We start from the raw sequence: 72,089 nt of genomic DNA, 5'->3' as shown, positions 1-72,089 counted from the left end.
GGCCTATTCTAGGACTTCTAGAGAAAAATAATGAGGGGTGTCACGGGGAATGACTATATAGGTCTTGTAGAGGAGAAACATGCGCTTCTTTTGTGCTAGGTATCGAAGGGCGCTATGTTCAAAAATCTGAAACTAGAGCTCAAAATTTGAAAAAAATGTCAAAAAATTAGGGGGGTCGGCCTATTCTAGGACTTCTAGAGAAAAATAATGAGGGGTGTCACGGGGTATGACTATATAGGTCTTGTAGAAGAGAAACAGGTGCTTCTTTTGCACTAGGTATCGAAGGGCGCTATGTTCAAAAATCTGAAACTAGAGCTCAAAATTCGAAATAAATGTCCAAAAAATGGAATAGGGTCGGCCTATTCAAGGAGTTCTAGAGAAAAATAATGAGGGGTGTCACGGGGTATGACTATATAGGTCTTGTAGAAGAGAAACAGGCGCTTCTTTTGCGCTAGGTATCAAAGGGCGCTATGTTAAAAAATCTGAAACTAGAGCTCAAAATTTGAAAAAAATGTCAAAATATTAGGAGGGTCGGCCTATTCCAGGGCTTCTAGAGAGAAATAATGAGGGGTGTCACGGGGAATGACTATATAGGTCTTGTAGAGGAGAAACAGGCGCTTCTTTTGCGCTAGGTATCGAAGGGCGCTATGTTCAAAAATCTGAAACTAGAGCTCAAAATTTGAAAAAAATGTCAAAAAATTAGGGGGTTCGGCCTATTCTAGGATTTCTAGTGAAAAATAATGAGGGGTGTCACGGGGAATGACTATATAGGTCTTGTAAAGGAGAAACAGGCGCTTCTTTTGCGCTAGGTATCGAAGGGCGCTATGTTCAAAAATCTGAAACTAGAGCTCAAAATTCGAAAAAAATGTCAAAAATTAGGGGGGTCGGCCTATTCTAGGACTTCTAGAGAAAAATAATGAGGGGTGTCACGGGGTATGACTATATAGGTCTTGTAAAGGAGAAACCGGCTCTTCTTTTGCACTAGGTATCGAAGGGCGCTATGTTCAAAAATCTGAAACTAGAGCTCAAAATTCGAAAAAAATGTCAAAAAAAATGGGGGTAGGGTCGGCCTATTCCAAGAGTTCTAGAGAAAAATAATGAGGGGTGTCACGGGGTATGACTATATAGGTCTTGTAGAAGAGAAACAGGCGCTTCTTTTGCGCTAGGTATCCAAGGGCGCTATGTTCAAAAATCTGAAACTAGAGCTCAAAATTCGAAAAAAATGTCTAAAAATTAGGGGGGTCGGCCTATTCCAGGGCTTCTAGAGAAAAATAATGAGGGGTGTCACGGAGAATGACTATATAGGTCTTGTAGAAGAGAAACAGGTGCTTCTTTTGCGCTAGGTATCGAAGGGCGCCATGTTCAAAAATTTGAAACTAGAGCTCAAAATTTGAAAAAAATGTCAAAAAATTAGGGGGGTCGGCCTATTCTAGGACTTCTAGAGAAAAATAATGAGGGGTGTCACGGGGAATGACTATATAGGTCTTGTAGAGGAGAAACAGGCGCTTCTTTTGTGCTAGGTATCGAAGGGCGCTATGTTCAAAAATCTGAAACTAGAGCTCAAAATTTGAAAAAAATGTCAAAAAATTAGGGGGGTCGGCCTATTCTAGGACTTCTAGAGAAAAATAATGAGGGGTGTCACGGGGTATGACTATATAGGTCTTGTAGAAGAGAAACAGGCGCTTCTTTTGCACTAGGTATCGAAGGGCGCTATGTTCAAAAATCTGAAACTAGAGCTCAAAATTCGAAATAAATGTCCAAAAAATGGAATAGGGTCGGCCTATTCAAGGAGTTCTAGAGAAAAATAATGAGGGGTGTCACGGGGTATGACTATATAGGTCTTGTAGAAGAGAAACAGGCGCTTCTTTTGCGCTAGGTATCAAAGGGCGCTATGTTAAAAAATCTGAAACTAGAGCTCAAAATTTGAAAAAAATGTCAAAATATTAGGAGGGTCGGCCTATTCCAGGGCTTCTAGACAGAAATAATGAGGGGTGTCACGGGGAACGACTATATAGGTCTTGTAGAGGAGAAACAGGCGCTTCTTTTGCGCTAGGTATCGAAGGGCGCTATGTTCAAAAATCTGAAACTAGAGCTCAAAATTTGAAAAAAATGTCAAAAAATTAGGGGGTTCGGCCTATTCTAGGATTTCTAGTGAAAAATAATGAGGGGTGTCACGGGGAATGACTATATAGGTCTTGTAAAGGAGAAACAGGCGCTTCTTTTGCGCTAGGTATCGAAGGGCGCTATGTTCAAAAATCTGAAACTAGAGCTCAAAATTCGAAAAAAATGTCAAAAATTAGGGGGGTCGGCCTATTCTAGGACTTCTAGAGAAAAATAATGAGGGGTGTCACGGGGTATGACTATATAGGTCTTGTAAAGGAGAAACCGGCGCTTCTTTTGCACTAGGTATCGAAGGGCGCTATCTTCAAAAATCTGAAACTAGAGCTCAAAATTTGAAAAAAATGTCAAAAAATTAGGGGGTCGGCCTATTCTAGGACTTCTAGAGAAAAATAATGAGGGGTGTCACGGGGTAAGACTATATAGGTCTTGTAGAAGAGAAACAGGCGCTTCCTTTGCACTAGGTATCGCAGGGCGCTATGTTCAAAAATCTGAAACTAGAGCTCAAAATTGGAAAAAAATGTCAAAAAAATAGGGGGGTCGGCCTATTCTAGGACTTCTAGAGAAAAATAATGAGGGGTGTCACGGGGAATGACTATATAGGTCTTGTAGAGGAGAAACAGGCGCTTCTTTTGCGCTAGGTATCGAAGGGCGCTATGTTCAAAAATCTGAAACTAGAGCTCAAAATTTGAAAAAAATGTCAAAAATTAGGGGGGTCGGCCTATTCTAGGACTTCTAGAGAAAAATAATGAGGGGTGTCACGGGGTATGACTATATAGGTCTTGTAAAGGAGAAACCGGCGCTTCTTTTGCACTAGGTATCGAAGGGCGCTATGTTCAAAAATCTGAAACTAGAGCTCAAAATTCGAAAAAAATGTAAAAAAAATGGGGGTAGGGTCGGCCTATTCCAGGAGTTCTAGAGAAAAATAATGAGGGGTGTCACGGGGTATGACTATGTAGGTCTTGTAGAAGAGAAACAGGCGCTTCTTTTGCGCTAGGTATCCAAGGGCGCTATGTTCAAAAATCTGAAACTAGAGCTCAAAATTTGAAAAAAATGTCAAAAAATTAGGGGGGTCGGCCTATTCCAGGGCTTCTAAAGAGAAATAATGAGGGATGTCACGGGGTATGACTATATAGGTCTTGTAGAGGAGAAACAGGCGCTACCTTTGCGCTAGGTATCGAAGGGCGCTATGTTCAAAAATCTGAAACTAGAGCTCAAAATTTGAAAAAAATGTCAAAAAATTAGGGGGGTCGGCCTATTCCAGGGCTTCTAGAGAAAAATAATGAGGGGTGTCATGGGGAATGACTATATAGGTCTTGTAGAGGAGAAACAGGCGCTTCTTTTGCGCTAGATATCGAAGGGCGCTATGTTCAAAAATCTGAAACTAGAGCTCAAAATTTGAAAACAATGTCAAAAAAATAGGGGGGTTGGCCTATTCTAGGACTTCTAGAGAAAAATAATGAGGGGTGTCAAGGGGAATGACTATATAGGTCTTGTAGAAGAGAAACAGGCGCTTCTTTTGCGCTAGGTATCGAAGGGCGCTATGTTCGAAAAACTGAAACTAGAGCTCAAAATTTGAAAAAAATGTCAAAAAATTAGGGGGGTCGGCCTATTCTAGGACTTCTAGAGAAAAATAATGAGGGGTGTCACGGGGTATGACTATATAGGTCTTGTAGAGGAGAAAAAGGCGCTTTTTTTGCACTAGGTATCGAAGGGCGCTATGTTCAAAAATCTGAAACTAGAGCTCAAAATTCGAAAAAAATGTCAAAAAAATGGGGGTAGGGTCGGCCTATTCCAGGGCTTCTAGAGAGAAATAATGAGGGATGTCACGGGATATGACTATATAGGTCTTGTAGAGGAGAAACAGGCGCTACCTTTGCGCTAGGTAGCGAAGGGCGCTATGTTCAAAAATCTGAAACTAGAGCTCGAAATTTGAAAAAATGTCAAAAAATTAGGGGGGTCGGCCTATTCCAGGGCTTCTAGAGAAAAATAATGAGGGGTGTCACGGGGAATGACTATATAGGTCTTGTAGAGGAGAAACAGGCGCTTCTTTTGCGCTAGGTATCGAAGGGCGCTATGTTCAAAAATCTGAAACTAGAGCTCAAAATTTGAAAAAAATGTCAACAAATGGGGGTAGGGTCGGCCTATTCCAGGAGTTCTAGGAAAAAATAATGAGGGGTGTCACGGGGAATGACTATATAGGTCTTGTAGAGGAGAAACAGGCACTTCTTTTGCGCTAGGTATCGAAGGGCGCTATGTTCGAAAAACTGAAACTAGAGCTCAAAATTTGAAAAAAATGTCAAAAAATTAGGGGGGTCATCCTATTCTAGGACTTCTAGAGAAAAATAATGAGGGGTGTCACGGGGTATGACTATATAGGTCTTGTAGAGGAGAAACAGGCGCTACCTTTGCGCTAGGTATCGAAGGGCGCTATGTTCAAAAATCTGAAACTAGAGCTCAAAATTTGAAAAAAATGTCAAAAAATTAGGGGGGTCGGCCTATTCTAGGACTTCTAGAGAAAAATAATGAGGGGTGTCACGGGGAATGACTATATAGGTCTTGTAGAAAAGAAACAGGCGCTTCTTTTGCACTAGGTATCGAAGGGCGCTATGTTCAAAAATCTGAAACTAGAGCTCAAAATTTGAAAAAAATGTCAAAAAAATAGGGGGGTCGGCCTATTCTAGGACTTCTAGAGAAAAATAATGAGGAGTGTCACGGGGAATGACTATATAGGTCTTGTAGAGGAGAAACAGGCGCTTCTTTTGCGCTAGGTATCGAAGGGCGCTATGTTCAAAAATCTGAAACTAGAGCTCAAAATTTGAAAACAATGTCAAAAAATTAGGGGGGTTGGCCTATTCTAGGACTTCTAGAGAAAAATAATGAGGGGTGTCAAGGGGAATGACTATATAGGTCTTGTAGAGGAGAAACAGGCACTTCTTTTGCGCTAGGTATCGAAGGGCGCTATGTTCGAAAAACTGAAACTAGAGCTCAAAATTTGAAAAAAATGTCAAAAAATTAGGGGGGTCGGCCTATTCTAGGACTTCTAGAGAAAAATAATGAGGGGTGTCACGGGGTATGACTATATAGGTCTTGTAGAGGAGAAAAATGCGCTTTTTTTGCACTAGGTATCGAAGGGCGCTATGTTCAAAAATCTGAAACTAGAGCTCAAAATTCGAAAAAAATGTCAAAAAAATGGGGGTAGGGTCGGCCTATTCCAGGGCTTCTAGAGAGAAATAATGAGGGATGTCACGGGGTATGACTATATAGGTCTTGTAGAGGAGAAACAGGCGCTACCTTTGCGCTAGGTATCGAAGGGCGCTATGTTCAAAAATCTGAAATTAGAGCTCAAAATTTGAAAAAAATGTCAAAAAAATAGGGGGGTCGGCCTATTCTAGGACTTCTAGAGAAAAATAATGAGGGGTGTCACGGGGTATGACTATATAGGTCTTGTAAAGGAGAAACCGGCGCTTCTTTTGCACTAGGTATCGAAGGGCGCTATGTTCAAAAATCTGAAACTAGAGCTCAAAATTCGAAAAAAATGTCAAAAAAATGGGGGTAGGGTCGGCCTATTCCAGGGCTTCTAGAGAGAAATAATGATGGATGTCCTGGGGTATGACTATATAGGTCTTGTAGAGGAGAAACAGGCGCTACCTTTGCGCTAGGTATCGAAGGGCGCTATGTTCAAAAATCTGAAACTAGAGCTCAAAATTTGAAAAAAATGTCAAAAAATTAGGGGGGTCGGCCTATTCTAGGACTTCTAGAGAAAAATAATGAGGGGTGTCACGGGGAATGACTATATAGGTCTTGTAGAAGAGAAACAGGCACTTCTTTTGCACTAGGTATCGAAGGGCGCTATGTTCAAAAATCTGAAACTAGACCTCAAAATTTGAAAAAAATGTCAAAAAAATAGGGGGGTCGGCCTATTCTAGGACTTCTAGAGAAAAATAATGAGGGGTGTCACGGGGTATGACTATATAGGTCTTGTAAAGGAGAAACCGGCACTTCTTTTGCACTAGGTATCGAAGGGCGCTATGTTCAAAAATCTGAAACTAGAGCTCAAAATTCGAAAAAAATGTAAAAAAAATTGGGGTAGGGTCGGCCTATTCCAGGAGTTCTAGAGAAAAATAATGAGGGGTGTCACGGGGTATGACTATATAGGTCTTGTAGAAGAGAAACAGGCGCTTCTTTTGCGCTAGGTATCCAAGGGCGCTATGTTCAAAAATCTGAAACTAGAGCTCAAAATTTGAAAAAAATGTCAAAAAATTAGGGGGGTCGGCCTATTCCAGGGCTTCTAGAGAAAAATAATGAGGGGTGTCACGGGGAATGACTATATAGGTCTTGTAGAGGAGAAACAGGCGCTTCTTTTGCGCTAGGTATCGAAGGGCGCTATGTTCAAAAATCTGAAACTAGAGCTCAAAATTCGAAAAAAATGTCAAAAAATGGGGGTAGGGTCGGCCTATTCCAGGAGTTCTAGAGAAAAATAATGAGGGGTGTCACGGGGTATGACTATATAGGTCTTGTAGAAGAGAAACAGGCGCTTTTTTTGCGCTAGGTATCGAAGGGCGCTATGTTCAAAAATCTGAAACTAGAGCTCAAAATTTGAAAAAAATGTCAAAAAAATAGGGGGGTCGGCCTATTCTAGGACTTCTAGAGAAAAATAATGAGGAGTGTCACGGGGAATGACTATATAGGTCTTGTAGAGGAGAAACAGGCGCTTCTTTTGCGCTAGGTATCGAAGGGCGCTATGTTCAAAAATCTGAAACTAGAGCTCAAAATTTGAAAACAATGTCAAAAAATTAGGGGGGTTGGCCTATTCTAGGACTTCTAGAGAAAAATAATGAGGGGTGTCAAGGGGAATGACTATATAGGTCTTGTAGAGGAGAAACAGGCACTTCTTTTGCGCTAGGTATCGAAGGGCGCTATGTTCGAAAAACTGAAACTAGAGCTCAAAATTTGAAAAAAATGTCAAAAAATTAGGGGGGTCGGCCTATTCTAGGACTTCTAGAGAAAAATAATGAGGGGTGTCACGGGGTATGACTATAAAGGTCTTGTAGAGGAGAAAAATGCGCTTTTTTTGCACTAGGTATCGAAGGGCGCTATGTTCAAAAATCTGAAACTAGAGCTCAAAATTCGAAAAAAATGTCAAAAAAATGGGGGTAGGGTCGGCCTATTCCAGGGCTTCTAGAGAGAAATAATGAGGGATGTCACGGGGTATGACTATATAGGTCTTGTAGAGGAGAAACAGGCGCTACCTTTGCGCTAGGTATCGAAGGGCGCTATGTTCAAAAATCTGAAACTAGAGCTCAAAATTTGAAAAAAATGTCAAAAATTAGGGGGGTCGGCCTATTCTAGGACTTCTAGAGAAAAATAATGAGGGGTGTCACGGGGTATGACTATATAGGTCTTGTAAAGGAGAAACCGGCGCTTCTTTTGCACTAGGTATCGAAGGGCGCTATGTTCAAAAATCTGAAACTAGAGCTCAAAATTCGAAATAAATGTCCAAAAAATGGAATAGGGTCGGCCTATTCAAGGAGTTCTAAAGAAAAATAATGAGGGGTGTCACGGGGTATGCCTATATAGGTCTTGTAGAGAAGAAACAGGCCCTTCTTTTGCGCTAGGTATCGAAGGGCGCTATGTTCAAAAATCTGAAACTAGAGCTCAAAATTTGAAAAAAATGTCAAAAAATTAGGGGGGTCGGCCTATTCTAGGACTTCTAGAGGAAAATAATGAGGGGTGTCACGGGGAATGACTATATAGGTCTTGTAGAAGAGAAACAGGCGCTTCTTTTGCACTAGGTATCGAAGGGCGCTATGTTCAAAAATCTGAAACTAGAGCTCAAAATTTGAAAAAAATGTCAAAAAAATAGGGGGGTCGGCCTATTCTAGGACTTCTAGAGAAAAATAATGAGGAGTGTCACGGGGTATGACTATATAGGTCTTGTAAAGGAGAAACCGGCGCTTCTTTTGCACTAGGTATCGAAGGGCGCTATGTTCAAAAATCTGAAACTAGAGCTCAAAATTCGAAAAAAATGTAAAAAAAATGGGGGTAGGGTCGGCCTATTCCAGGAGTTCTAGAGAAAAATAATGAGGGGTGTCACGGGGTATGACTATATAGGTCTTGTAGAAGAGAAACAGGCGCTTCTTTTGCGCTAGGTATCCAAGGGCGCTATGTTCAAAAATCTGAAACTAGAGCTCAAAATTTGAAAAAAATGTCAAAAAATTAGGGGGGTCGGCCTATTCCAGGGCTTCTAGAGAAAAATAATGAGGGGTGTCACGGGGAATGACTATATAGGTCTTGTAGAGGAGAAACAGGCGCTTCTTTTGCGCTAGGTATCGAAGGGCGCTATGTTAAAAAATCTGAAACTAGAGCTCAAAATTCGAAAAAAATGTCAAAAAATGGGGGTAGGGTCGGCCTATTCCAGGAGTTCTAGAGAAAAATAATGAGGGGTGTCACGGGGTATGACTATATAGGTCTTGTAGAAGAGAAACAGGCGCTTCTTTTGCGCTGGTATCGAAGGGCGCTATGTTCAAAAATCTGAAACTAGAGCTCAAAATTCGAAAAAAATGTCCAAAAATTAGGGGGGTCGGCCTATTCTAGGACTTCTAGAGAAAAATAATGAGGGGTGTCACGGGAAATGACTATATAGGTCTTGTAGAGGAGAAACAGGCGCTTCTTTTGCGCTAGGTATCGAAGGGCGCTATGTTCAAAAATCTGAAACTAGAGCTCAAAATTTGAAAAAAATGTCAAAAAATTAGGGGGGTCGGCCTATTCTAGGACTTCTAGAGAAAAATAATGAGGGGTGTCACGGGGTATGACTATATAGGTCTTGTAGAAGAGAAACAGGCGCTCCTTTTGCACTAGGTATCGAAGGGCGCTATGTTCAAAAATCTGAAACTAGAGCTCAAAATTTGAAAAAAATGTCAAAAAAATAGGGGGGTCGGCCTATTCTAGGACTTCTAGAGAAAAATTATGAGGGGTGTCACGGGGTATGACTATATAGGTCTTGTAGAAGAGAAACAGGCGCTTCTTTTGCACTAGGTATCGAAGGGCGCTATGTTTAAAAATCTGAAACTAGAGCTCAAAATTTGAAAAAAATGTCAAAAAAATAGGGGGGTCGGCCTATTGTAGGACTTCTAGAGAAAAATAATGAGGGGTGTCACGGGGAATGACTATAAAGGTCTTGTAGAGGAGAAACAGGCGCTTCTTTTGCGCTAGGTATCGAAGGGCGCTATGTTCAAAAATCTGAAACTAGAGCTCAAAATTTGAAAAAAATGTCAAAAAATTAGGGGGGTCGGCCTATTCTAGGACTTCTAGAGAAAAATAATGAGGGGTGTCACGGGGTATGACTATATAGGTCTTGTAGAAGAGAAACAGGCGCTTCTTTTGCACTAGGTATCGAAGGGCGCTATGTTCAAAAATCTGAAACTAGAGCTCAAAATTTGAAAAAAATGTCAAAAAAATAGGGGGGTCGGCCTATTCTAGGACTTCTAGAGAAAAATAATGAGGAGTGTCACGGGGAATGACTATATATAGGTCTTGTAGAGGAGAAACAGGCGCTTCTTTTGCGCTAGGTATCGAAGGGCGCTATGTTCAAAAATCTGAAACTAGAGCTCAAAATTTGAAAAAAATGTCAAAAAATTAGGGGGGTCGGCCTATTCTAGGACTTCTAGAGAAAAAAATGAGGGGTGTCACGGGGTATGACTATATAGGTCTTGTAGAAGAGAAACAGGCGCTTCTTTTGCACTAGGTATCGAAGGGCGCTATGTTCAAAAATCTGAAACTAGAGCTTAAAATTTGAAAAAAATGTCAAAAAATTAGGGGGGTCGGCCTATTCCAGGGCTTCTAGAGAAAAATAATGAGGAGTGCCACGGGGTATGAATATAAAGGTCTTGTAGAGGAGAAACATGCGCTTCTTTTCCGCTAGGTATCGAAGGGCACTATGTTCATAAATCTGAAACTAGACCTCAAAATTTGAACAAAATGTCAAAAAATTAGGGGGGTCACCCAGCAGCGGCATAACAAAAAAAAAACTCATCTAGATACCAGACGCGCGTTTCGTCTACAAAAGACTCATTAGTGACGCTCGAATCAAAATAATGGTTGAAAGGCCGAAATAAAGGACGAAGTTGAAGATCATTGAGAACCAAACATTCCTAGCAGTTTTGCCAAATACAGGTAAGACAGTTTATTCCTGGTGTAGAAAAACCTTAGTTTTTTTTCAAAAATTCAAAGCGGTGTTAATTTATAAGATTATATTAATGATAAGTCAAGTCAACACACAAGTGCCAACTACTGGGATGGTGATACCCTCGGGGAAATAAATCTTTACCAGCAGTGGCATCGACTCAGAGGTTGCATTTTAAGTTTTAACTCATCAAAGATACCAGTATTTAAATTTTATATTTACGCCAGACGCGCGTTTCGTCTACAATATATCAATGAATGTCCTGTGAAGGGAAAACAGGCGTATCGTTTGCGTAAGACTTCAAAAGGTGCTATGTTCAATTTTGTCGAAAGGAACTAAAAAAAATAAAAACTCAACTGTCAGACAAGAACGCGAAAACCAAAAAAAAAAAAAACCCAACATATCAGAGTCAGTAAAAACTAATTTTCAAAATCTTGTTATATAAAGTCATAATTTCCCCATCCGAATAACATGATAAAAGAGTTTGTAAAATGTGTTATGTAAATACTGATAAAAAGAATACTGATTACTGGCTGATTTTCTTTTTCAAGGGTATTTCGAAAAGAAAACGACGAAGATGAAAGAACTTTAGTGCGAATACCAGCTGGTATATAACCTAAAGTTCTATATACACTTTTATACTTAATAGACAGTCTACTTTTTATTCTTTCAAAAGTTTTTTTCATATCGGAGGTTTTGTACCAGATAATCCTAGCCCCCCCCCCCCCCCATAAAAATCAAATGGTAGCTCCCTTAGTCAGAAAGAAACCCATTGCATACAATACAATCCTGAAAAGAGAGGGGTGGGCATACAGGAGCCTTTTAACAATAATTGTTCGAGATTGAATCATTCCTTCTGGTTATTGTGCGATAAGACCATTTCAGGGACGTTTGCTTACGAATAGACACACAGTTATCCGTATCCAATGTAGTGCAGAGCTCGCCAAAATTGGAAATAAGCATCGTGGAGGAAGATCCATTGCTCAAATGGAATTCTGTTTATTTTCCTTGGTCCAATCATAGCCCGGATTTGAACCATATCAAGGATTATGGGACACTATTGGGCGTAATTTGCACAAAAGGACACCCCAGTCCAAACACGTGATGAAATAAACAATGCCCTTCATCAGAAATGGTTGCTGCTACCTAAGCAACAAATTAGTCGATTTATGGCAGAAATCATAAGACGTTAAGTGACGGTTGACCGTTTAAATGGAGACTGCGCACAAAGTGCTATTTCTTTGGCGTATAACGATTAACCATGATGTGAACAATCATCTTAAGATTAATTTTGAAATGTCTGACATTGTAAAGTTCGACTACAGTAAAAGTTGTAAAATGCAGTTTTTTGTACAAAAAAACACCTCATTTTGTTTTTAGAATTGTGGTTAGATAAATATTTTTTTTTTCAAACATTTTTTGTTCGTTAAAATGCCAATGTTTTCATAAACTATGTTTCAATATTATTTTACAAATATTTTATCATATTCCATCCAAAATAAAGGCTGATTATTCAAGTTTTAAAAAATCAATATTTTGCAATACTTTTTTCCATGTGTATATATAAAAAAAGAAACATTACTTTGCTTTTTAAGTAAAATATATTTAATATATTAGTTTGTAATATTTTCACGATTAAAACTAATGACCTGAATAATCTATTCATGATCATTTAGTATTTTCTTTTAAATTCGAAGATAACTTTACGTAATTTTCCGATTTCAAACAAATACGCATTTTTTCAACCATTTACCTTTATAGAGATGGAACTGAGTTGTCCTTTTGACCATTAAATGTATCGAGCACTATTTAATGTCTCTAGAATGACTTTGAAAGGCGCTAAAGACTCGTCTTAGAGATACTGGTGCAACATTTTAACGTCCCCGAGGTTTCAACTCACATGAAACGAAGTTATGTGAAGATTGGCAAATCCGCATTATTTATCTCCGTAATCGATTTGGAGAAACTCATGGAAGAAACAAAAATAGGCTATATGCGCAAACAGTTTGTAACCGACTTCATCTGGGCAGCCTAAGAGCTCGTCGTTCGTTGAAGTGATCTATCCTTACGCAGAATCGAAGGATGTCGCGAGTTGAATGGAGAGGGTACGGATTCGATGACATAGACTAACAGGGAGACTAATCCTTTTTACCGCTGAATCGGAATTCAACTTGACATTTATCGATGGCAGAGACATGGTCTGCCGCAGGTACAAGGCATGCTTTTTGATGCGTGCGTACAGGAAACAAATTGGCTTTAGGGTGGTGAATTAATGGTATGGAATGGATAACCTACCAGGAACGCCCCGATCTGACAATTAGTGAAGGAAACCTAAATGCAAAAGGGTATAGGAACGAAATTCTGGCTCCACTAGTTCTCCCGTTTCTCCGAAGGCATCGTTAAACTACATTTTAAACAGAAAACGCCCGTTGTAAACACATTTTAATGAATTTTGGAGAATAATCGCATTCGAGTGTTGCCGTGGCCAGTATTGTCTTCAGATTATCGCCAATGGGACATCTTTGGGACGAACTTGGACGACTCACCAAAAAGAGCCCAAATCCATCGGAAACGGTCATCCAACTTGAATAATACTTTTCAGGGAAAGTAACAACAGAAAGGGTCATTGATAAAAAGGACGATCAAGAATAGTTTCTTCAGATACTGGAACATGAATTACCACAATATCACCATCCTGAAACCTCTGAGGGCCATTTCGGATTCTGTAATGAAATGTTGGTTCATTCAAAAGCACGTATGAAACGGATATAAAATGGATGCAAATAAAATATGAGGCAGCAATAAAAGAACGTGAAAATAAAATAATGAACAAGCTGGACAAGTATGACCACAAATTCAAACATGCAGAACCATTGATTTGTTAACTTCACGAAAATAAAACGGCAGCTGAGATCCAGGTGATGAATGTTTGGTAAGCAAAACAAGAAGAACAAGAAAGAGAAATTGAATAGATTCACGGAGTGAGATGTGTTGAGACAAACTAGAGTAGATATTGAAACCTTAAAAATTGAGGGTAATACGTTGCATCATACTCATACCTCTCGTAAATACCACACACATGGCGTTTACTATGTGCCACACTCAATGTAATGTCACGTCACTTTGACATCTTTCTATGATTAATACATCTCTCACATAGTTAAGAAGTCCTTTATTTCTATTTTAAGAAAGGAAAAGTAATACAAAGCTAAAAGCCATTTGTTCCGGAAATGAACGAGCACTTACAAGACTTAAGAAGAATTTTGGATACATAACTGGATAGTTTCGATATAAAAATTGAGAAATTTTAGATTCATACTCACAAAAAATGACATTTATATAGGTCATCATGATAAAATTGCAGAAGATTCCTCTTATAAAAAGGTGGTGGAAGAGATTTAGCAAACAAATCCGTAAATGTTCGTTAAGATTAAGAAATCCGTCAAATTATATATTTTTTTATTCAATCCTCACAATCATCTAGTTATAACTTACCCGTCAATACTATCGTTTTTTTAAGAATACATATCATAATTTCACCTACAGACAATGTGTACCCGCAAGTCACTCCTCTCAATAGCACCGGCATGCACGCAAATTAAATTGATGCACGTCGACATCTCTTGTTTAATAGAATGCAGCATATATTCATAGTAGTTACTCTGATTTATCAGAGAAAACCGCTGAATCATTGGTTACAAGTAGTAACCTTTACATTCTCATAACCTTTACAGTCTTGGAGAATCATCAAGAATATAGACCTTCTAGAGATGTTAGTTTAATCATAGTTATTTCGGAAACAAGTTATTATGAGTTAAATTACTAGTAATCATACCCCTTTCTACTTTTATTGTGCGAGTGCTGCCTTGTAGCGCCATTAGCCTGCTCTTTTTTTTAAGCTAACAAGTTGTCTTTTACGTGCAAGTGGTATGGCTCTCTTTTAACACGTGATCAGTCGCGTATCCTTCCGACAGACTATCGTTGTTCCAGAAGATAATACTCGCAAATGGTGTGAATGAAGAGCCGAAAATTTGGTCCCTGAAATTGTCTCCCAGAAACGGAGATGGAACCACGAACCTTTGTGTTTGAAAATAGAGGTTGTGACTCCATGTCTTATTGTTTGAACCATGAAATAAATGACTGAGAATACCTTTCCATTCCTCCAAGAGATCATTTACATCACCCCAATTATACGATTATAGATGCGATACGCGGTATTCAGAAGTTCGGGAACCCTGTTTTTCCTCATTGTTAAAATTCTGGAATTGGTAATCACGCGGAACTGACCCTGCTGTATAATTAGTATGTCTGCATACAAGTTACACTTCACCTTATTATCTTTCATATTTCTTATAAGTTGCGGCCACATGTCCTAAGTCGGTCTCTGTTTGGTGGTGTTTTTGTTGGTTAAGAGATCATCTAAAGTACCAATCACGCAAGTGCGAATATATTTGGCTTTAAAGTATTAGTTCATCTTCCCCATCATGGTATGATCTCAGTGATCGAGAAAAACTCGAGTTTCCTCAAATCTTACGGGATCGATAGAGTAGACATCAACGCAGTGTATCATACATAGTACTTTGATCTCTTTGTTGTTGAATTCGGTAATCTTTTCCGTCCATAGTTTTATGAAAATGCTTGACTTGAATATGGAATGAAAAGCAACCTGGATCATCACAACTTCTTGGTCTTGGGCGGCACTTAGTCATATTGGCAAGTAAAACATAAATGATGCGAAGAATAAACGTGAATTCTTTATTTTGTTGAAACAGAACTGTAATCCAAGTTTCACTCAAACGAACAACGATCAAGCATCGTTTCTCGAATTTACGTCGAAATATTTTATCCGTTTAACAAACTTTTCTATAGAGACACCTAGACCGATTTGTACTTTTGTGAAGATGAGGTTTGTTAAACGGCTGACTAGATGAAGTCGGTTATATAGTGCATAGTTAACAACCTATGTTCTTTAACTCACATAGTTGCGAGTCGTTGTATTCTTATGTTGAGCATCGACTGCTTATTTGCAATAGGCGAGTGACTTATTTCAAAAAGACGCTTAGTTAACAACCCTAATGGACCCATCTTACGCACGGCTGTATTATATATACACATGGAAAAAAGTATTGCAGCACCTTGATTTTTTAAAACTTGAAAAATCAGCCTCTTTTTTTGGATGAAATATAATAAAATATGTGTAGGATATTATTGAAACATAGTTTATGATAACATTGGCAACCACAATTTTAATAACAAAATGTAGTGTTTTTTGTACAAAAAATGCATTTTTCAACTTTTACTGTAGTCGAACTTTACAATGTCAGGTACATGTATTTCAAAATTAATCTTCAGATGACTGTTCGCATCATGGTTGGTCGTTATACGCCAAAGAATTAGTACTTTGTGCGCAGCCTCCAATCAAACGAATTACCGCATCTCAACGTCTTTTGATTCCTGCCATGAACCGGCTAATAAAGTAATGTAAAGGTAGCAGCAACCATTTCTGATGAAGGGCATTGTTTATTTCATGATGTGTTTGAACTGGTGTGTCCTTTTGTGCACTTTCCGCCCAATAGTGTCCCAAATATGCTCGATATGGTTCAAATCCGGGCTACGATCTGGCCAAGGAAGATGAACCGAATTCCATTTGAACATTGGATCTTCCTCCAAGATGCTAATTTCCAATTTTGGCGAGCTCTGCACTACATTTGATACGGATAACTGTGTGTCTGTTCGTAAGCAAACGTCCCTGAAATGGTCTTATCGCACAATAACCAGTAGAGATGATTCAATCTCGAACAATTATTGTTAAAAGGCTCCTGTATGCCCACCTCTCTCTTTTCAGGATTGTATTGTATGCAATGGGTTTCTTTCTGACTAAGCTTCATCATGCTTGATTTTCCCTAGCAGGTGGCATAGGGGGTCTTTTTGGTCTCGGATAGTCTTTTATATCGTGTATTGCCTAATTTTTATTCTCTAAACGACTTATAGTGGAAAAGTGATGAACGACAATACGTGCAATTGTCACAGCGACATTCCTGCCTCTCTCATACTGATAATCTGCCATCTTGCTGCTGTTATGAGTTGTGGAGGACCTATTTCAAGGTGTCAATCACATAACTTTATAAACTTGGTTATTTAAAGTGTTGAAAACAATGAGGATGAAACACATGTTTTGCTGTGTACGGGTACAGTAGCTGCATGTGCAGATAAGAACTTATCGAGTCGATAATTATTGATCAAACTCAGGTGATATTTAAATAGTGTTTAACTAGTTCTATTTTAACAAATTATATCATAAAAAAATAAAGAGTGTTTTTTAATTTCAATTCCTATTTGGTTATATACCAGCTGCCATTCGCACTAAAGTTCTTTTTATCTTCGTCGTTTTCTTTTCGACATACCCTTGAAAAAGAAAATCAGCCAGTAATCAGCATTTTTTTATCAGTATTTACATAACACATTTTACAAACTCTTTTATCATGTTATTCGGATGGGGAAATTATGACTTTATATGACAAGAAATTGCAAATTAGTCTTTGCTGACTATGATATGTTTTTTTTTGGTTTTCGCGTTCTTGTCTGACAGTTGAGTTTTTCATTAAAAGTTTTTAGTTCCTTTCGACAAAATTGAACATAGCATTATTCTTACTACATTTGTATAAACTTCAAGATTATAATTATTTTTTTTAAAACCGGTTTTTTTCTAAAGTGAATATTGATCAATATTTTCGAAGGGTTAAATATTTCTCAGTGATGTCCTGCCATGGCTTTGTTTAAATTTGTTTGTTAGCTTTTTGTTCATGAATTTTTGTCTCTAATATTTAATTAACTATGCATTTGTATTCAGATGTTGCAGATCAAATATATTCGTTCATTGTGTAATCATACGTTTTTTGATTGAGTTAAGTCTACCAATTGATATTTTATCGTGTGTTTTTCTATGTTGTGATGTTATGCTATTGTTTCAGAAAAAGGGAGAAGGTTTGGATCCATAAAAACGTTTAATCCCGCTGCAAATGTTTGCACCTGTCCTAAGTCAGGAATCTGATGTACAGTAGTTGTCGTTTGTTTATGTAATATATACGTGTTTCTCGTTTCTCGTTTTGCTTATATAGATTAGACCGTTGGTTTTCCCGTTTGAATGGTGTTACACTAGTAATGTTGGGGCTCTTTATAGCTTGTTGTTCGGTGTGAGCCAAGGCTCCGTGTTGAAGGCCGTATACTTTAACCTATAATGGTTTACTTTTTAAATTGTTATTTGGATGGAGAGTTGTCTCATTGGCACTCACACCACATCTTCCTTTTTCTATAGCACCTTTTGAAGTCTTACACAAACGATGCGCCTGTTTTCCCTTCACAGGACATTCACTGATATATTGTAGACGAAATGCGCGTCTGGCGTAAATATAAAATTTAAATACTGGTATCTATGATGAGTTAAAACTTAAAATGCAACCACTGAGTCGACGCCATTGCTGGTAGAGATTTATTTCCCCGAGGGTATCACCAGCCCAGTAGTCAGCACTTGTGTTGACTTGGCTTATCATTGATATAATCTTATAAATTAACACCGTTTTGAATTTTTGAAAAAACTAAGGTTTTTCTACACCAGGAATAGACTGCCTTACCTGTATTTTACAAAACTACTAGGAATGTTATGTTCTCAATGTTCTTCAACTTCGTCCTTTATTTTGGCCTTTCAATCATTATTTTGACTCGAGCGTCACTAATGAGTCTTTGTAGATGAAACGCGCGTCTGGTATTTATGATGAGTTTTTTTGTGTTATGCCGCTACTGGATGACCCCCCTAATTGTTTGCCTTTTTTTTTAAATTTTGAGCTCTAGTTTCAGATTTTTTAACAAAGTGCCCTTCGATACCTAGCGCAAAAGAAGAGCCTGTTTCTCTTCTACAAGACCTATATAGTCATACCCCGTGACACCCCTCATTATCTTTCTCTAGAACTCCTGGAATAGGCCGACCTTACCCCCATTTTTTGGACATTTTTTTCGAATTTTGAGCTCTAGTTTCAGATTTTTGAACATAGCGCCCTTCGATACCTAGCGCAAAAGAAGCGCCTGTTTCTCCTCTACAAGGCCTATATAGTCATACCCCGTGACACCCCTCATTATTTTTCTCTAGAAGTCCTAGAATAGGCCGTTCCCCCTATTTTTTTGACATTTTCTTCAAATTTTGAGCTCTAGTTTCAGATTTTTGAACATAGCGCCCTTCTATAACTAGTGCAAAAGAAGCGCCTGTTTCTCCTCTACAAGACCTATATAGTCATACCCCGTGACACCCCTCATTATTTTTCTCTAGAAATCCTAGAATAGGCCGACCCCCCTAATTTTTTGACATTTTTTTCAAATTTTGAGCTCTAGTTTCAGATTTTTGAACATAGCGCCCTTCGATACCTAGCGCAAAAGAAGCGCCTGTTTCTCTTCTACAAGACCTATATAGTCATACCCCGTGACACCCCTCATTATTTTTCTCTAGAAGTCCTAGAATAGGCCGACCCCCCTAATTTTTTGACATTTTTTTTCAAATTTTGAGCTCTAGTTTCAGATTTTTGAACATAGCGCCCTTCGATACCTAGTGCAAAAGAAGCGCCTGTTTCTCCTCTACAAGACCTATATAGTCACACCCCGTGACACCCCTCATTATTTTTCTCTAGAAGTCCTAGAATAGGCCGACCCCCCTAATTTTTTGACATTTTTTCCAAATTTTGAGCTCTAGTTTCAGATTTTTGAAAATAGCGCCCGTCGATACCTAGCGCAAAAGAAGGGCCTGTTTATCCTCTACAAGACCTATATAGTCGTTCCCCGTGACACCCCTCATTATTTTTCTCTAGAAGTCTTAGAATAGGCCGACCCCCCTAATTTTTTGACATTTTTTTCAAATTTTGAGCTCTAGTTTCAGATTTTTGAACACAGCGCCTTTCGATACCTAGCGCAAAAGAAGCGCCTGTTTCTCTTCTACAAGACCTATATAGTCATACCCCGTGACACCCCTCATTATTTTTCTCTAGAACTCCTGGAATAGGCCGACCCTACCCCCATTTTTTGGACATTTTTTTCGAATTTTGAGCTCTTGTTTCAGATTTTTGAACATAGCGCCCTTCGATACCTAGTGCAAAAGAAGGGCCTGTTTCTCCTCTACAAGACCTATATAGTCACACCCCGTGACACCCCTCATTATTTTTCTCTAGAAGTCCTAGAATAGGCCGACCCCCCTAATTTTTTGACATTTTTTCCAAATTTTGAGCTCTAGTTTCAGATTTTTGAAAATAGCGCCCGTCGATACCTAGCGCAAAAGAAGGGCCTGTTTATCCTCTACAAGACCTATATAGTCGTTCCCCGTGAAACCCCTCATTATTTTTCTCTAGAAGTCCTAGAATAGGCCGACCCCCCTAATTTTTTGACATTTTTTTCAAATTTTGAGCTCTAGTTTCAGATTTTTTAACATAGCGCCTTTCGATACCTAGCGCAAAAGAAGCGCCTGTTTCTCTTCTACAAGACCTATATAGTCATACCCCGTGACACCCCTCATTATCTTTCTCTAGAACTCCTGGAAAAGGCCGACCTTACCCCCATTTTTTGGACATTTTTTTCGAATTTTGAGCTCTAGTTTCAGATTTTTGAACATAGCGCCCTTCGATACCTAGTGCAAAAGAAGCGCCTGTTTCTCCTCTACAAGACCTATATAGTCATACCCCGTGACACCCCTCATTATTTTTCTCTAGAAGTCCTAGAATAGGCCGACCCCCCTAATTTTTTGACATTTTTTTCAAATTTTGAGCTCTAGTTTCAGATTTTTGAACATAGCGCCCTTTGATACCTAGCGCAAAGGAAGCGCCTGTTTCTCTTCTACAAGACCTATATAGTCATTCTCCGTGACACCCCTCATTATTTTTCTCTAGAAGCCCTGGAATAGGCCAACCCCCCTAATTTTTTGACATTTTTTTTTCGAATTTTGAGTTCTAGTTTCAGATTTTTGAACATAGCGCCCTTCGATACCTAGCGCAAAAGAAGCGCCTGTTTCTCCTCTACAAGACCTATATAGTCATTCCCCGTGACACCCCTCATTATTTTTCTCTAGAAGCCCTGGAATAGGCCGACCCCCCTAATTTTTTGACATTTTTTTCGAATTTTGAGCTCTAGTTTCAGATTTTTGAACATAGCGCCCTTCGATACCTAGCGCAAAAGAAGCGCCTGTTTCTCTTCTACAAGACCTATATAGTCATACCCCGTGACACCCCTCATTATTTTTCTCTAGAACTCTTGGAATAGGCCGCCCCTACCCCCATTTTTTGGACATTTTTTTCGAATTTTGAGCTCTAGTTTCAGATTTTTGAACATAGCGCCCTTCGATACCTAGTGCAAAAGAAGCGCCTGTTTCTTTTCTACAAGACCTATATGGTCATACCCCGTGACACCCCTCATTATTTTTCTCTAGAAGTCTTAGAATAGGCCGACCCCCCAAATTTTTTGACATTTTTTTCAAATTTTGAGCACTAGTTTCAGATTTTTGAACATAGCACCCTTCGATACCTAGCGCAAAAGAAGCGCCTGTTTCTCCTCTACAAGACCTATATAGTCATTCTCCGTGACACCCCTCATTATTTTTCTCTAGAAGCCCTGGAATAGGCCGACCCCCCCCCCATTTTTTGACATTTTTTTCGAATCTTGAGCTCTAGTTTCAGATTTTTGAACATAGCGCCCTTCGATACCTAGCGCAAAAGAAGCGCCTGTTTCACCTCTACAAGACCTATATAGTTATTCCCCGTGACACCCCTCATTATTTTTCTCTAGAAGCCCTGGAATAGGCCGACCCCCCTAATTTTTGACATTTTTTTCGAATTTTGAGCTCTAGTTTCAGATTTTTGAACATAGCGCCCTTCGATACCTAGCGCAAAAGAAGCGCCTGTTTCTCTTCTACAAGACCTATATAGTCATACCCCGTGACACCCCTCATTATCTTTCTCTAGAACTCCTGGAAAGGCCGACCTTACCCCCATTTTTTAGACATTTTTTTCGAATTTTGAGCTCTAGTTTCAGATTTTTGAACATAGCGCCCTTCGATACCTAGCACAAAAGAAGCGCCTGTTTCTCCTCTACAGGACCTATATAGTCATTCTCCGTGACACCCCTCATTATTTTTCTCTAGAAGCCCTGGAATAGGCCGACCCCCCTAATTTTTTGACATTTTTTTCGAATCTTGAGCTCTAGTTTCAGATTTTTGAACATAGCGCCCTTCGATACCTAGCGCAAAAGAAGCGCCTGTTTCTCTTCTACAAGACCTATATAGTCATACCCCGTGACACGCCTCATTATTTTTCTCTAGAAGTCTTAGAATAGGCCGACCCCCAAATTTTTTGACATTTTGTTCAAATTTTGAGCTCTAGTTTCAGATTTTTGAACATAGCGCCCTTCGATACCTAGCGCATAAGAAGCGCCTGTTTCTCCTCTACAAGACCTATATAGTCATTCCCCGTGACACCCCTCATTATTTTTCTCTAGAAGTCCTAGAATAGGCCGACCCCCCTAATTTTTTGACATTTTTTTCAAATTTTGAGCTCTAGTTTCAGATTTTTGAACATAGCGCCCTTCGATACCTAGCGCAAAAGAAGTGCCTGTTTCTTTTCTACAAGACCTATATAGTCATATCCCGTGACACCCCTCATTATTGTTCTCTAGAACTCCTGGAATAGGCCGACCCTACCCCCATTTTTTGGACATTTTTTTCGAATTTTGAGCTCTAGTTTCAGATTTTTGAACATAGCGCCCTTCGATACCTAGTGCAAAAGAAGCGCCTGTTGCTCCTCTACAAGACCTATATAGTCACACCCCGTGACACCCCTCATTATTTTTCTCTAGAAGTCCTAGAATAGGCCGACCCCCCTAATTTTTTGACATTTTTTCCAAATTTTGAGCTCTAGTTTCAGATTTTTGAAAATAGCGCCCGTCGATACCTAGCACAAAAGAAGGGCCTGTTTATCCTCTACAAGACCTATATAGTCGTTCCCCGTGAAACCCCTCATTATTTTTCTCTAGAAGTCCTAGAATAGGCCGACCCCCCTAATTTTTTGACATTTTTTTCAAATTTTGAGCTCTAGTTTCAGATTTTTTAACATAGCGCCTTTCGATACCTAGCGCAAAAGAAGCGCCTGTTTCTCTTCTACAAGACCTATATAGTCATACCCCGTGACACCCCTCATTATTTTTCTCTAGAACTCCTGGAATAGGCCGGGTCGGCATTTTTTGGACATTTTTTTCGAATTTTGAGCTCTAGTTTCAGATTTCAGATTTTTGAACATAGCGCCCTTCGATACCTAGTGCAAAAGAAGAGCCTGTTTCTCCTCTACAAGACCTATATAGTCATACCCCGTGACACCCCTCATTATTTTTCTCTAGAAGTCCTAGAATAGGCCGACCCCCTTAATTTTTTGACATTTTTTTCAAATTTTGAGCTCTAGTTTCAGATTTTTGAACATAGCGCCCTTCGATACCTAGCGCAAAAGAAGCGCCTGTTTCTCCTCTACAAGACCTATATAGTCATTCCCCGTGACACCCCTCATTATTTTTCTCTAGAAGCCCTAGAATAGGCCGACCCTACCCTAATTTTTGACATTTTTTTCGAATTTTGAGCTCTAGTTTCAGATTTTTGAACATAGCGCCCTTCGATACCTAGCGCAAAAGAAGCGCCTGTTTCTCTTCTACAAGACCTATATAGTCATACCCCGTGACACCCCTCATTATCTTTCTCTAGAACTCCTGGAAAAGGCCGACCTTACCCCCATTTTTTGGACATTTTTTTCGAATTTTGAGCTCTAGTTTCAGATTTTTGAACATAGCGCCCTTCGATACCTAGTGCAAAAGAAGCGCCTGTTTCTCCTCTACAAGACCTATATAGTCATTCTCCGTGACACCCCTCATTATTTTTCTCTAGAACTCCTGGAATAGGCCGACTCCCCTAATTTTTTGACATTTTTTTCGAATTTTGAGCTCTAGTTTCAGATTTTTGAACATAGCGCCCTTCGATACCTAGCGCAAAAGAAGCGCCTGTTTCTCATCTACAAGACCTATATAGTCATACCCCGTGACACCCCTCATTATTTTTCTCTAGAACTCCTGGAATAGGCCAACCCTACCCCATTTTTTGGATATTTTGTTCAAATTTTGAGCTCTAGTTTCAGATTTTTGAACATAGCGCCCTTCGATACCTAGCGCAAAAGAAGTTCCTGTTTCTCTTCTACAAGACCTATATAGTCATACCCCGTGACACCCCTCATTATTTTTCTCTAGAACTCCTGGAATAGGCCGACCCTACCCCCATTTTTTGGACATTTGTTTCGAATTTTGAGCTCTAGTTTCAGATTTTTGAACATAGCGCTCTTCGATACATAGTGCAAAAGAAGCGCCTGTTTCTCCTCTACAAGACCTTTATAGTCATTCTCCGTGACACCCCTCATTATTTTTCTCTAGAAGCCCTGGAATAGGCCGACCCCCCTAATTTTTTGACATTTTTTTCAAATTTTGAGCTCTAGTTTCAGATTTTTGAACATAGCGCCCTTCGATACCCAGCGCAAAAGAAACGCCTGTTTCTCTTCTACAAGACCTATATAGTCATACCCCGTGACACCCCTCATTATTTTTCTCTAGAACTCCTGGAATAGGCCGACCCTACCCCCATTTTTTAGACATTTTTTTCGAACTTTGAGCTCTAGTTTCAGATTTTTGAACATAGCGCCCTTCGATACTTAGTGCAAAAGAAGCGCCTGTTTCTCCTCTACAACCTATATAGTCATACCCCGTGACACCCCTCATTATTTTTCTCTAGAACTCCTGGAATAGGCCGACCCTACCCCCATTTTTTAGACATTTTTTTCGAACTTTGAGCTCTAGTTTCAGATTTTTGAACATAGCGCCCTTCGATACCTAGCGCAAAAGAAGCGCCTGTTTCTCCTCTACAAGACCTATATAGTCATTCCCCGTGACACCCTTCATTATTTTTCTCTAGAAGCCCTGGAATAGGCCGACCCTCCTAATATTTTGACATTTTTTTCAAATTTTGAGCTCTAGATTAAACAATGACATAAAAGGTGCTATATTTTACAGGGTAGGACTACTTTTACATACGTTCTAAATTGAAGAGGGTGCATAGGTGGCCCTACACCTACAAATAATCCGTTGATAGATGCATAGTTATTGTGGTACTGAATATTAGCCTAAAAAGTTATGCGACTTGTTAAATCAATAGATTGGATAAAAACCATTTCAAAGTTGAGTTTAAATTGCTATATTTTAACTGATTTTCTGCCTTTTTAAATATTTTTTTATTTAACGGCCGTTGTTGTCTTATTCTGTTTTTTGGTTTCTCGATATATCGCCTTATTGTTCGCTGGCTTATTGTTCGCTAGCTATTGTTCGCTAGCTTCTGCCTGGTTTGTGAACCTTTTGGAGTTTTATGGTAAAATTTATATTTTAGGCCATTTTAGGCAATAAGTGAAACTTGTCCTTTGAATCAGTGGTTTCACAATAACCATAATACGAAGTATCTATTAGAAGATAGCTCTTTCACAGTACATTGTTAAACTTAAAGATAAATATATATACCAACAATGACCAATATTAATGATGGAATGAGATTATACATGTATTCATTCTGTTTTATTTTGTTACATGTACATACATAAATGAAAATTAAAATCAAACTGTTGTCATTATTTATAAAAAAGAAACGAAAAGGGAGGTATGATTGGTAATCAATCTAATTGAAAACCAATCTCTCATCGCTCCCGTTTTCTGATATGTCGCGTGGGAGATCTAACGAAACCGGCTTTGAGGTCACTTGTGAGTGAACTAAAAGTTATGAATTTATAATGATATGCAAATGAGTTGACGACCTATTAATAAGCCTATCAAAAAAGTTTACACATGTTACCCCTAAGCGGGTTTCGTTAGATCTCCCACGCGACATATCAGAACAAGTTGCTTTCTTTAAAAAAAGAAATGCAATCGTAAACCCAAAATGCTTGTTTGGCATTATATATATATAAGATAATTGTTTAATAAAGATGTATTGTCTTATATTACTTTTGTTGTGCATAAGAATTAGAAACTGACATTGCCTGTTTAGTGGTTTAAATAATGTAATACCGGCTTCACACATCAACGTATAGATCCGACGTACGTCGGCCGAGGTAAAAAAAATCATGCACGCTACCAAAACGCTAGTAATTTTGATGCATTCAACCTGTCAATCATATCTGTATCGTGTGCACAACGAGCTTAAAGCGTGTATTGGGTGTGCGTAAAGCGTACCTTAGCGTTTCTCCTAGTCTTCCTACATTCCCAACTGCAGGTCTGTCTATATGTGAATGTTTGTCAATAAGTCTGTCACATTCGCCCGTCTGTTTACATGTTTACCAGTCCGTCTATGTCCACTGGTTCGTCTACATGTTCACTAGCTTTGAAATAGCTTTCGGTAAGTGCGATTATTTCAGTGATTTGTGTCTATTGTTTTAATATAAGTAATTGTGCACCGTACCCATAATTTTAGGGACGCGAATTGCAACTGATATTTTACAGTTTTTTCTTGCGATGTGTTGTCCTTAAGGTTTGGTTCATTTGGGAGGGTTGGGTTTATGGCCACCACATTGTTTATGTGACAATGTCCATTCTAAAGCCAGAAACATGTAGTACAGTGGTTGTTGTTCATAATTCATGTCGGTCAAGTTGTTTTCGTAAATTATTTTGTTATCAATAAGGCTGTTTAGTTTTGTTTGATTTTTGTTTTTAAATCTTAATGGTCGGGGCATTTAATAGCCGACTAAATAGTGGTTTTTTTTTCATTTTTGGAGGCCGCTCGGTGGCCTTTAAAGACTTACTACCACGTCATTGTAACTCTGGTTGGTATTTGTATCATTAGTGCTGGACCATGGTCGATTCTATATGCACCTTTGAGGCAGGCGGGATATTTTTGTAGATCTTGTACAGCTCAAACTAATGTGAGTAGTTCCTGTACTTCTATGTCTAGTCCCATGTTGCATGGTTGGAGAGGGTGTAATATCTTCTGTAGGTTTGATGAAGTTTCACCCGTATCGGACTTCTTTTCCTAAATGAAAGCTTTAAGGCGACGAATATTTTTGTATGCAATGTGCCCTTAACGTGTCTAAAACTTATCTGTAGCGTTTTCAACGCTCGTGTAGCGTGTATATTATGTGCGTGCAGTTTACAGGTATATACGTTTGACAAACGCTTGAGCTGAATGTTTTTTTTTTTATGTTCCATTAAAATTTTCCTGAAGTAAAAGCGTTCACCAAGCGTATACCTTTGCATTTCGACGTACTTAAAACTTATGGAACGCGTGTTTAAACGCTTGCGTAGAGTTCCTCTGGTGAGCAACTAAGTTACCCATACGATGATACGGACTTTGTTAATTTTCTTTTTTGACTGATTCTTTTACATTGTCATTTCGGGGCCATTTATAGCCGACTATGCGGTACGTGCTTTGCCTGTTGTTGAAGGCCGTACGGAGACCCATAGTTTGTATTTCTGTGTTATTTTGGTTTCTGGTAGATAGTTGTCTCATTGACACCAAACCCGATATCTTCTTTTTTTATATTCGATATCTTATCGCCGACCTGGTTAAGTCTGCTAAAAATGCATGCATGATTCATTTTTAGGTTATCAGTCGTAATTAAAGTGGCACATTTAATTCGTTGTTTCATTGCTTGAAGTATCATTTCTTACATCTGCATGGTCAAATGTGTATTTTTTTAAAATAAATTTTCGATTTAGATTTCAGTCACGGTTATTTTTTCCGCCTTCATATTGAATATCTATACTTATCAGTCGCATTTTAATGACGAAAGGGATTCAGAGGTTATTAAAAAAAAGTAAATAATGTTGCAATATTTAAACAAAGAAAATAACTTTAAATTTGCAATATTAATGAAAATAAATACGGACATAACTTTCATAATTAATATTAACGTTATTTTCAATAAACGATTTTTTTTTTTAAATCCTCGTCTTTACACCTATTTGAGGCACGTATTTATGATTATATTTCCATGTCCTTGGTCTATTCTAGACGTAAAATTTCAAAAAGTGCTAATACTTTTTTTAAAGATATTATTTTTAATTGTTCTCGTTCAAAATATTTTATTTTTTCATATTCAATATCTATTTAATTTTATTTTTAATAACCATTTTTTTTTTATTAAAGTTGCAATATTTAACCAAAAAAAATATCTGTAATTTAATCATATGCAAGAAAGACTTGAAGTTTTCAGTATAAAAAAAATAAATAGCTTGCTTTTTACAACATGTACATCTTCACTAAACGTAAAATCTAAAATAAAATGCTACTAAAACTCAATAATTAAAGATTTTATTTTTAATTATTCTCGTTCAGAATATAAAGCGCATTGTTTACATGAAATCTTATCTCATATCTAAACACAGCTGGTTACATCGTTTGACTTATTAAAATACTACGCATGTAGGTTAATATTAGCAGCTTGTAATCGTGTGCAAGAAAATATTATATCATAATAAATTTCAGATCATACGTAAAATATCTCTATAGCAACTTAAGATGCTAATGCATATTCAACAGATTAGTAAGCTATTGCGCATGCATTTGAAAGGTGGTCATAGCCATTGCGCATGTATTTGAAAGCTGGTCATAGAAAGACCAGAAGTGTTCCGACTAACATCCGGTGTTCCGAAAGACTACATCACTCGTCCAATATATACTGCGTAAACCCTCAGGGGTTTACGCAAACAGGAGCGATGAGAGATCGGTTTTTAATTACATTGGATTGGTAACCAAACACCAGCTCTGGACAAAATAATGAAAAAGAAATAAAGCTTACCATACAACATTTGTACAATCAGATAATAACTATACATAAATCAGTTAGAAATAGCCATGAAATCAAATTACAAATGTTAAACAATATATACAAGAAAACTAATGGCCGCATCAATGTACAAACGGAAAATCAAGATATACACCAAAAAATTACAAGCCCTGTTTTACAGGGTTCTTAATAAGGACCGACACATTCATATGGTAGTTGTGTTCTATATGTATGGTGCAATATTTTCTCATTGCTAAAACCAGTGGTATCCTAAGTATTAAATCCAGAACAAAGTAAAACTAGAGGCTGTATCGCTCACCTGACTCTACTTGGGTTTTTGAATTCATATGAAAAAAAGATAAAATTTCCCATAGGGTCCTATGTTAAACTAAGTACCCCGCTGGTGGCCATCTTAGAAGATGGATCGGCTACAAAGTAACAACACTTGATCAGCACCTCATATTAACGACGACGACGGACGACGAACGCCTTCGGGCCACGTGAGCTAAAAAGACTAACAGTTGAAAAACTATCCAGATGTGAAATTCAATTAACAAAAATACCATCATTAGTGAAAGACTATCTACATATAATACATTTTAATATTTACAATGAACCATTTAATGATTAGAAAACAGAATCTACAATGTACATGTATAGCTGCTGATTTTTTTTTTTAATATAATGGATAAATGATTGACTGTGTTACAATAAAACCAAGATAACTCAGTGAAGCTTTTTATGAACATTTAAAAAGTTTGTGTTGACTGCAACAAAAATCTAGAATAAGGGATAATAATCTTGCTGTGTTAACATCGATTTAATAAGCAATTGATCCTAAAGCTAAATGTTTCCGAAAATAGAAGACCTGGATATTACATGTACAAACATTGTTAATAAATGCCATTTTTAGAGCAGGATCTGCTGACCCATCCGGAGCACCTGAGATCACCCCCAAGTTTTGGTGGGGTTCGTGTTGCTCCGTATTTAGCTTTCTATGTTGTTTCTAGTGTACTTTCATTTGTCTGCATGTCTTTTTCAGTTTTAGTCATGGAATTGTTAGTTTATTTTCGATTTATGAGATTGCTGTTTATCTGGTATATTTAGCCCAAATATTACAAATTATCTGTTTTAATATGATTGTCTTGAACCTCTTATTCATAGTTCAGTGAGTGACTATATAGCTACTCGAAGAATTGTTTGCTATGTTGATTCTCTATTATAAATTATATGCTAACGATTTTTATACGCCCGTCAAAATTTTGACGGGACGTATTATGGTATACAAATGTCCGGTGTCCGTCCGTCCGTCTGTCCGTCCGTCCGTCCGTCCGTCCGTCCGTCTGTCCGTCTGTCCGGCGTAAACATGTCGCACCGTAACTTGAGAACGACTTATCCAAATTTCATGAAACTTAATATAGTTGTTTCTTATGATGGTCAAATGATCTGTATACTTTTTGGTGAAAATAAGATTTAAACTTTTTGAGTTACGGCACTTTGTAACTAAAACAGGGGTGTGTTTTTTTCACATGTCGCGCCATATCTCAAAAATGTTTCTTGATTATTGCTTAAAACTTTACACACCTCTTAGTTATATTAATCTTAATATCTGTATACTTTTTGGTGATGATTCAAAATTTCATTTTTGAGTTTTTGAGTATTTTGTAAAAAAGGGGGAGGTTTTTTTTACATGTCGCGCCGTATCTCAAAAACGATTTATGATTATTGCTTAAAACTTTACACACTTCTTTGTTATATTAATCTAAAGATCTGTATACTTTTTGGTGATGATTCAAAATTTCATTTTTGAGTTATTGAGTATTTTGTAAAAAAGGGGGAGGGTTTTTTTACATGTCGTGCCGTATCTCAAAAACGATTTATTATTATTGCTTAAAACTTTACACACTTCTTTGTTATATTAATCTAAAGATCTGTATACTTTTTGGTGATGACTCAAAATTTTATTTTTGAATTATTGAGTATTTTGTAAAAAAGGGGAGGTTCTTTTTACATGTCACGCCGTATCTCAAAAACAATTTATGATTATTGCTTGAAACTGTACACACTTCTTTGTTATACTAATTTAAAGATCTGTTTATTTTTTGGTTTTATTCAAAATTTTATTTTAGTGATATTTGTAAAAAAAAAACAGGGTGTGGGGGGGGGGGGGTTCACATGTCCCGCCGTGTCTCAAAAACAATATATGGTTATTGCTTAAAACTTCCTCAGAAACTATTTATGATTATTGCATAAAACTTCCACACAAGACGTCGGGCGTATCATGCGCTCATGGCGCAGCTGTTTATTGTATGTGTGCAACTATATGGTCATGCCAATCTAACAGTTCTCATTTGACCACGTAATCATTGATAATTCACAAAGTTAAGTTTCCTAGTTCAAGTCAGTATCTCAGATATGATAGCAAATTATATTATTTGTACTATAATGTAAGGTGAACATATCTGTCTAGCAGGTATAATATAAACACCTGTCATTTATCAATAATTCAACATAACTTGAGGTCCTCTGATGTTCAGTACTTCAGTACTTTGATTTATTCTTGCAATCAGTGACGATTAATACTTTGACATATTGTACTTTCAAATCGGTGTTATGGAGTAAAAATAAATTGCTTTTCTTTCCTTAATGATATGCTTAGAGAAAGATGAAACAAGGAAGAGTTTGGTACATAAATTTAAAATGTTTAATAAACAGAAACAACGATTCGCTATCCAATCTTTAACCCCCTCACCCGACCCCAAATTTAAGTTCGATACCCAAATAGTCCCGTTATAGGAATAAATATGCCAAAAATCGTATTGAAATTCATTGAGTCTAAAACTTATTCAAATCAGATTTCATTTATTTGAATATTCTTAAGTACATGATTTCTTTTTTGGCAGAAACTACAAAAAAAATCGTTATTATCTGTTCTGACAATGATTTAAGATTTATACTGTGTACACAAAATAAAATAAATGTCCCAGTTTAGATGATAAAAAAGGAAGGAGAAACCTTTCTTTTTTCATCAGGGGCCTCGTTTGCCAAGAATTCTAAGTAGTTCTTCTACAGTATTCACTAGACAGTCAACACTGAGGGTTTCAGGGCAAACTCCGCCCGTGCTGGGGTTTTCGACTCCAATATTAATTGATTAGGACTGTCGGTTTTCCTATCAAATGTGTGTGGTTTTCTCCAGGCACTCCGGCTGCCTCTACTAATAAAAACTGGGCGCCTCGAAATAGCCGAAATGTGGCGCTTAAAAGTGACGTTAAAACATCAACAATCAATCCGTCATTTTTTCTTATTGAAACTACGATGTTTGTACAAAGTGTTTAATTTATCAACTTTTTTGTAACTTCAAGTCAGATGGCGGATTCGTTTGTTTGTTTGTTTGTTTGTTTGTTTGTTTGTTTGTTGTTTTTTTTTGTTGTTTTTTGTTGTTTTTTTTTTTTTTGGGGGGGGGAGGGGTCGAATAGGCTGTTCATCCTTGAATTAGAGAGCAAAACGTTTTTAGACTCGCTAAAATCGTTGATATTTTTTAATTTTGTACAATACATGTCGCACCCCTTTCAGAATCCAGGAAACGCCCCTAAAGGTAAAAATAGATTTGAACTGTGCAGTATATCCGAGGTAGTTAATGCACACCTTAGCTGTGCATTATTCAGATTATAGCACAGTAAGAACAAAGAGATTTTACCCATGTCATGTGTTAATTATGTTTAATACACCAGAAAGTGTGCTAGCTGACCCTGTGCTAGAGCGTTATCAAGTGTATAACATTTAGATAGGCAAGTGTGCTAGCGTACCCTGTGCTAGAGCTTATGCCTCAGATCTACAGGTTTTTAAATATTTACTTGTAAATGAATGTACAAATAGTTTTATAAAGAGAAAATAAGTTAATCTCAGCTTATACAAATTTAAGCTATTATGACAATTGTGCTAGAGACTTTATTAGCAGTATATGCCATATAATTTATATCAAAGTTTACTCAAAATAGTGTTTATCCGTAATTTGGTTTTCTTATTTACTTCAAGACAATTGCTAGAGACTTTACTAGCAGTATAGTCCTGAAACCCTTATTCTTATCTCAACTATTTAAATCAAAACAAATATACTAGAGACTTTACTAGTAGTGTATGTCTTTTAACTAATCTTCCTCTTTGGCGTTATTTAAACAGGACAAATGTACTAGAAACTTTACTAGTAGCGCATGCCCTATATCCTTATTTATTTAGTTATTTAAACAAAACAGGTGTACTAAAAACTTTACTAGTAGCATATGTTTTGTGTCCCTTTTGCCTTATTGCGTAAACCCCTGAGGGTTTACGCAGTATATATTGGACGAGTGATGTAGTCTATCGGAACACCGGATGTTATTCGGAACACTTCTGTTCTTTCTATGAACACCTTTCAAATACATGCGCAATGGCTATGACTACCTTTCAAATGCATGCGCAATAGCTTACTAATCTGTTGAATATGCATTAGCATCTTAAGTTGCTATAGAGATATTTTACGTATGATCTGAAATTTATTATGATATAATATTTTCTTGCACACGATTACAAGCTGCTAATATTAACCTACATGCGTAGTATTTTAATTAGTCAAACGATGTAACCAGCTGTGTTTAGATATGAGATAAGATTTCATGTAAACAATGCGCTTTATATTCTGAACGAGAATAATTAAAAATAAAATCTTTAGAAAGAGCTTTAGTAGCATTTATATTTTTAGATTTTACGTTTAGTGAAGATGTACATGTTGTAAAAAGCAAGCTATTTATTTTTTTATACTGAAATTAAAGGGAAGTCTTTCTTGCATATGATTAAATTACAGTTATTTTTTTTTTGGTTATATTGCAACTTTAATAAAAAAAAAATGGTTATTTAAAATAAAATTAAATAGATATTGAATATGAAAAAAAATATATTTTGAACGTGAACAATTAAAAATAAAATCTTTAAAAAAAGTATTAGCACTTTTTGAAATTTTACGTCTAGGATAGACCAAGGAGGTTATAGAATATTTTTTTCTAATATAACCTCCTTGGATAGACCAAGGACATTGAAATATAATCATAAAAAACGTGCCTCAAATAGGTGTAAAAACGAGGATTTTTCAACAAAAAAAATCGTTTATTGAAAATAACGTTAAAATTAATTATGAAAGTTATGTCCGTATTTATTTTCATTAATATTGCACATTTAAAGTTATTTTCTTTGTTTAAATATTGCAACATTATTTACATTTTTTAAAAACAAGGAGGTCACATAATAACCTCTGAATCCTTTTCGTCATTAAAATGCGACTGATAAGTACAAAAAAATGTATAGATATTCAATATGAAGGGGGAAAAAATAACCGTGACTGAAACTCTAAATCTAAAATTTATTTTAAAAAAATACACATTCGACCATGCAGATGTAAGAAATGATACTTCAAGCAATGAAACAACGAATTAAATGTGCCACTTTAATTACGACTGATAACCTAAAAATGAATCATGCATGCATTTTTAGCAGACTTAACCATGTCGGCGATAAGATATCGAATATAAAAAAGAAGATAGGGTTTGGTGTCAATGAGACAACTACTAGTCTACAAGAAACCAAAATAACACAGAATTACAAACTATGGGTCACCGTACGGCCTTCAACAACAGGCAAAGCAAGTCGGCTATACTTGAAATGACAATGTAAAACAATTAGTCAAAAAAGAAAATTAACAAAGTCCGTATCATCGTATGCGTAACTTAGTTGCGCACCAGAGGAACGCTACGCAAGCGTTTAAACCCGCGTTCCATAAGTTTGAAGTACGTCGAAATGCAAAGGTATACGCTTGGTGAACGCTTTTACTTCAGGAAAATTTTAATGGAACATAAAAAATGTCATTCAGCTCAAGCGTTTGTCAAGCGTATACCTGTAAACTGCACGCACATAATACTTTTTTTTTAGTATACACGCTACACGAGCGTTGAAAACGCTACAGATAAGTTTGAGACACGTTAAGGGCACATTGCATACAAAAATTCTCGTGGCCTTAAAGCTTTCATTCAGGAGAAGAAGTCCGATACGGGTGAAACTTCATCAAACCTACAGAAGATATTACACCCTCTCCAACCATGCAACATGGGACTAGACATAGAAGTACAGGAACTACTCCCATTAGTTTGAGCTGTACAAGATCTACAAAAATATCCCGCCTGCCTCAAAGGTGCATAGGATCGACCATGGTCCAGCACTAATGATACAAGTACCAACCAGAGTTACAATGACGTGGTAGTAAGTCTTTAAAGGCCACTGAGCGGCCTCCAAAAATAAAAATAAACCACTATTTAGTCGGCTATTAAATGCCCCGACCATTAAGATTTAAAAACAAAAATCAAACAAAACTAAACAGCCTTATTGATAACAAAATAATTTACGAAAAAAAATTGACCGACATGACATATGAACAACAACCGCTGTACTACATGTTCCTGGCTTTAGAATGGGCATTGGCACATAAACAATGAGGTGGCCATAAACCCAACCCTCCCAAATGAACCAAACCTTAAGGACAACACATCGCAAAAAAAAACTATAAAATATCAGTTGCAATTCGCGTCCCTAAAAATATGGGTACGGTGCACAATGATCACTTACATAAAAACAATAGACACAAATCACTGAAATAATCGCACTTACCGAAAGCTATTTCAAAGCCAGTGAACATGTAGACGAACCAGTGGACATAGACGGACTGGTAAACATGTAAACAGACGGGCGAATGTGACAGACTTATTGACAAACATTCACATATAGACAGACCTGCAGTTGGGAATATAGAAAGACTAGGCGAAACGCTTAGGTACGCTTTACGCACACTCAATACACACTTTAAGCTCGTTGTGCACACGATACAGATATGATTGACAGGTTGAATGCATCAAAATTACTAGCGTATTGGTAGCGTGCATGATTTTTTTTTACCACGGCCAACGTACGTCGGATCTATACGTTGATGTGTGAAGCCGGTATTACATTAAGTAAACAGGCAATGTCAGTTTTTAATTCTTATGCACAACAAAAGTAATATAAGACAATTTTTACATCTTTATTAAACAATTATCTAATATATATATAATGCCAAACAAGCATTTGGGTTTACGATTGCATTTCTTTTTTTAAAGAAAGCAACTTGTATAATATTTATTTAAATTGCGCAAAGCAAGACAAGTGTACTAGAGACTCTACTAGTAGCGTATGTCTTCAAGCGACTTGTAAAATAGAGGACAATAAAAGTATAACAAAGAGCTCTCAGACATACCTTTTAAAACCTATAATATAGTGTATAATTTAAACGCAAAAATAGTTTGATTGGCTTTGGACTCTTAAGTAGAAAAATCTAACTTTCCGGTAAAATGTACTGAAACAAATGTCACAGAATAAAAGTTCCTTCATAATACAAGTTCCAAATGGAAACAATATTCTGGAATATTATTTCCACTGGAATAAATATAACAGTAAAATCACGCCTGGTAAACAATATAATCTCAACCAAATGGTTGAGACGGAAAAAAGTATTTTGGAACTTCCTGTTGAGCTTTTCTGGTTCAAATTATCCAAAATAAACACAGGGTAGGTCGACTTTTCGTCAATTTTCTGAAAATGATCCGACGATTGGATGAACAACAGGATATACAGTGGCCACACGTCTAGAACTGACGGACGAATAGTCGCGTTACAATATGATATCCTCTATTTTGTTGTGGGAAGATAATAAAATAAGAGATATAAAAAGGAAAATCCAAAACCGAGATATTCGGCAGTCTTCCAAAGACTCGCATATCTAGATTTTTATAATCATATAGAAATGATGATAACAAAAAAGAAAATGATAACAAAAAAGAAAAAAAATCCAATCGAATGTGAATTATTTGTATAGAAACCTGCAAATAAACGTTGAAAACAATATTGTTAAATCGAATGTTTATATGTTATGTTATTTCTGAATTATTTTGCATATTTGATGCAAACTTCTATTTCACCTGTAAACTATCGTTGTCATTAATCAGTCTATAGTTATTGAAAAGGTCTAATAAAACTGATTTGAAGTGTTGCAGCAGATATAACGGGGCTTTCTTGTGTGTGGGTTAGAAACTATGTCATTATTTCGGATCTACGTGTCCGGGATCGTAATCCATGTTGCCCGTTACATAGGGAACTAGTTATTGTAAAGTTTCTCCGTAAGCTCACTTAGTACTGTCTATATAACGAAGTCCATTTAATGTTCACATGTTTAATCATATATATATATAATCTTTATATAACAGTACATGTATAATAAATATTCTTAATCATAATTTCCAATTAACGTTCGTACATACAACTTGGTACTTCAAGCTACTACTCTCATATATCTGACCAATACATAAAGTTTCTCACAAGATCCAGCTATAAACATGTTCTTAATTTATGTAAGGCATTGATTAATGGTCTTAGATCATTTGGATAAACTATTGCAGTTCAACTGTGCAACTAAAGTATCGTATAAAGTGTCACATTAAACAAGATGAAAGGTCATTAAACTGATTAAGAACTGACCATCAAATCTTAGATGGAATTGATTACGCCACATCACTCCCCGCTAAACAAAATTCGTTTTCACTCGAATTAAAAAAAATCATACCAAAAATATTACACAAAGTAAAAAGATAAGGGGAGGAAATGTGAACATTAAAAAATAAATTTTTTCTTTAACTAAAACTACTTAAAAAATCTAAACTAATAATAATGATAATTGCTATACCATGTAATTTATCAATTTACGTCGTGAAAAGTTGTGGAAAACTTGCAAAAAGATTAATCTTAAAATCTAAATTAACAATTATCCTTTCAACTTCAAACTCTTGATATTTATAACTACAAAAGAGGCACTAAACAAAAATCATAAAAATATATAACACAAGTTTGACAATTATTAATCTATTCAAATACATTATGGTAAGGTCTAATCGCGAATTTTGACCGTTAATCCAAGCGTAAACGAAACGATAAAATAATTAAAAGCATCAATTAAAATCAACTAATCATTATCTCTGGGCAATCCAATTCAGAAAATCAGCATCTCATTAGCTGCAATTTTCACTTCTATGTGACCGTATCACCATAGAACTACCAACACTGTAAATCATCTTCACATGGACACTCCCATGAACCTCCAACTAGTATAAGCAACCCTTCTCGGTTAACTTAACTACACCCAATACGCCCACTCTCGTAATAACAAGAGATTTTAAATTAGCTTAATCAAACATGTGTAATACAAAATAAAATGCAAAAAAAAATAAAAAATACAATAAAAAAACTAAACCTAGGCATACTACATTCTGAATGGATAAAAACATTTATGAAAACTTAAAGTTATTTACAAACATGAAAATATTGTCCACATGACTTCTTCGGTTTGAACGTGCGGAGCCACTTCTTCGAATCTTTCATCAGGAATTTGTCATTTATAACGGTTCTTTACCGGTTTCGGATCGACGAATTCGCCAGTCCATTCTGTTATTTACATTGTACATATATACACATTGTCACCAACACAAAAGTTTCGATATACACGTTACTGCTAGTCTGTTGTAACATCTCGAGTCATCTCAGGTTTCTATTCATTAAAAATTCTCACAGGCGTTCTTCTAATGTTATTCAAAGTTCGAGGATAATGCGTTTCCATAAAACCAAGGAAACAAAATGACAGACACAAAAGTTTCACAAATATTTACAGCAAGTCACTTACATTAATATGTATACAAAGTCATCCTAACTCAATTCTCCGTGGCATACATTTCTCACTTCAGTTATCCTATAGTTTCTCTTGAACGGAAGCCCAAACTGCTTCTGTTTTCGGCACACGCCAAAACACATGATAACTTTGTAATTCGTCCAGATTTCAGACACATCATAACTCCGGTTACTGACATATTGACCACGGGTACCTCCACCAGATATAACGGGGCTTTTTGTGTGTGTTTTAGGAACTATGTCATTATTTCGGATCTACGTGTCCGGGATCGTAATCCATGTTGCCCGTTACATAGGGAACTAGTTATTGTAAAGTTTCTCCGTAAGCTCACTTAGTACTGTCTATATAACGAAGTCCATTTAATGTTCACATGTTTAATCATATATATATAATCTTTATATAACAGTACATGTATAATAAATATTCTTAATCATAATTTCCAATTAACGTTCGTACATACAACTTGGTACTTCAAGCTACTACTCTCATATATCTGACCAATACATAAAGTTTCTCACAAGATCCAGCTATAAACATGTTCTTAATTTATGTAAGGCATTGATTAATGGTCTTAGATCATTTGGATAAACTATTGCAGTTCAACTGTGCAACTAAAGTATCGTATAAAGTGTCACATTAAACAAGATGAAAGGTCATTAAACTGATTAAGAACTGACCATCAAATCTTAGATGGAATTGATTACGCCACACAAGATAATGCTTTTGTTTTACAGCGCTGGTTAACTTATTTATATTGATCAACTTCCATGGAACATTTCTTTGGTTAATTACGTTCTTAGGGAATTTTGAATTTTCGAAGGTGTAAAACTAGCTGATAATACTGTCTTAGTCTTATGATAAACAAATAATCATTTTGGGAATATTTAGTACGTAAAGGTGATACTTGATTTATTAAAGAGATAATTTTGCACTTATTTTGTTATGCAACGCAGAGCATATTTTGTATCCTACTCATTATCGATTGTTAGAGCCATTTAACAGATTAAGTTTTTGAAACTTAAATCAAAATACACGAACTTCAATAAAGAGTAATACTAAATCAGATCAAATTTTAAATTATCTTTAATTTTTCATCATAAGTTAACTCTTCGTATCATCATGACTGCATATTTGAGAGTATATGCGGAACCACTCCATGTTTGCCATTGAATAAGCGCCTCTCCAGTCAGACCTTGCTTATTATTTGCGTAGGATAATGTGAAACAGACATGATCACAGTTACTGAACCACCAACCACCGCCAACTCTATTTTCCCATAATGCACAATTTTTCGGCCAAATATCATTGTCTTGGTCAGGTGTGCTGAATTTTTTTCCGTTGTGCTGCCTGGCTGCAAAAGCATCACCTGGAATAGTAATGTAAAACACATTGATTGTCAGAAATTTTGTAGTCTTCCTTTGATAATTCAGTCAGGATCCTACTTCGTCAAAATTATCTCCCCATTACGCCAGTCAGTGGCGGATCCAACCATTTGAAAAGGGGGGGGGGGGTCCCAACCCAGGACAAAGGGGGGTTCCAACTATATATCCCCATTCAAATGCATTGATCGTCCAAAAAAGGGGGTGTTCCAATCCCCGGAACCCTCCCCCTGGATCTGCCACTGCGACAGTTCATTTTTACAATCGTAGAAATGGAAGCCATTGTAGGGATGACGCGCTGCCAATTTTGCTCTCGGAAACCGATAAAATTATCCACATTGCACCATTACGATCCTTATATGTCAGTTGTATTTTAAAAGACAAATGTATCAACTAGCTAATGAGCATCAGTTAATGATCTTGTCTGCATTGATTCAACTTAACTATTGTCTGATCGGTTGTCAGGTGGAATTTTCGAAAATTCATAAACATTTAAAAAAAAAATCTAATTAAATATTTCGTGGAAGGGCAGACTAGATTTTTTTAGTGGTTGAAGACTATAAACTCTAGTCTTCACACACAAAAAATTATAATTTTTCGAAGATATGCATTTTCATCATCCAACTTGAAAGACTGTCGTCAAGTTCTTTCAGTAAAAAAAATAGCTATTCGAACACACCTTCTCTGTTTTTGTGATTCATTAGATAGATATTTCACTTGACCCATATATTTCATCTTTTAGTACTGTGATTTTTTAATATTATAAAGTCAACCTGTAGCTTAAATATATAAAAATGATAGAATCTGAAGCTAGACTATGTATGAAATATTCTTTTTTGTACAATATCAAGACAAAATATTCAACTAAAACACGCCCTAACATAAAAAGGTGCACTCAATTTTCTCTTTTCGATACAATTGTTACCCATTTTTTCTTGAGTCGCATAATGGAAGGGCAGACACGAAAATTACTGAACTAATAGATTGATATGTTTTCCGTCCATGGTAAATTTAAAAAAAAAATCGAAGGTTATGCATTTTCTACATCCAACTTGAAAGATACCCTTGTCGTTGACTTGATATCTATTTGTTCTGCTTAACTATGTACTTAAATAAATTGAAAACTTATGCAAATGGTGTTTTTTTTTAAATAAAACACTTCGTAACCGAGAAGAAAATTGTTGTTTTATTTGTTTCTATTAACTTTTAAAATTTTTGTTACTATAGTAAACATTACAGTAAGCATTTATCGCCTTCTCCAACAAAGAGCTTCGATTCTTTTGTTCTATTTCAACCGGGTTTTCGCATGAATTAATCCATTAAAGCCGATTAAGAACTTGTCACTTACATATATTAATATTATAGACATGACTTTTCTGATTTTACGATGTCATTAACATGATTGAGTAGTATCCTTCTATTCATAATGACATATACTGTTGAAATGAAAATATATATTAGAATATTACAAACCCCAGGAATTCTTTTAACGTTTTCGCTTTTGTCTAATTAATTATTTGTAAAAAGTGTGTACTCTTGAAAACCTCGTGATGAAAAAGAAAAAATGTAAATCACCAACCAGAGTTGATCAGAATAAATAGTTGGAAGACCTACACATTTTAACAGTCAATATATATAGTGATTCATGTTCTTTTTCTGTTTCTATATACAATATGAACTCGAAATCTAAAAAAACTCTGACTCATTTGTATTCTTACCAGCATTCCCAGAAAATCCACCAACTGTCAGTGTATACTTCGAGGCAGCATCTCCAACCTTGAATGTTGAGTATTTGGCATACTTCTTCACTCCTTTAAAATTTTCCATATCGACCCTCATTTCCGTTTTTCCAATGGATGTCAGTATATTCAGATATTTGTTACCTACAAGTATTTAGGAAAATTCATCACAACTACACATATATAACTTTTATAAATGCTTTATCAATACACCTATTCAATCTGACGAAATTCGTGAACGATCCCTTAGAAGAAGTATTTTGTGTAGAAAAAAGAAATTTTGTACTTTTAAAGTTACGAATATTTGTATATTATTTTAATCGTAAACCATTTTAAATGTTCCTTGAAATGTAGAATATTCAACTATTGAACCATACAAAAAAAAAATACTCGCTCGTGCAAAATTGACCTAAGATGAATTGGCTTGCCTTTCAAGTCCCTTTTAGTCAGATAACTCCTTATTGTTCTGCGTAGTTATACACACCCGACTTTCAAATGCTTAATAAAATTGAGAATGGAAATTGGGAATGTGTCAAATCGACAACAGTTCAAAACGTAAGTTTAAAAGTTCCAGATGAAGTAATAAAAAAGCGCGTCTAAATAAGGAAATTTTCAAAGTGCTATTTTTTTTTACCAAAAACGGCAATATTGGTAACTTAAAAAGTATTGATATGAATTAAAACATTCATGTATCTCATAAGAACGTTTGAAGTCTATACATAGAAGATAAGCGTTTAAAAAACTCACTAATAATATATTTCATTAAGCTTACCCAACCAAAATTCCCGGCTGAGGTCTCCAAAGCCATTTTCATATTGAACCCAGTTTTTATTAAAATTCTGAGAACCATCCATTCGTCTGACAAGAACCTTAAAAAGATAAATGTATATATGAAAGAAAAAAATGACAATAAAAAATACCAGGTTTGTAATTGTGTACACCAGACTCACGTTTAGTTTTCAAAAGACTCATCGGCGACGATCGAATGAAAGAGTTAAAAGGCCACATTAGTACGACGTTTTAGTTTAAGCGATATCATCAGACTGCTTCAATATGGTCAACATAAGACGAAAAACAATTAAAATGCTAAGTGTGTTTCAAATACGGGAACCTTAATCAAGCTATAGCGTTATCAATGTTTAATACTAAAGCAATGAAAAAATATGATGAAAACGCAAGTCTAAAAGGGTACTAACATTACCAAAACAAAATAAAATCATAAACTAATGTTGAATGTTTCTGATAACTGATGTCCTTCATCAATTAGATGTTAAATGAATATTATCTTGAAATGTGGTAGGAAACTGAAATAATCTTGATTGTCATACAAATTTTAACGAATCAATACTCTGGCAATTTTTTCAATATTGATGTTGATGTGTGATTTATAATAGCGATGGTTAGGTTATGGAGATCAGCTCGGGCGTGCCCAGGTGATCTCAAATGACGACTACTAGCTATGCCAATTTTGACAAAGCTTCGAATCATTGACAATAACTTACAGTCCAGCGTCCTCCATCAGTCGTCATATCACAATAAACATTGAATCCTCGTCCTGCAGTGGGATATATTCTATATACTCCACTGTGGTCATGTTTAGGATCCAAATCTGAACAGTCTTTCGGTTTCCGCACTGTAATTGAAAAAAAAATATATGATGAGTAATGATGAAGTGTATCATTTAATTAGACATCAACCACACGACACAGAAATCAGAAAAAAGACATTTCGAGGTCAACATAGATCTTTAACAAGTCACGTCTGTACAATATAAGCTCCAAATCGACCATATGTTGTTTGTAAAGTTGACATACTACGATATAAATGCGCATTTGAATACTTATATACTTATATATTTGTTTGGACTAAAAACCTAAAATTTGGATTGATGAATATTTTGAGCAATTAGAATAGTGGTTCCGGTAACCTCTTGAATTGGCATAAATCTAAATGCTTGATAACTCGTGTGCATAACGACAGATCTGCTGAATGATGTGATAACACATTTTAGTACACATAAATCAGATGATAACGTTTGAACTAGGCAGGTTAAGTTTCCGTGTATTTTTTCGTAGAAAGATCAGTTATATTATAAAATCCGTTTTCATTGATTTACAGGTATATATATATATTGAACGCATGAAAACATAATGCCTAATAACAGTTCAAACCTGAAGGAGGAACCAGGTGTCTATTTTTCCCATTTGCCAAAATATTTAGTACTCTTTCTGCAGTTGCTCCATAGAAACAAACACCTATAAATTATGAGGCAAACTTTTAAAAGTATTCTCTGCATATGTACATTGCTGATAAAATCTGTTCCAAAAGTATCTACTTAGACAGTGTTATACAAAAGTCAAGACATATATTTCTGTGAGAAAAAAATTAACGTAAAAAAGTTATATAAGATAAGAGATAAGATAAAGATAAGATAATTTTTATTTCCAATAGTGGACCCATTAAAATCAGTACATTGATTTTTTTATCAGACAATTGTAATATACAATACACAAGAAAATAAAAATAGAAATAAATTTGACAAAAACCATGAAATATAAATTGAGTTAATAATACATGTAGTCACATACACCAGTATGCTGAGTGTTTATTGAACATGCACCAGAAGCAGCACCACATCCATTAAAGATAAAGCTTTTGAGTTAAGTTCTTCCTCGTGGCAGATGCATATGAACAAATAGTATTGTTGTTCATATGCAGGAGTCACCAAGGGCAGGTACATATAACACTTAATTTCCTGTCAGCTACTTTTATTATTTTGCCAGTTCACAGTGTATGATCTTAGACTCAAAACACGATTTACAATGATTAAAATTTCAACCATTCTTTAAAAAAAACACCAGAAAATAATGAAGTAACCTAATCATATAACTTATGTTTTAAAAATATCGGCAATACCAAATCTTACATTGACGTCAATTTGTTCTATTGAAGTTGTTTGGTTTTTGTAAATGTTGTTCATAAAAGCATTCACTATTTTTCGACAACTTTGACCCTTCAGAACTTTACATACTAAAGCTTACCTGAATCTGATGTTGATGTAATCTTTGACCTGTTGATAATAGTATGAGATGCAACTAACACACATAGAGAAGCAAACAAACTTGAAACCAAAAACTGTTTGCCCATTTTTTCAGATGTATATGCAAACATACAAGCTACACCAATGTATATACTTTATAAGCTATAAATATGATAGCGTGATATAACAAAGGCAACAGGTGGTAGCAAGGAAGTTCATAAAATAAAAAAAAATCAGATTTTCCAAGAAATTTGGTGAATTCGACAAAAAATCATTACTGAACATTTTTGGCTGTGTTGCAAGAGTTAAAATGCTGGTTTTTATTTTTGCTATTTCGGAAGGGTGGAGAAAAGTTGGTAAAGTTGGTATCTATTTTGTGTACTGGGGTCCTACAGGTTTAAACCACACAATCGAAAATATCATACCACACAATGATTGTACACATACTAAATTGCCTAAGGATTGTTATGCCCCCGGTGTTAGATGACAGGGGTATTAAGGTTTACCGATGTCCATCTGTTTGTTCGCGTCTGTCTGTCCGTATGTCCGTATGTCCCGCAACTGTTTTCCATTCTATAACTTTGGTTTGCCTCAACCTAATGGTATGAATCTTATAAACAATGCTTCTGGTTACATAACAAACATATAGTTGGAATTTGGATTGCGGCGGTTTCATTCGCCGTTCTCGAGTAATGTCCCTTTATAAATGGAAAAATTGCAGAATGTGTGTTCCCGTTACTTTAGTTTGCTTTGAATTTGGATGGGGTTTCTTTCACTGTTCTCGATTTATGTCCCTTTAATATATGTACAGGAAAAATTCTGAATTTGACGTATATTTGCAAGCTGGTGCATCTGTGTCCCATGGACATTTTCTCCTTTTGTTTTGCGGATGTTTTTTTTCAAACTTTAGATCTGAGTAATTTTCAGCTAAATTTACATGGTACACGGTACAGATCCGCGATTCTATGAATTTAAGATCCTTCAAAAGTACGCAGCAAATTAATTGTGCATCTTCCTTTATGGAGTTGTTCAAAAAATTTGCCCAATTTCAATACATTTTATATTTACATACAGTTTTATCAAGTCAGCTGTAATAAGTCAAGAATGTCAGTTGTTATCTTATAGTTCGTTTCTGCGTGTTGCATTGTCGTTTGGTTTTTTGTTGCAACTCAGTGTTTCTGTTGTTTCGTTGTTTTCCTCTTATTGTTAATCAATGTGTTTCCCTCAGTTTTAGTTTGTAACCACGATTTGTTTTCTCTCAATCGATTTAAGACTTTCGAACAGCAGTTTACTACTGTTGCCTTTATTTAAAAATTCATTAGATATAAAATTATTCTTCAGTGTTTAAGATTCACAACGAGGTAAATTATATCTCGTTTAAGTAAAACACACAATATAAAACCTATGCACAAACAATTAATGCAGCTAGGCTATACGTGTTGAAATGTTTGTTGTAGAAAGTCACAGTACTAATTGGTTTTACTTGTACGTACAAAGACTATAATGCATGAATTTTTTTCTTTCTTTCAATATATATAAGAAGATGTGGTATGAGTGTCAATGAGACAACTCTCATCCAAGTCACAATTTGTAAAAGTAAACCATTATAGGCCAATGTCAAGTCAACACGGAGCATTGGCTCACACCAAATAGTAAGCTATAGAGGGCCCCAAAATTTACTAGAGTGAAAATCCACGGTTTAATCTATATTAAAAAAAAAACGAGAAACGAGAAACACTTATGAACCACGTCAAAAAACGACAACCACTGAACATCAGCTTCCTGACTTTGCACAGGTGCAACAAAAAATGCAGCGGGTTTAAACGTTTTAATAGGTACCAACCTTCGCCTTTACCTGAAACAAAAATGTTAACATCACACACGAGATAGAAAGACACACTATAAAATATAGTGATATAAATTGAAATGGCTTGACTATGGTTGTGACGATAGGATACGTCACACAAGCAGTGTATGCCAGCTAAAAAAAAGACTTAAGAATTAGTCCATTTCATGGTATAAACAGGATTGAGGAATATTCATCCTCGAAAGTTGAGTTACTAGTACTACTTTTTTATATAATCAGATAAAATTTAGAACGAAAAATTCATAAATTAAACGTTTCATATATTATCAGTGGGCGCTGTGGATAGTAAAATACAGGGCCGTAGCGTAATGGAGGCAAATGAGGCAAATGCCTCACTTTTGAAACGACGACCAAACTTTTTCATTTTTTTAAATAATGTATTTTTCATTTTCAAATATGCGAGTTTCAAGTTTGAAATTATCTACCGGCACACTACATACAGTGTGTCCACTCTGCATCAGCGATTGCAACTTTTACCATAGCGGTGACGGTAAAAGAAATAAGTGTTCCGAATACAAATCAAAATAAAAAAAATTGAAACAAATCTTAATGTCGTTACAAAACTGGTTGAAGACGGGTTCTTATAAGAGAAAAAAAGATGAAAAGGTAACTCATAAGTATAAGCACCCCCTATAAGTATGCTGGCTTATTACTTTCCTTGGTTTATTTTTGAATCGATAACGCTATAGTAATACCAATGTTTACACTATCAACTCACTGAACAACAAGTGTTAATCGATAAAATAATTCATTGACCAAAAATATAATAATTACTTATAATTAATTTAAACAAAATCATGAAGCGCCTTTTCTATGGAAGTCTTTAATGCCTACGGCAATTCATGATTTTTATTTAAGTATGAAATACATTTTTGGTATTGTTGAAATTTTTTTGTTCGTGTTTCTTTTTTTTATTATGATAAGCATTGTCTGGTTGTATGCTAGCGTGTTCCATTGATTCTAGTGCGGTAGGTCGTGGGTTCGAACCCCAGTAGGTCAAACCAATGACTTGAAATGTGGTAGAATAATGTGTCCAGGTAGGTTGACATGTCTTCCAGTGGAACATAAGAACGTGTGTTGAAGCTTTTCGATAGTACAGGTCACAGGAGAATCGGAAAGTTTTGGTTGACCAACAGAGATTAACTTTATTTTTCTTTTATTATAAAGATTAATGCTGAAATAACCTTCTCCCGTTTCAGGCACCCGAACCCCCAAAAAAAAAAGGCACAAAATTTTTTCGCCTCGCTCCACTCGGCGATTTGCCTCACTTTAAAGGAACATGCGCTACGGCATTGAAATAGCAAATTGAATATAGTAGAAAACAAAATTTGGAATAAAAAGCTCCTGGCCCGAAGTATCTGTGTTCGGGATCATGTTGGAGTTCATCGTTTAGATTTGACAAAGGTAGCTTACAGAAGAATTTATTGATTTGCTTCTTATGTGAGGAATTCAAGCAGCATCCTTTAAACCAATACATGTTAAAACACGACACAGTCAAAGGCTGACAACTCAAAAAAAGATTAGCTTTATTTGATGGTGTCTGTCTACTTCTTTTATTGGAATAGCTATAATTTTGAAGGATCTGCCAAGGAAGCCGTTTATACTCAGAATCTCGTTGTCAGGGTGTGTTGAATGTTTTGTTTAATATTTATGTGGAACAAAGTACTGTTTGAGGGTAATGTTTGGTCTAAATTCTACGAGACACAACCTCACTAAAAGTTTTGAAAACAATAACTGCGATTTTATATATAGGAAACAGATAGTTCACCTAGATCTATAAAAGACAATTTATTATTTTTGAAGTTGACGTCCCATACTAATTGAAAACAATTCAACTAATGTTGCAGAGGACGCCGGGTTTGTGGCGCATGCATGCCGCGAAGTTGCATTGCAAGATTAACTTTCCCGATCTGACGATGCACTCGCTCTTGTCCCGTTTAGAGTTCCTGATGTACATTCAAAATGAATTCATGAGGTTTTAATAATCGTCAAACTATAGTTACTGTTGCGATTAAAAGTTGACTATGTAATATACAAATGTATTCAGTATTGCCACTTTTGTCCTCATATTTCGGACCCTACATGTTTTTGACATAATAAATTACGTCCATTACTTACTGCGCCTGAAAAAAGAAATCAATTTCAATCTTTCAACTTCTGATTAGGCACAATGTTTTTTGAAAGAAAGAGAAACGTTTCAGTTAATTCTCGGTCGTTGAAATTGCCTCATATTTGCTGTCACACCTTTAACATAATATTTTCTCTCACTATTTTCAAATGGGTAATATTCTGTGTGTCTTTGAATTTTGTCTTTTTCTTCGCTTTTTTGATTTTCCATAAGACAAAGAAAACGTATAATTAATACTAATATTGTAGCAACAACACAAAAAGCAAAGGAAAATATTTTTCATTGCTGTTTTTCGTCTCAAAGTCACAATGAGGTTTTCAACACGGAGCCAAAAAAGGAGCAACTTTTACCTCACTGTAAGATTAAGAAAGCCCCTAGCTACTAAGCTAGCACCGATTTTGTTGGAATTTATACCTTTGATGATAAAGTAGTTTACATATTCTGACCCGACCTCTTATATCATTCACTTTTGAAAAGTACTATAAAAATGTGAACTGTCAACATAAATCAAACAATTACTGATATACCAGTAGTTAAATAGGAAAACAGCTAATAATATTTGAGATACATATAATCGTTTAAAACATTTACCAGTCAAAGTGTAAATAAAATTTATAACAAGATAACAAAAAAATATTGAGCACCCATTTGTTGTAATGAAATCATTTCAAACATGAAGTTGAAAAAAATCTAAAGTCAATCATTCTAAATAAATGATATATTTTGTACATGTATGCATATGAATAAAATCTCAGATTTTTTTTAACTTTTTGTTTTAACTTTTTTTTTAAAGTTGTAAATCTCATTGCAAAAATTGAAAAATGTTATACAGCTAGCTTCAAAAATAATTTTGTTTCAAGTTAAATTTAACTTGCTTTTAATAAAAAGTTTTTAACTTAGCTTCCGCTTACTTTGAGCCAGCAAAGAACATGTTTTCATTTTTCCAGAGCCGGCACCAATTTCACTATTATTCACGGGCGCCGGTGTAATGAAAAAGGGTTATTTTCCGGCTTGACATAAACAATTTTAAATAGCCAGCAAAATAGCCACTGCATAAAAAAACGGAAGAATTTGTACGTAATTTTCAAAAAGAAAAAGAAAGAAAACGGGGAAATGTTATTAGCGTCTGTGACCAGATTTTGCAGATTAAGACTGTTTATATATGTGGATGCATAAAAACATTAAAGACCGTCGTGGTATATACTTTTTTTCTTATTTTTTGGGTCGTCATCACATTTTATTGAAAAAGTCCGAGGAATATCGAACAGATGTTTATATGTATAAATAACTCAAAATTGCCGGCATTTAAATGGCGTATTTCAACTGCGTCAGGCCGATGTGAAATCCATAGCCATCTGATACGAAAACTTACTGAAAATAAAGAAAGGGTTGCAAATTATATGAAATCAACATGTATTTACCAGAAGAAGGTTAGCACTGATTTTCTTACATCGCCTCTCGATTACTTGTACCTTTTTCGAACAATAACATTGCAATATTTTTTCAACCTCTCTAAAACTATTATTTTAGAAGACATAGTATATAGACTTTATAGGCATTGACAAGCTCATGCAAGACTAACCATAACATTGCTTAGTCTAGAGAATGGGTTCTGATACTGACAGTAAACACTGAGAGACGATAAAACAGAAAAATAGTAGTCCTATCAAAAGCATAATTTGAACTGATATCTATATTAAAATAATAAAAACAACCAAAACAATACATGACAGGGAAAATCAAATCATCTACAAATGAAAAACGCCAGGGTTTCTTAATAATTGAATAAAATAAAAAGCAATTGTCATGATTGTTTGAAATACTATCAATAACTGGGTAAAAAACTCGACTATCACAGTAGAGCTTCTTGAAGAGAGAAGTGACAGGAATGCTACGCATAATCCAGCCTAGACGTCAAAGTATTAAAGCTGTAAATGAATAATTAGTGACCTGCAAAGAAGTTTAAATGGTAAATTGAAGTAAAAATATGTTTTGTAATTGACAGATAGCATTTATTCCGACCCAAAACATCCCTTTTGCATTCCTGTCGCTTTTCTCGAATCTACTGTGATAGTCGAGTTTGGTATATTTTTACCCCGCTATTGATAGGATTTTAAACTCCTGTGGTTAAAGTAGATTTTTTTGTGATTTATTTTTAAATTTTAGTTACATGTACATAGATATAGGAAGATGTGGTGTGATTGCCAATGAGACAACTCTCCATCCAAATAACAATTAAAAAAAATAGTAAACCATTATAGGTCATTGTACGGCCTTCAACACGGAGCCTTGGCTCACACCGAACAACAAGCTATAAAGGGCCCCAAAATTACTAGTGTAAAACCATTCAAACGGGAAAACCAACGGTCTAATCTATATCAAATAAAAAAACGAGAAACACATATAATATACATAAACAAACGACAACTACTGTACATCAGATTCCTGACTTAGGACAGGTACAAACATTTGCAGTATGATTACTGTCAGTGTTAAATTATGTTAGCATTGCCATTGGTATTTACACAGCCAAAATGGCAAATTGTTACTATGGTTCTGTGTTTGAAAATCATATTTGTTGTTATAATTAGTTATCAAAGGTTTATAATTTGATATGCCAGACATCCATTTCATCTACATTTATAAGACTCATCAGTGATGCTCAGATCAAAATACATTGAAGTTAAAAAACTGTGATGTATAACAGTTATATATACTGCATGTAGTTAGCTTGGTATGAATAAACTCCATGAAAGATTTGGTATCTTTTCCTTATGTTTTACAAGTTTAAGATAAATGTCAATGAACTTTGCTTTAATTTTCCTGACATACATGTATTTATTCATGATTAATTTTGTCCAAATAATTAATAAAACACTAAAGTACATTTTAAACTTGTTTACGTTTTAAGTGGGTCACTTTATTTTGAAACAATATGAAAAGCTTATGTATAGAAATAGAAATAGAAAAGCTTAAACACAATTTAAACTTTATTCAACAAAAACCAATGAAAAGGGTGCGAACCTAGGGAGCAAACATGATTTTGGGGGATGGACCCAGATAAGTGTTATATATGGGAGAGTCCCACTTATAACACGATTGTTGACAGGTATGAATTTTTCAAAGTCAATCATCAGCATTAGCTGTGAGAAATCATCATCCATCATGTCTAGAGAGTATATTGACTGAACCCATATTTGTATCTGCATATTACTAAATACCACTTATGAACAAAACATGTATTTTGTAGATATGCATGAGGCGGAGGAGGACAGTGATGAAATTACACCAGATTTATGGCAGGAAGCCTGTTGGATTGTAATCAGTTCTTACTTCGACGAGAAAGGTTTGGTGAGACAGCAGTTAGATTCCTTTGATGAGTTTATTCAGATGTCAGTACAGAGAATCGTAGAAGATTCACCACAGATAGATTTACAGGCTGAAGCACAACATAAGTCTGGTGGAGTAGAAACTCCAGTAAGTCGATACAATACATAAAACTGCAATTTGAAAACTGAAACATTAATATCATGAATATTGATATTTGGTCACAGTGAAAGTTTTTAATATGTTTGTTAAGGGTAGTAGTTTGACTGCTTATATACATGTACATTATATTATATCTTTTATAATCTGATTTGCTTCAACAAATAAGCAATAGAATAATATGTTCTAAAAGTGAGTAAAACACCATAACATTGTTTTCTTGTGGGATTTTTTCAGGTATGTTTATGCATTTACAAGCAAACAATAAGAAATATATATAGTAGGACCCATAAACAGTTAACATCAAACGTAAAAAAAACAATTTGATAACAATTTTAAGAAAAATTTATTCTATTTTGCAGCCTAGATACTTGCTGAAATTTGAACAGATTTATCTTTCTAAACCAACCCATTGGGAAAAAGATGGTGCTCCTAGTCCTATGATGCCAAATGAGGCACGACTTAGGAATCTAACGTAAGCTATAAAAATTATATATATCACATTAATATTTTTATTGTTTTAATATACAAGTATAACATCAAATCTTTTATGTTTTGAAAAGTTATGTGGTTAACACAAACATGACAAATAAAATATTCAGTTATCCTGGATATTGAAATTATATAGAAATAGGGTCAGGGATCTTGACATTATAGATTTAAATCCTAAAGTTTTCTCATTTATTTTGGTTTAAAAAAAAAATTATGTCCCCGTGTGATTTTTAAGCTAATTTTTTTTTTTAATTGTTGTATCATTTATGTGATATGCTAATAAACATTGCAAAATATGAGAAGCACTTGTACTTTTTGTGTATGAAAATAAGCATATGTGTGATAAAGAACTGAAACAATTTTCAAACTTCCTTTATATTCAGTGAAAATTTTTCTTGATTTTTTATTTTATAGGTACTCTGCACCTTTGTATGTTGACATTACTAAAACAGTTGTCAAGGAACATGAGAATCCAGTAGAGACACAACATCAGAAAACTTTCATTGGCAAAATTCCAATCATGTTGAGATCAACCTACTGTCTGTTAAATGCATTGACTGATCGTGATTTGACTGAGTTAAATGAATGTCCTCTCGATCCTGGAGGGTATTTCATCATTAATGGGTCTGAAAAAGTGCTCATTGCTCAGGAGAAAATGGCTACCAATACAGGTAAATAAATAAAACTTGTCAAAACGTCAATGTAATGATTTTTCTAAATATTGCAAGTACATTTATTAGTTTTCTCAAGAAGAAAAATAGAGATGTTTTATCTTTAATGGTTCAAGAAAACTCATACTGATCAGTTGGAATTTAGGATTTTAGTTTTTAACAGATTCTTTGTAAAAAAAAATCTTAATGTGAAGATTCAACTTAAAGTATCTAAACGTATTGCATTTGATGTCTTGGTAGTGCTTGTAATGTTTTTCATTAATTATATATAAACTCATTTAGTTGAAAGAGCTTTTTTTGTCATCCTGTGAGGCTGTGATATCTCATATTTAGCAGAACATGTATTCATTTCAATGCTATTTCTATTTCAGTATATGTGTTCCAGCAGAAAGACTCCAAATATGCATATAAAACTGAGATTCGTTCTTGTTTAGAACATTCTTCAAGACCAACCAGTACATTGTGGGTTAACATGATGGCTAGAGGTGGTGGTGTAAGTTATTAAATTATTATTCAAATTAAATCCAATATTTTGTATCATACATTTTTGTCTAGATTTGTGATATACACTGTGAAATGCAGTAAAATTAATGAGTAAAAGTTGCTTCCCTTACACTCTGTTTACTCTTCTAATGAAGAGCAAGTTTGTAAACAGAAATATGTTGATTCTAGAAATAAATATTTCAATTCCAGACCTTTCATTATTTAATTTTAGAAGTCTGACAAATCTTTTAGAATATTCAGTTTGCTTGAGTAGTATTAGATAAATAGTATGATCTATCTTAAGATAAAGAGAATTGAAGAAAACAAGAAAAAGGGAGGACATGGTCTTGATCCGAGCTCAAATTTTATACCCTTGAAGAACTGTTTAGCAATGACAATAATAGTGCAAAAGTTTAGAACAATCTTATATATTTCTAATGAGTATAATTTGTCTATGATTTCATACTCTTATCATAAATGTATATTTTGATTTGTAGGTATAAATGCAGTACTTTCATTGAGTTTGTGTCATTTATTTTGATATTTTACATGTCATTCCAGGGAGCCAAGAAGAGTGCTATAGGACAAAGAATCATTGGAATTCTACCATACATTAAACAGGAGATACCAATCATCATTGTATTCAGAGCCCTAGGCTTCGTATCAGATAGAGATATCCTAGAACATATCATATATGACTTTGATGATCCAGAAATGATGGAAATGGTAAGTGCATACACTGGTTTACTAGCCTGTTAGCACATATGTACATATAACCTGTAAAATAGTCAGTTGTTAACACACTGATATGTGTGTACATCGCTGACCATGATCTAGAGCCGTAAAGACACATGTTTAAACATAGAATTTGTGAAAATAGATTTCTTTTCAACAAATTTATTTTGTTAGTTATCATCTGGTGTCATATGTATTCAGAAACACATGATAGCAATTGAATAATTTATCTTGTCCAATTTACATGTATGTGATATGAAGAAACCTTTAGTTTTTTGTAAATATTTGATTTTTCAGTTTTGCCGAATTCTGCATACAAGTCTATACAAAATTTGTATTTGTTGAGCATTTAAATTACTTGGTTCAGCTGTATGCACATAAAATCCATGAAATTGGTATCATGCAAATTTATACTTACATGTACATGTATGAATCCACATGGAATAGAGGAGAACTGATTTTCTGAGACTTGTTTCAGGGGTAAATTTTACAATTCATTTGTTTTGAATATTATATGCTCATATTTTTAGGTAAAACCCTCTTTAGATGAAGCTTTTGTTATACAAGAACAGAATGTGGCTCTGAATTTTATTGGTGCTCGTGGAGCTCGCCCTGGTGTGACCAAAGAAAAGCGTATCAAATATGCTAGAGAAATTCTACAGAAAGAAATGTTACCTCACGTTGGTGTCAGTGATTATTGTGAAACAAAGAAAGCTTACTTCTTGGGGTAATATACAAATGTTAAACTATGTGAAAATTGACAAATTATCATGATGATTTATACAACTGAATTTTTACTCTCCATCAATTTGATTTCTATCTTTTGTAGTGACACGCTGACAAAAAATACAACAGGTGCATGCTTTTCTTTTGTATGAAAGGATAACTTGAAATCAGGATATTTTGTAATTGAAAGATATTTGATTAAAATCCAGTAAAATATGTTAAGATGAGGTCACTTCCTTACATGACCATTGTGCAATTCTGATTAGAATTTTGATGCTGTTATTATAAAAAGTACTGAATTAGATTAATAGCAAAAGTTTAGTATGTAAAACAACATGTAGAAACTTGAAATTAAACATATTGATTCATATCTTTAAAAGGTACATGGTTCACAGACTGTTATTAGCTGCCATTGGACGGAGAGAAGTTGATGACAGAGATCACTATGGTAACAAACGTCTGGATCTAGCTGGACCATTATTAGCTTTCCTGTTTAGAGGGTAAGAATATAATTTCATAAACAAGTATTTACTCATTGAAAAAAATATGTCGCTCTAATCAAATTGCTTTAAAAAAAGGAACAATTTTTGACATGCATTACTATCTTTCAATTTCATGCTGAATAAAACAGCATTCAATGGAAGACAGTTTATTATGTAACATTGAAATATGCTGCCATAATTGATATTTAAAACCTTTTCTTGTAGATTGTTTCGTAACCTGATGAAAGAGGTCAGGATGTATGCACAAAAGTTTATTGACCGAGGAAAAGATTTTAATTTGGAACTTGCCATTAAAACCAGAATTATTACAGATGGTCTTAAATACTCTCTGGCTACAGGGAACTGGGGAGACCAGAAAAAGGCTCATCAAGCCAGAGCTGGAGTATCACAGGTATAGCAACATCATATTCTCTTTGTGGGTAGCCGTGTTTGTCAATTTTACCACATTCTGATATTTTTACCAATTTTTAAATGTTTACAGCATAATAACTCATTAAAAGTGTGTATAATGGCTGAAGATTTTTAATGAAAAGTAAAATGTTTTAGAGAAAAAATACACATGAATCACTGTTATAAGACTTTTATTAGTCTGATATGAATATATATGAAAAATTGTGTTGTATTTTAAAATCATCTATTTTTAATACTTTTTTGTTGATTGAATAATAGGTGTTGAACAGATTGACCTTTGCCTCCACCTTGTCTCATTTACGACGTCTGAATTCTCCAATTGGTAGAGATGGTAAATTGGCTCGTCCTCGACAGTTACACAATACACAGTGGGGTATGATATGTCCTGCTGAAACTCCAGAGGTAACATTCTATTACAAGTAATTTCCTTTACTGTAAAACAAAAATTCTCATTGTAACATACAACTAAAATGAAACGATGATCATGCACATCAAAATGATGACAATTTCAAATATATATACCTCATGGTGAATCATATACTGTAGATACTTGAACTGAATGACAGTTTACTGTTAGTTGAATATTTAAAAAAATTTGATATGTATAGCATATAGTTGCCTCTACAAAATTTACTGGTTAACAGTAACTGATTTGTATAGGATAACGATAAACATTCAGCTGTGACTCTTGCGATTAAATAATGAGGTAATGAAGGATGAAATAATGAAAATTAAAATGTATATGATTTTGTACACAATTATCCTCTTGTATACTAAACTATAAATGTATTATACAGGGAGCTGCTGTAGGTTTGGTGAAGAATTTAGCTTTGATGGCATATATTTCTGTGGGATCACAGCCATCACCCATATTAGAGTTCTTGGAAGAATGGAGCATGGAGAATCTGGAAGAGGTGGCTCCATCAGCCATACAGGAGTAAGATTCTTTGATAGTTTATAACAGTTTGACGTTGTTTGCAAATTAAGATTTTTAAGTTTTCTCATGGTTAACACCTTAGATAATTCAGTGTTTATATTAATTATGAATTTTATGTGAATGATAGTTCTCAGCTCATCATTTGTAGAAACTCAGCATGAAATCAAATATCATTTGCCTATATGGCCATCTGATGCATTAAAACAGTGTCTTATGTTGTTTCGTCTTTCAAAAAGAACCCATATATCAAGTCTATGGAAATGATAGTTGTCCTGAATGATTTTGATTGTGTTTTAGTGCTACAAAGATATTTGTAAATGGTTGTTGGGTTGGTATACACAGAGATCCAGAACAGTTGATGAGCACATTAAGAAAACTCAGAAGAGAAATGGACATCATAGTATCTGAGGTATGGTTTTGGATAAATTATTCATCAAATATTTTTTAAGGATGTACACCTCTGAGGAGCCAAAAATTTCTACAATTAAACTTTTTTTCTTAACCTGATTTTTAGGTTTATAAGACTGTAACAAAATAATTGGTAAAGAAAAAATCATATGGTGGTGCACTTATTTTTTTCTACGGTCCTTTGAAAATGTCCAATTTCGATGATTTTCCCACTTTTCATCGATTTTTACCTATTTTTGGGCTATTATCATTAAAAAAATCACAATTCCACAATTAAACTTTTTTTCATATTAATTTCTATAAAGATGAGGTGGACCAATCTGAATAAATTTTACTTAAAAAAGTTATAGGTAGGTGTTAATATAAGAAAGTTTAATTATATTTTGATGCTTTTTTGTGTAAAATTTACCATGCTGTCAATTTTGTATTTTTGTGATTTTTCTCAGTTTTAAGAACAAAATGTATATTATTTCAACTTTTTTGTTATAAATGATTGAAAAAATACATATCTAAGAAATTTGAAAAGACTAAAATGATATGGTATACAGTACATGATTCTTGTAAAATCATTTTTTGTATCCCTAACCCATTTTCTCAAAATTTTGACTAAAAATACTGACTTGATTGGTCATAAAATTTTAAAACTGGATTACTCAAAAACCATTCATTGTAAATACACAAATTTTTCACAGAGTTATGTTTGATTATAATAATTTTAAAATTCATTGATATTTTCAACTTGTATCACATGTTTTGGAAATAATTCAAGAACGAGATTTCAACGAGACTGAACGAGACTGAAAAGTCAGAAGAATACATCCTTAAAGTAATTATCAGGTTTTCAGGCAAGAAGTGATATGGAAAATCAATTTTTATGAATAAAAAAAAGTGAACAGAAAAATTGTCAGATATAAAATGGAAATTCTCTGCATTCCCACTGACAGTATTTCATTTACTTTAGCATTTCATGTTTTTTCATGGCACAAATAGGTAAGGTTATAAAATGTGTAAGTTCATACCATAACAGCTACACAATAATTGAGAGTATAGAGAAAAAAAATTCTATTTTATGATGACTAACTAATTTGAAAATAGAGTTGCTTCCCTTATCAAAACTAATGCAGGGGAAATAATGAATAAATTAATTTGTATTTTATTATTTTATTTTCAATAAACTTTACCTGAGTTCATTTAACAGCAAGAAGTGAGGTAGTTGATTGATTTATTTACCTTCTTAAAATTGACATTCTAAATTCAGAAAGGGGAAATTATTGTTCATAGCCTCGTATTTTAAAATCTAAAACATGAAAATTTCTAGTAAACAAGAATAATGAAGAACTGTAGTTTAATTGCATATAATTATTGATTTTATAGCTTACTAATGTAAATTGTATTTTTTAGGTGTCCATGATTCGAGATATTCAGGATAGAGAAATCAGAATCTACACAGACGCAGGGAGAATCTGTCGTCCATTACTTATTGTTGAAAATCAGAAACTTCTGTTAAAAAACAGTCATATCAAACAATTAAAACAGAAAGAATACAATAACTACAGTTGGCAAGATCTGGTTGCTAGTGGTGTAGTGGAATACATTGATCCCCTGGAGGAGGAGTCTATCATGTTGGCCATGACCCCTGATGATCTGACGGAGAAAGAAGAGGGACAATATTGTTCTACATATACACATTGTGAAATTCATCCAGCTATGATTCTTGGTGTCTGTGCTTCTATTATTCCATTCCCTGATCACAATCAGGTAAGATAGAACAATCTCCCAATCTGATTAACATACAAAACCTTCTGCGCTTTGCTTACAAGGACCTGATAATGGTCATTTCTACTCTCTGAATTCATAATTATCACGTCGACCAATAAAATTTCACTTCCAAATATATAACAGATCTTTGAAAGTTAAACTTTTCATTGGTTCTGTATTTCAATTAGATTGTCATGTCGAACATATTGCTTTCTTTGTTAATCTTAATTTATTAGAGTGCATAATAATTGAGAAGTAAGTAGTTTCTATATCAGTTATTCTTTAAAATTGTCAAATGATGTAACTTCTACCAGCTGAATTACTCATCTGCAAGCAGTAAAACACAGTTTCACAGTACAACAATTGGAGTTTTAAAGAAAAGACAAAAATTGTATTTACAATTATTTTCAAAATACCATGTTTCTTATTTTGTAATAACTACTGTCATGACTGTTGTATTTTCCGTTTATAACGAACATTTTCAAATTAAAAAAAAACAAACTTGTTTACATAACTTTGATTTTTATTTTAGTCTCCCCGTAATACTTACCAAAGTGCTATGGGTAAGCAAGCTATGGGAGTATATATCACCAACTTCCATGTCAGAATGGACACCTTGGCCCATGGTCTCCTGTACCCACAGAAACCTCTAGTCACTACCAGATCTATGGAGTATCTCAGATTCAGAGAATTGCCAGCAGGTAAGTCACATTAAGGATATCCTCACAGTAAAAAAAGGAGGATGTATAAAAAGTAAAAACAGACCTTAGGTTTATAAATTATTAATTTTTTAAGTGGCTTGTATTTATGAAACTGGGTTAATAATTTATTTCTTGAAAGTGTACAAAAATTGTACAGCTTTTGCCTTTTAACATGTTTCATTTTCAAAGACACATTTATAACCAAACAAATACACAAGAAATTCCTCAAAGAAACTTAAGAATGCTTATTGACTTTGCTTTATCTATAAACCTGAATTCAAACGCTACCTGAGACTTAAAAAAAATAGAATGTTGTATGTGTTTTTTGTCTTGAAAATTTTCAGTGACATCAGACCAACTTGTGAAGAATCTTTCAAAAGTTGAATTGGAGTGACTACCCTTAGATTATTCTTCAACTGAACTAGAATTTACCAAAAGTATGCGTTTTAACATCTACATTCTATCCAATAGCTTAAGCCTGATTGTTTGCAAAAATGAAGTCAAGCTGACACATTTTTCTTCAAATATTATGGAAATATTTTATATGAGGCTTAAATTAAAATATTGTTTGTTTGCAGTTTACCGACCTACCCTTGAAAATCCTCCTGACTGTGAAAATTTTATTGCTTTAAATTTGAAGAAATTTTTTTTAATACTTCTATTGACACGATCCGGAACTTTTGGTCCTTTCCGGAAATGATTTAAAGTCTGGGTCAATTACGCATTTCAAGCTCGGTTTTTCTTAGCTTCCCGTCAAGCGTTCATGTGACCATTTAATGATAAAGCACATGGAAATTGTTTAGGACAGGTATCCATGAAGTCACGGAGGAGTACTTTACGCTGTCGTCTCGTGTCAATTTTAAGACAAATAACAAACAAAAAAGTTTATTAGTAAACTGTTTATACAGATTCAGGCACATGTAATGATGTGTGATGATATCATTGACGATGATGCAGCGGATATTCATAACTGACACGATAACCATTCTGTCTCAAACAAATCGGGTACAGAATCTGTGGAGCCTGACTTTATGGAACCAATTTCAGTGGTTAAATAATTCGACAGCAGCTTGAAGTATGGCATATTTTCTACAAATCGTTGTGAAGACGACAAAGATGAAACCACTCCTCTGTGACTTAAATCTTCATGGATATATCTGTAAACACGCCTGTACAGAGAAATGGGCTCATTTGAAATGTTAATGGATATAGATCATGCCAAATCAATAAGAAGCAACCCTAACTATACAAAGATGTAGAGAAAATGAATGGTTAGCTTGAAAAATAACTATACTCTCTCTACATTAAATCTATCTTCGATTGCAATGAGTATGCTCCTTTAGGATAAGGGGGGCTGCCCCACTCATTGCAATTATTCTCTTTCTTACAATATTAAATATACCCAAACTGTGTGGCCTGTGTGAATTCAATTAAAACATGTCCTTAGGAGCTATGCTGCCAATTTTTTTTATGCCTTACAAACATTTCAGTACAGACCATTTACTTTTAATGGGGTGCTATGGATTTCACCCCAAACTTTAGATTTTTTAGGTTTTCATTAAAGCCTGGCAAAAATACAACCTTATCACATATAATTAAATATTGTTAGAAATATGAAAACAGTCGAATGTCCTAATACTTTTTTTTCAAGTTGCCTTTTTTTCAATTGAGGAAGATTCAATGGTTATTTTTTTTTATTAAAAATACACTCTTTAATACATTGTCTTATAAATCTTTAATATCTACATTTTTCTGATGAAAATACTCTACTCATGAAAACATTCTAGTCAAGAAGCATACATGTCTGAATATATTTCTTTAAAACAGTTCTAGTCATAATGTCATTCCTTGTTTATAAGTGTTCCAGTATTTAATAATTATACCATATTTTATGTCATAAATTGGATAATGACACTATGTTAAAGTTTCAATTTTGGTTAAAAAGTTTTTTTTATCTGAAAATGCCTGTTCATTTGATGTTGGTTTTCAGCATGTCCAGTGTTTGTTGTTTTAAAATGTTTTTTTTTTCTTCACAAGAAACTTGGTTTAGTGTAACTGCTTGTTTAAACTGTATTTTGGCTGATAAAATAAAATATTTTTCCTACCTACCGACCCTTCAGTCTGAAGGTACAGTCGGAAAACTGCAAACAAACATATTTTTAAGGTTGGCCTGATACCATCCAAGTAAACTATATTCTTGTTTATTAACATTTTGAATTATTTACAGGTATTAACTCTGTAGTAGCCATTGCCTCATACACAGGATACAATCAGGAAGATTCTGTCATCTTAAATAATTCTGCCATCGATAGAGGATATTTCAGGTAAGTGTGGTTTGAAATAAATATATCTTATACATATAAATCTGTTCATACATCATGTACATATGGAATCTATTTTAAATAGGATAAATGAAGTATTTGTAGGGATTTTAAATACAAGTATACACTTTTCTGTAGAATTTTTCGTGGGTACCAATTATCATGGATATTTAATTTCATTGTTTTGGCATAGTCTGCAGAAAATTTGTAATTCATTGAACATTTAAATTTGTGGTTTACTTGTACCCATGAAAATTTGTATACTACGATTATTAATGAATCCACAGTATACAAATTCCCAAGAAAAATTCCAGTTTATAAGTGCATAAACATATAAATAGATTTGGTATAGAATTTTTCTTATTTCACTATTTTAAAGACTTAATTTAATCAATTATATTACAGGTCTTTCTTCTTCCGTTCTTACAAAGATTCTGAAGCTAAAAAAGGTTTGGACCAAGAGGAAATTTTTGAAAAACCAACTCGAGAGAATGTTCAAGGTATGTTTGTTTTCTCTATCACTTTGATGGAAACAGTTAGGACTGTTCCATTTTAACATAAGTATCCTAAATTTAAACTCCTCATAGTCATATGGTCTATCGACTTTTAAACTATGCAATGTTTGCATGTTAAAGTGCAGCTTTTTTTGAAAAAATGCTTAATACTATCAAAATTACATACAAAATAGACGGTATGGGCTTTGCTCATTGTTGAAGGCTGTACAGTGACCTATAGTTGTTAATGTCTGTGTCATTTTGGTTTCATGTGGACAGTTGTCTCATTGGCAATCATACCACATCTTTTTTTTTTTTTTTTTTTTTTTTTTTTTTATATATGTTCGATTCAAAAGTTTATTTGATGTATTTACTGTTAATATGGCCTTATAGAAGAAGAAGATGCTTTATTTCCATCAAATGGGCTCACAAGGAGCAGAATATAATATCATTATAATATTATTCTTACAAATATAATAAACAATACAGTATACACAGTTACAAACACAAATAAGAAACAACAGTTTTCATATATTTGTATATATATATATTGGAGTTAAATTTTTTTTGGACGGGATTAAAAAGCCCCAAATTTCCGAACTATACAAAAGAATGAGTTTAATTGTATGATCAAATACGTGGAGGCTGTTTTTAATATTTGGATTCAGTGACAAGAAGTCCTTTCGTATCTTGTAGCTGATAAACATGTACCTAATAAGGGAAAATTATAAAATTGAAGTACAAAGTTTCAACATTGTAATACATCAAATTTAAAAGTATCTTTGGTGGGAAATGGTACCTTAATTATTGTACTTCTATATGTAAAGATAAATGAAAAAAAAAAACATTTATCAATTTACTTGTTGTAACTTGAAAAGAAAAAAAATCATCTGAAGTCATGCAGGATGCTTTTACATTAATTACATTTTTCTACAGGAATGAGACCAGCAATATATGACAAACTTGATGAAGATGGGATTATCTCCCCTGGAGTGAGAGTTTCTGGTGATGATGTATTGATCGGTAAAACACTGACCATGCCAGCTAGTGAAGATGAGGTAATAAAAAAAAGGAAAATCCCAAATATACTGAACTCCAAGTAAAAATCAAAATGGAAAGTTTCTAATCATATGGCAAAATCAAAAGCTCAAACACATCAAACAAATAAATATCAACTGTCATATCCCTGACTTGGTACCTGTAAAATAACCGCATTAATGATTATTTTATCTGTAAAAAATGTTATTTTAATTAAAGTTTTTTTGTGTTATATCTCCACATTTTTGGAGCTTTGAACTGGACATTTTAGATTTAACCATGAGAGGACATTTTCTTCCATTTTAAAAACCTGTTGACTTAAATATTTATCTACCCTAAGTAAACATCTAAATTTTATATTTGAAAAACTGTCACTGGTGAAAAAATATCCTTATTAGAGTGGTGATGTGGAAAAATTATAATCCTGTCATTCATACATGTAAAAAAGTATAAGTTAAAGTTTTCAGTACTTTAAACAACTGATTTACAATAATGTTTGTTTTTGTACATTTCAGCTTGAAGGAACAGCAAAGAAATTTACCAAGAGAGATGCCAGTGTGTTTATGAGAAGAAGTGAGACTGGAATTATTGACCAGGTAATCATTGTGTTCAGTCTTATTTCATATGAAAATAAATATTGGAAAGATGTGTACTGTAGAAAAGATGTCCATTGAAGATCTGTTAGTGTTTACCCTTACTTAGCAGGGAAGTCTTCTTCATGGACAACATTAAATAATGGAGATATGTTGCTGGATGTAGAAATGTTTCTTCATCATGTCCTAATCTCCATATAGATTTAGCATTACCTTCTTGTTACCTTTTAAAGGCTTGTATAGTCCGTGGTTTTATTCTCCAAAATTGAACATGCCAGCGGCAGCAGGGGTGCGGACCATAGAGTACAATAAGCAAGAAATAAGAGAACAAGTTCAAATTTTGCAGGTGGTTTGTTTTCGTTCTGCATCTTTGTTAATGATATTGTAGAGTGTGCTCTTATCATTTTTCAAACTAATAATTTTACCTTATCCATATTAATTAGTTATTATTATTCAATTTCAAATTAATATTGATGAATTTAAAAATTAAATGCTTCATAACAAATTTCTTGTTACTTTTCAATGCATTGCTTATAAAATAAACTGGTATCTGCTTGAATGAAATTGTACAAAAAAAAAAGGAAAAAAAGTCAACCGTAAATCCGCCTGCAATGTAAATTACAAAATGTAATCAGTTATTATACGTTCCGTTTTCGTGTTTCATACTGACTGATATGTTATTTATTAGCTTTAAACCCTTCAAAGTTATAGATTATCGTTGATCATCTCAATGAGATTGATTTTCTCGCTTGAGCCGGTACGGCAAAAGTGAGAAAAGCAATAGAGTTGAGATGACCAATGATAATCTGTTTATTGCTATTTTACCTATGATGACTTTACCAATTTCATTAGCAATGCCACGTGCCTCCTTAGTTTCTAGCAACACTTTTCCATCTCAAGCTAGTAACATGATATGAAAAATTATCACAAAAAAAAATCAAAGGAAAAATGTACAAAATAGCGATAATATATTTAACACTATTTTACATCAGGATGGAACTGTTTTATTTTCAAAGTCGTATTATATTGATATCTAGTATGTACGGATTTCAACTTTCACCATTTTTTCTCTTTTTTTTTTACACATGCCTTTCAAACTTCCGGTTTAAACATAAACAAGTTTCTAATTTTTTTTTGGGTGATTTAAACTTATTTTAACAATTGTGTAAGGGTTTTATAATCATTTACAAGCAGTTTCAGCTTCTGTTTGATGATGGAAAATAGGTTTAAAAAAATATACCACATACGACCACACACAATTTGAAATTACTAGAGTTTCATTGAACCTTTTCAAACAGTTACAAAATTTTTTTTTACCATATATTTCATGGGGAGAAGGAGGTGCGGCCTATGTACCATTGGGAACTATATAAGCCTGATTACGGTATTCTAATTTTTATATATTAAAACACATAAACAGCTTATAACTTGTATGTGATTGAAAACAGTCCCTATTTAAAATGAGAATATGTGGTAAGATTGCCAATGAGACAACTCTCCACAAGAGTCCAAATGAAATAGAAATTAACAACTATAGGTCACCAAGCAGCCTTCAACTATGATTAAACCATACCTATACCATTTATTGGTACAATTTTTTAAAGTAAATGCTGATTGGAACAGTCAAATCTTATCGTATATAAAGTTTCATCTTAAAAATTGTCATGTTAAAGAAACAATTTCAATTTTGCTTTTTTATAACATAATTTAAAATATGAAAAAGTTGAAACTGCAATTTTTCCACACAGGTGATGGTCACATTAAACCAAGAAGGTTATAAGTTCTGTAAGATCAGAGTGAGAACAGTAAAGACACCACAGATCGGAGATAAGTTTGCTAGTCGTCATGGACAGAAAGGAACATGTGGTATAACATACAGGCAGGAGGTATGCTTATTGGTTAAGATTAGATAAATAAATAAATATTGACATTCAGGTTATGAAAAAGAAAGGATGTGGTGTATCAATTCTTTACACAAAATCACTTTGCCTTCACAAAAGATCCAATCACAAAGGAACTGTGTTTTTATTGCTTTTCTTCATCTCAATGTCAAATGAAGCAAAAACCTTCACTTCAAGTTCAAGAAGGCCCTAAGCTCCTATTTAAATAGAAAACAGTTTATCCAAAATATGTATTTTTAACTGGATTTTCTAAAGGACAATTTGACAGCTCAACTCCTGATCATATAAGATATTTTATCTTTAGCTGTTACATTGTTTCTTGATTATGTCCTTAACTTAATATAACAAATGTATTATATTAACAGACATTAAAAAAAATAACAGAACAACCTCCATATCTTTATAGAGATAAGAGGCTGTTGTCATGAAAGAGCCATTTTCACTGGCACAAAATAAAGCATCTCTTATATTTCAGGACATGCCATTTACATGTGAAGGAATAACACCAGATATTATTATCAATCCTCATGCTATTCCCAGTAGAATGACCATTGGCCATTTAATCGAGTGTGTCCAAGGTAAAGTGGCTGCTAACAAGGGAGAGATTGGTGATGCTACACCATTTAACGATGCTGTCAATGTACAGAAGATATCTAACCTCCTACACCAGTATGGATACCATCTCAGAGGAAATGAGGTAAAGTAACAATTAAAAATGTTTGAGCATCAAATAAAGTGATAGCTTCATAATATACAACACACTTCTTGTATGTATTATTACATGTATTACATGTATTACAGACAATTAAACATACCAATAGTCAATAAATGCATTTAGAAAGAAGTGAATTACCTAAGATTCAAGAGTGTTTTATATTCATAAAATAAAAACCTTTAGTTTAACTTCTTATCTACCACAGGCGATCATACAGTTTACTACTACACACATCTTATTAGTTAGCTACTGCAGCAGATTTGTAGGTTAACTACCAGAGATAATTTGCCATGTGATAATTTTTACGGCCGTGCAATTAAATATGAAATTATTAAGCAATTACTGTATAGAAATTAAAAATAAAAAATGCATTTAATTCACAATTGTTTGAATTTTTATATTTCTGATTTTGATCCAATTATGTACACTAATTAAGTCAATAAAATATGTTGAAAAACAAATTATTTGTCCAAATGTCGATATCTAACTCTGGTTCCTCGCTTTTTATTTTTAGTTAATTGATATCACTGCCGACACTTCTAACTTCACTTTCACCTATATCGGACTGCTTAAATCCCTCAAACACTTCATCTTCTTCCTCCGATTCGAAGAATGAAGCCCATTCATCAGCCATTGTTTCAATCGCATTTCGCAAACAAAAACACGTGTTAAAAACAATGTATTTTAAAATAAACATATTTTTTTGGTTCAATTCGGGATTCCCCCTAGGTATTGTCCAATCTAAAGAGTTTTAACAGTGGTATAATTTACGGGAATATCCGTCAACGCGACTGCGCATGCATTGTTTACAGCAGATAGATCAGTCACTGCGAATACACAGGTGACCTGGCAAGCGGATTTATTAGTCACTACAAAGTAAATGTATTAATTACCGCGTATATATCCGTCAGTGGTAGATAAAGAGTTAAAGCAAAAGATACTTGAATAAATTTTTGAACTATCTGTCAGATTTAATTTAATTAATTCATTTAACAATGTTTAATATGACTTACAAAATGAATGTAGATTATAAGTAATTTCAGTTATTTTGTTTTAAAAAGCAATGTCATTTGTTAAAATACTATATTTGTAATAAAAATAAACATTTACACTTCGTAGGTGATGTATAATGGTTTCACAGGTCGTAAGCTAAATTCCCAGATTTTCTTGGGACCAACCTACTATCAGAGATTGAAACATATGGTGGACGACAAGATCCATTCTCGAGCTAGAGGACCATTACAGATACTTAATAGACAACCTATGGAAGGAAGAGCTAGGTTGGTTTATAATGACAGTCGGTGTACTGATATTGACAGGACAACACTTGTTTAAACGTACAAGAGCTATTCCATTAAAATGTATGTGGGAGGGTAGGGAGGGAAGTTTAGTTATTGTATCTCGGTATGTTTCTATTACCATTTATATGCAAAATTATCTAAAAATGGTTCTTGGTTGTAGGAATATTTTGAAAGTCCCTTCCTACCAACCCATATACATTTTAATGGAATAGTCCTAATTATATTCACATGCCTTTACTCAATGTTGGATTATAAATCATCACTCATATAGACATACACCTTTGTATCAAATTCATTCAGATGAAACATTGACAAAAATGATAAGGAACACCAAAAAAAATAAACCTTGATTGATTATAAATTTTGATAATTTGTCTGTAGCATATAATGAAATCATAATAATCAAACTCGCATTTGTGTAAATTGATAATTTCACATTATCTATGTTTGTAGAATTTTTTATGATTTACACATTTAATCTCTAAACATTTTATATGTTCCTGATATTATTTCAAATTTTATTCAGTAATTAGTTACTATAGTTGCTGTAAACCATCTTGTTTTCGCAGATACTTTATTTCACGTTTAGCCCTCTCTATCCTAATTCACAGCTAATTAATTCCACGATGATCAAATTTACCTAATGAAATTCAAGTTTTAAATTTTCACAAGGATTTATATTCACATTATTTTTCTTCTCGCATAAATAAATCGCTCATGAAAATAAGTTGGTTTACAGTAAAATAACTGATGGGACTACCACTTTATAAAATTTATTGTATTTAAACCAACTAACCATCAAATAAATTATTTGTAGGGATGGAGGTTTACGTTTTGGTGAAATGGAGCGTGATTGTCAGATTGCTCATGGAGCGGCTCAGTTTTTAAGAGAGAGGCTATTTGAAGCATCAGATCCATACAGAGTGCATGTCTGTAACTTCTGTGGACTTATTTCTATTGCTAACCTAAGGAATCAGACATTTGAATGCAGAGGTTGCAAGAATAAAACACATGTAAGTAGTTTATAAGTAGATGTCACAGTATTTGAAATTAAAGAGCCAGGTGAATCATATTTGGATATAAAATGTAGAATTTCTAGAAATTCAAAATTAAAGATTAAAGACTACAGAGAATACTGAGACTATATTAGAGAGAATACAGACTTTAGATAATACAGAGCGTTCTCTTTGTCTAAGAACCTTTCCCCAGATACTGAGACTATATTAGAGAGAATACAGACTTTAGATAATACAGAGCGTTCTCTTTGTCTAAGAACCTTTCCCCAGATACTGAGACTATATTAGAGAGAATACAGACTTTAGATAATACAGAGCGTTCTCTTTGTCTAAGAACCTTTCCCCAGATACTGAGACTGTATTAGAGAGAATACAGACTTTAGATAATACAGAGCGTTCTCTTTGTCTAAGAACCTTTCCCCAGATACTGAGACTATATTTATATTAGAGAGAATACAGACTTTTGATAATAAATAGCGTTCTCTTTGTCTAAGAACCTTTCCCCAGATACTGAGACTATATTAGAGAGAATACAGACTTTAGATAATACAGAGCGTTCTACTTGTCTAAGAACCTTTCCCCAGATACTGAGACTATATTAGAGAGAATACAGACTTTAGATAATACAGAGCGTTCTCTTTGTCTTAGAGCCTTTCCCCAGATACTGAGACTATATTAGAGAGAATACAGACTTTATATAATACAGAGCGTTCTCTTTGTCTAAGAACCTTTCCCCAGATACTGAGACTATATTAGAGAGAATACAGACTTTAGATAATACAGAGCGTTCTCTTTGTCTAAGAACCTTTCCCCAGATACTGAGACTATATTAGAGAGAATACAGACTTTAGATAATACAGGACTATATTAGAGAGAATACAGACTTTAGATAGTACAGAGCGTTCTCTTTGTCTTAGAGCCTTTCCCCAGATACTGAGACTATATTAGAGAGAATACAGACTTTAGATAATACAGAGCGTTCTCTTTGTCTAAGAACCTTTCCCCAGATACTGAGACTATATTAGAGAGAATACAGACTTTAGATAATACAGAGCGTTCTCTTTGTCTAAGAACCTTTCCCCAGATACTGAGACTATATTAGAGAGAATACAGACTTTAGATAATACAGAGCGTTCTCTTTGTCTAAGAACCTTTCCCCAGATACTGAGACTATATTAGAGAGAATACAGACTTTAGATAATACAGAGTGTTCTCTTTGTCTAAGAACCTTTCCCCAGATACTGAGACGAGACGTTCACTGACATGTAAAGTCTAAAGCAAATGTGTAAATGTTGATTGAATGTTCAAAACATCAAAGCTAGCAAGTTTTTCACTAACAATCAATATTGTTATACAGATTCTTGTCAAACTCTATATCAAATCATTTCTTAAAATATGAAAAAATATATAATGCATATGTTTTTTGTTAAAAAATTTCGCTGAAAATCATACTGTCTTTTTTCCACTGAAAAACTGATTATAAAAACCTTTTATAAGTTTAGTTCACTAATAAATATTTAATCTGAATTTTAAGAAGTTAAGAGTTTTGAATATTCATTATATAAGAAATTATCATTATTTCTAGCAAGATTATTGTTCTATTATATAGAAGAAAACCTTGTTATAGATAGACATTGCAACACATTGTATATTCTGTATTATTACACATTGTATGCATGTTGGTATTGTTAGACATTGTATGTTCTCTATTGTAACACATTGTATGTTCTGTATTGTTATGCAAAGTATTTTCTATATTGTAACACATGGTATGATCTGTATTGTAGATTTCCCAGATCAGGATACCATATGCCTGTAAATTACTGTTCCAAGAACTTATGTCCATGAGTATAGCTCCAAGACTTATGGTAATTAGCTGAAGGACGTCAGTCTATATCTGGAGGAGAAAGACTTTAAACAGAAGTACTGAGAAAAGAATGTTGTGCTATTGTGTCTTACATTGCTTATTTACATTGTAACATAAAATCAGAAAAATAGCATACTTCTATTGTAAAGTATAGCCAAATGGTTATACTCAGACAATGTCTTCATTGATGTTAATAATATCTAATAGATATGTGAAAATAGAGATGACAGTGTATTGATACAAGTACATATTTAACACTAGGTTATAGCATGCTGAAACTTCATGTTAGGAACAAATGTGAACAGTGGATCTAGTGCTTTGTGTAAATAAATATGGACTCAATGTTCATGTAATGTTCAAATAATGAACAGGTCAGAGAGAGAGTTTTAATTATAAATATTGTAATATTTATAATTTATCATCTGTATTTGATTTCATTAAAGTTGCAGAGATAATTTGATTTGTTCTTACATTTTGTAATAAACCTTCTTGAAACATGGGGTATATACCATAAGTTATATGGTTCTCGACTGACCCCTACGGATCCATAGAGGGTTAGTAAAATCCATAGGGGGTGAGGTTGGAGGTCGAATCCCCTATGGATTTTATTTACCCTCTTAGATCTTAATTTACAAGGATTGAGAGTTTTCCTGCAGATAGTCTGTGGTTTTCTTAGGGTACTTTGAGTTTCATAGCCAATTAAAAAATGGCAACCATGAAGTACCAAAGATCTATGAAAATGGTGTTGCGCACCAACAAACAAACCGTATTTCAGAGACAATAGTGACAGTTCAATTTTATAAGGCATTAAGCTCAATAATAGTAGATCACTATGACCCGCATTTCATGATCCTTAGGAACAATTGAGAGATAGGACCATTTTCTCCTGGATTTTGTATCACAGTAGAACATTCTCAAAATGCATTTCAGTCTTAACTTATATTTACAACTATGCTTGTGGCCTGAGAGAGCTTTTTAAAATATAAATTCCTCAAAATAGCCAAAATTACAATATAAGTATTTTGGCAAACTTTTGAGTATTCTAAAAACGATTTGCTGTTGTAGATGTTTAGGTCAACCGATAAATTATAAGTGTATAGATCTATAATATTTTATGTCCTCTAAATGTTATCAAATTAGGAATGTTGACTCCTAAAATTTGCATACATATTGGTAAGCTGGTTGTACAGTTGTATAGGTGAGCTTTTGTGGTCGATAGTCATTTTAGTAAGATAAAAGTGTGCAGCTTCAGTACTACATTAATGCAATATTTTCCAGCCTACTTGCTATATCAACACTTTCTTTGAAAGATTTTCACAATAAAAACAGAACATTACACAAGTTTATGATTACTAGTCCTAGAATATTGTATGATTGATTGACTTCCAGTGACAAATATTTCATGCATGTTCA

At 34.4% G+C, this 72,089-nt stretch overlaps 2 protein-coding genes across 2 annotated transcripts; one reads left to right on the top strand and one right to left on the bottom strand.

The window, feature by feature from the left end:
- Positions 1-39,031: 39,031 nt before the first annotated feature.
- On the bottom strand, positions 39,032-44,248 carry LOC143070730 (ryncolin-2-like). The gene is made up of 6 exons (XM_076244907.1): positions 44,126-44,248; positions 43,256-43,339; positions 42,587-42,717; positions 41,857-41,953; positions 41,064-41,228; positions 39,032-39,332 (listed from the first exon to the last, which is right to left on the bottom strand). The coding sequence occupies exons 1-6, from the start codon at positions 44,229-44,231 to the stop codon at positions 39,061-39,063; spliced, it is 855 nt and encodes a 284-aa protein (XP_076101022.1). The 5' UTR covers positions 44,232-44,248; the 3' UTR covers positions 39,032-39,060.
- Positions 44,249-49,398: 5,150 nt separating this feature from the next.
- Positions 49,399-71,131, top strand: LOC143072821 (DNA-directed RNA polymerase II subunit RPB2). Its single transcript, XM_076247926.1, has 23 exons — positions 49,399-49,549; positions 51,370-51,596; positions 51,968-52,080; positions 52,512-52,768; positions 53,140-53,261; positions 53,813-53,977; positions 54,517-54,713; positions 55,093-55,212; positions 55,420-55,606; positions 55,885-56,028; positions 56,424-56,563; positions 56,861-56,972; positions 58,373-58,729; positions 59,262-59,430; positions 61,658-61,754; positions 62,157-62,251; positions 63,182-63,303; positions 63,799-63,879; positions 65,625-65,762; positions 66,253-66,474; positions 67,612-67,772; positions 68,611-68,806; positions 70,597-71,131. Exons 1-23 carry the CDS (start codon positions 49,531-49,533, stop codon positions 70,687-70,689), a joined length of 3,534 nt encoding a protein of 1,177 aa, XP_076104041.1. The 5' UTR covers positions 49,399-49,530; the 3' UTR covers positions 70,690-71,131.
- Positions 71,132-72,089: the final 958 nt, after the last annotated feature.

Source organism: Mytilus galloprovincialis, chromosome 4 (genome assembly GCF_965363235.1).
Source record: "Mytilus galloprovincialis chromosome 4, xbMytGall1.hap1.1, whole genome shotgun sequence".
Classification (NCBI taxonomy): domain Eukaryota; kingdom Metazoa; phylum Mollusca; class Bivalvia; order Mytilida; family Mytilidae; genus Mytilus; species Mytilus galloprovincialis.
Note: the sequence above shows the minus strand (reverse complement) of the source record. Positions and strands in the feature narration are given on the sequence as shown.

Bases quoted from the DNA above. Each gene is read 5' to 3' on its own strand.
- LOC143070730 (XM_076244907.1), bottom strand. From the start codon at position 44,231: ATGGGCAAACAGTTTTTGGTTTCAAGTTTGTTTGCTTCTCTATGTGTG. The intron at 42,718-43,255 runs GTTTGAACTGTT...TTTCAATTACAG, and splicing joins ACACCTGGTTCCTCCTTCAG to TGCGGAAACCGAAAGACTGT. The intron at 39,333-41,063 runs GTAAGAATACAA...TTACTATTCCAG, and splicing joins TGGATTTTCTGGGAATGCTG to GTGATGCTTTTGCAGCCAGG.
- LOC143072821 (XM_076247926.1), top strand. The intron at 54,714-55,092 runs GTAATATACAAA...TATCTTTAAAAG, and splicing joins AAGAAAGCTTACTTCTTGGG to GTACATGGTTCACAGACTGT. The intron at 58,730-59,261 runs GTAAGATAGAAC...TTTTTATTTTAG, and splicing joins CATTCCCTGATCACAATCAG to TCTCCCCGTAATACTTACCA.